Source organism: Odocoileus virginianus, chromosome 10 (genome assembly GCF_023699985.2).
Source record: "Odocoileus virginianus isolate 20LAN1187 ecotype Illinois chromosome 10, Ovbor_1.2, whole genome shotgun sequence".
Lineage (NCBI taxonomy): Eukaryota > Metazoa > Chordata > Mammalia > Artiodactyla > Cervidae > Odocoileus > Odocoileus virginianus.
The window spans coordinates 1,213,436-1,285,058 of NC_069683.1; positions in this window are offsets into that span (position 1 = coordinate 1,213,436).

The following is a 71,623-nucleotide window of genomic DNA, read 5'->3' on the forward strand; positions in this document are numbered from 1 at the left end:
GTTAAGGCTGTGTATTGTCACTCTGATTATTTAACTTACATGCAGGGTATATCATGCAAAATGCTGGGCTGGATGAAGCACAAGCTGGAATCAAGATTGCTGGGAGAAATATCAATAACCTCATATATGCAGATGACACCACCCTTATGGCAGAAAGCGAAGAAGAACTAAAGAGCCTCTTGATGAAAGTGAAAGAGGAGAGTGCAAAAGTTGGCTTAAAATTCAACATTCAGAAAATGAATATCATGGCATCTAGTCCCATCACCTCATGGGAAATAGATGGGGAAACAGTAGAAACTGTGACAGACTTTATTTTCGTGGGCTCCAAATCACTACAGATAGTGACTACAGCCATGAAATTAAAAGACACTTGCTCCTTGAAAGGAAAGTTATGACCAACCTAGATAGCATATTAAAAAGCAGAGACATTACTTCGCTGACTAAGGTCCATCTAGTCAAAGCTATGGTTTTTCCAGTGGTCATGTAGGGATGTGAGAGTTGGACTATAAAGAAAGCTAAGGACCAAAGAATTGATGCTTTTGAACTGTGCTGTTGGAGAAGACTCTTGAGAGTCCCTTGGACTGCAAGGAGATCCAACCAGTCCATCCTAAAGGAGATCAGTCCTGGGTGTTCATTGGAAGGACTGATGCTGAAGCTGAAACTCCAATACTTTGGCCACCTGATGTGAAGAACTGACTCATTGGAAAAAATCCTGATGCTGGGAAAGATTGAGGGCAGGAGGAGAAGGGGACGACAGAGGATGAGATGGCTGGATGGCATCACCAACTCAGTGGACATGAGTTTGGGTAAACTCCGGGAGTTGGTGATGGACAGGGAGGCCTGGCATGCTGCAGTTCATGGGGTCGCAAAGAGTCAGATACGACTGAGCGACTGAACTGAACTGTAAAACTTTTTGCTGCTAAGTCCCATATCTGAGTCATTGGGCTGCTTTTCGTCCTATTAGCAGGCTTTTTATTTTTTTACTTCATTGCCTGCCTAGTGGGGTCTGCTTTCTTCTGCGTCACATGTTGTATGTAAGAAGCTCTAACGACTCCAGCTGATGTTTTACCCCTCACGTTGGAGTCTCCACCCCTGGTGGGGCAGAAGGGGAGGGCTTCTGCTCTAGCAGTGAAACGGGCTGGCTTGGGGCTGGGTCCAAGCTCTGGTAAGACTCTGCTCACAGGGCTGGAGCATGGAGGCTCCCGCGGGAGGTGCCCCACATCTGTGCGGGGCTTTCTCGGGGCTCCTGCAAAGCCTGGGGTGCATGGGTGGTGAGACCAGTGAGCGGAGCAGGTCGTGGTTTCATGGGTGGAGGGCGTGCGGCGGTCGAGGGCCCTGGGTGGGGCGTTTCAGCTGAGCCAGAGCAGGAATGACTCCTGCCCTGGGCACTTGGGGGGCGTGGGGAGGTGGCCGCTTGGGGGGACACACCCCCTGGGAAAGGTGACCCCTCCTCAAGGTAACAAAGCCCAAAGTTAATGAGACACTTTGATTCTAACTCTGGATTTGAAGTCGGGTTCTGCCCATCAGAAGGGCTGGGGTTTCCATGGGGTTTCATCACAGCACATGGAACCTGGACTGTGGTCAAGGCGGCTCAGCTGCGATCAAGCTAATTGTTAGAAGAAATACCCACAGTCCTCTGAGGAACCCTACAGTGAGTGAGCGCCTTGTGTACCAGAAAATACTATTAGAGAAACAGAAGAACAGGAAAACCTGATCCACTGGCAAGAAGTAAAGCCAGAGAATCAAACCTTTGGGGATGGCCTGGATGCTGGGCTCAGCAGCCAAGACATTCAAAGCAGTTACTGCCAATATGTTACAGGACTTGACAAAATTAATGTTAATGGTGGGCAGATAGGGATTGTCGGCAAAGCTGTGGACATTTTAAGCAGGAATCAAAAAGAAGTTCAGCACTAAAAACAGAATTGCTTAAATGAAAAAAATCACTGAATGGGCTAAACAGCAGACTGGAAGGGAAGAAAGAAAGAAGTAATGAATTAGGAGACAGTTCAGTGAAAATGATGCAATCTGAAGCACAGAGAAGAAAGGGAAATGGGGGGAAAGAAAGAGCCAGCTGTTACTAAGCAGTGAGACAACATCGCACAACGTAAGGAGTAACTGGGCCCCAGAGAGAGCAGACGCAGGAATGTGGTTACAGCAGTTCTTTGAGGAAACAGTGGCCCAGTAAGCCCCACATCTGACAAATAGACTGCAGTCTAGCAGTCCTTTAGAAGGATACATACAAAGAAAGCCACATTTAGGCAAGCCCCTGGAAATAAAAAATGGAGATCAAATTCCCAAAGCAGTTTGAACCAATGGACCACATACAAGGGACCATGATATCATGACAGTAACATCACATCTAGAAAGCGGAGGTCAGAGGTAGTGGAGGTCAGGGGTAACGGAGCAACGTCGTAAAGGATTGAAAGGAAGAACAGAGTGATGTCAGCACAGAATCTACATCCAGTGAAACATCTCTCAGATGTGGCTGCAAAAATAAATGCATTTTCTGATAAACAAAAATTGTGAGCGTGTGTTGCCAGCAGACTGCTCTGGAAGGAAAACTAGAGGATGTTCTCTGGGATTCAGGGAAATCGCTCCAGGTAAACACCAGGATCCACAGGAAGAAGTGACGAGCAGTGAAACTTACACATGCGTTCAAGACAGAAGCCGTCTGCTTTCTTCAGTCCATTTTCTGAGCAGACAGATGACTTACTCAAAGTGATGACTCAAAGTGGTGGTAGTCACTGGGGATTTGAAACGTAGAAGGAAAAGACGTAACGACAATAGCACAAAGGATGGAGCCAGGAAATGAAACTACACCCTTTTTAAAGGCCTCACACGTGGGAAGCATGAGGTTGGACATGAAGGCAAGAGGTATAACATAAATTCTAAACAGGCTGTGATAAGATAAGGATCGATTTTATAATCCCTGGAGCAGCCATTCGCAAAACAGTGATAAAGACACCTAGCTCAGAAGCTAGTGCTGGAATGCTGGGAAATGCTTGAGGAGGAAATAGTGCGGCAAGACAGGAGCAGGCACCGAGGAGCCACTGGAAGGCCAGAGTGCAGAGGGCACGCTTAGCCTCAGACACGCAAGTCCACTCTGTGTCCATGGACACACGGAGAGCGGAGTCTGGCCACCTGGGTAAAACCTCTGGTTACCGCCGTCACGAGCGGAGGACAGAGCTTTAAAGGCACACTCCAAGCCAAAGAACGAGGAGGGCTCGTGACTCAGCGGCGGCTGTGGGCATCCAGTGCAGTCCTTCCGGCTTTCAGAGCCCCGACTCCAGCCCCGGGCCATGAGGAGCCCCGCAGCTGGCTGACGTGCCGAGGAGGAGGCCTCTTCCCTGGGCAGGGCTTGGCCCCTGAGAACAGTAAGGAGATGCCATCCTGACTCCTGGACGCTTTGGGCTCCGAGCGCCTCCATGGCCGGTCTCCGCCCCGACGCCCAGACGTCCTGGTGTCTGAGTGTCTCAAACAGCCAGCCTCTGCCCGGGGCCAGAGCAAAGGCAGACGGCTTTGCTGGCTCTTCTCTCCTGCCATCGACCTGAGCCCAGGATCAGCAAATTTGCCTACTGGGAAAACCAGCGTGCAATCCTCAGCTCGCCTGGCTGTGTTCTTTTCTCCCTGGAATCTCAGCACCTTAAAGATTGCGGTATCTGTAGTTTATGACCTGTTCCTTTTTCTAGTTACCCCACTTATCTCACTTTCTGCAGAAGTCTCTCCTGGGACCCACCGCCTCTGGGCAGGGCATGAGCAAGCTGGGGCGGACGGCCCTTGGGCAGACCTCGGAGCCTGGGTGTGCGTGTGAGAGGTAGACACCCATCAGCTCTGTGCTGTGGTCTCTTCGGAACCTTCCAGGGCAGCTGCGGGTTGGGAGAAGGTGCTGACTCCTGGAGCTCACGTTCCGTCCACAGCCGGTGCCTCCTGACCCCAGTGAGCGCCCAGGAGAGACCCACGCACCTGCAGAGGAGGTGGTTTCTGGCTGCAGGAGCCGGCCTGGGGTTTTGAGTCCAGGGGCAGGTCTGGGGCTCTGCGTTTGCTGAGACGTAGTTTGGGAACAGGAGTGAGAGCTTAGTGACCTCAGTTTCTCCGGAGAAAGCGGAGAAAGCAGAATTAAACACCTCTGGAGGCTGTGTGAGGACCCGACATGACAGTTTAGGACAGTGTCTCTGAAGTGGAGGGCAGATATGAGTCTGAGCAAACCCCAGGAGTTGGTGATGGACAGGGAGGCCTGGTGTGCTGTAACACATGGAGTCTCAAAGAATTGGACACAAACAGCACCTGTGGAGGGCAGTCCCGGGGAGCACCGAGCCCTGGGGCCGTCACAGCACCCACAGCTGTGCTCAGGCCACGGGCACGCGGACTCAGCCCCGGAGAAGGACGGAGCCACGGTCTCCTTGTTCCAAATCGGGCTCCACTCTAGGGCTAATGCGATTCAGCGTTCAGAGGCGGGGGCTTTCCAGGAGGTAGGTGGGGGGCAGAGCCCTCACGAGGAACCGGGGCAGCGTGCGAAGGTACCCCTACCCGCAGAGTCTCCTGCAGGGCAGCGAGGGGGGCTGCCGCCTGAGCCCCGATGCTGAAATGAGGCCTTTCCCCCGTGATTCAGCAGCCTAGTTATTCATCACCGAAACAGAGTGTCCAATTTCTCCTGCAGTTTTAGGAACCGGTTTTCAGCCGAGGCTCCAGCTGGTGGTGTTTTTGGTTTTTTGGTTTTTTTTTTTAATTTTTAAAAACTTTATTTTTATTTTTTTCCCAATTATTTTTATTAGTTGGAGGCTAATCACTTTATAATATTGTAGTGGTTTTTGCGATACATTGACATGAATCAGCCACGGATTTACATGTGTTCCCCATCCCGATCCCCCCTCCCACCTCCCTCCCATCCCATCCCTCTGGGTCATCCCAGTGCAGCAGCCCCGAGCACTTGTCTCATGCATCCAACCTGGACTGTCGATCTGTTTCACACTTGATAATATATATGTTTTGATGCTGTTTTCTCAGGGCATCCCACCCTTGCTTTCTCCCAGAGTCCAGAAGTCTGTTCTATACATCTGTGTCTCTTTTTCTGTCTTGCATATAGGGTTATTGTTACTATCTTTCTAAATTCCATATATATGCATTAGTATGCTGTATTGGTCTTTATCTTTCTGGCTTACTTCACTCTGTATAATGGGCTCCAGTTTTATCCATCTCATTAGAACTGATTCAAATGTATTCTTTTTAATGGCTGAGCAATATTCCATTGTATATATGTACCACAGCTTTTTTGAAAGGATTGTTATGCAGGTCCTGTCTGGCTGGTGAGCAAAGGCCTGGGTCATCCCCTCTGGCCGGTGCTCAGCACCCTCCGCTACCGGGAAGGTGGAGGGAGGCTCTGAGGGGTGAGCCGGCCCCCTGGCCAGCCAGGCCCCTGCCGCCCCGGAGCTGCCCTGCGCTAAGGGCTTGACCACCCGCCGAGGCCCAGGGACTCTGCTCGCAGGGAGGGCGCGCCTGCGGCTCGGCCAAACCCCCCCACCGAGCCCCGAGGACAGGAGGGGTGGGGACACCAGCCCTGCTGGGGCAGAGGGGACTGTCTGAGGACAGCTGGTTACCCCAACTCAGTCTGTGGAAATATTTGAGTATGCTGACGTAATTAACTAGGCAAAGCTGCCCTTTCCGACAAACGGAAGCTATTTGGGTATGCGGGCTTGCAGCAGAGGGCTTCGGGGGGCACACAGCCCACCGGGAGGGGGGTCCTGGGTGCTGAGTGTCAGGTTTGGACCTGGAGAGGGTGCCTCCTTCCCGAGCCATGTCTGCCTCCCCTCTGCCAGTGGGCACGTGGTCGGTGCAGGGAGTGAAACTGTGACACGTTGGGACGGCTCCACTTGAGCAGAGGCTGTCGACATGGGGCCTTCTGTGCAAGGTCAGGCCCTCAGGTCAAGGCCGAGGGCTCATAGCCCCTCAAAGCACCTCGGCGCCCCCTCCTCTGGGATCCTGCTGGGGGCCAGGTCCGCCCAGGACAAGGAGGAGACCCCAGGAAGCTGGGCTGCTGGGCGGAGCAGGGAGGACAGATTGGGGAGAAGGAGTTGGTCACCCCCGGCCCCCGCTGTGAGCAGAGGGGGCGTCCCGAGAAGGTAAGGACCAGCTGCACCCTGGGACCGAGCTCTCTTTTCCCGTCTGCACGCGCCGACTCACCCCGGTGGTGAGTATTTAGTGTCTGTATTTAGTATTTAGTATTTAGTATTAGCCGTCTGGTGGTGTTTAGTCTGGGTCTTGCTGTCGCTTCCCTCCGCCCTTCTCGCCCGTGCTCCTGCTCTGCCCTCGTCTCTGGAGCCTGACCCACACTTCTCGGGTGCAGCTGTCAGCTCTGTGAGCAGCGTCTCCGCAGGGGGCACGACGGCTGCTGTGGCTGGGGGCCCGTCCCCTCGCAGCGGCCCTGGCCTACAGTTTCCCCACTCCTGATGGGCTGGGCCCTAGGGGTCTGCCCCAGAGCCCCTGGCTCCTGGGACAGTGGTTGGGGGGTGGGGATGGGCAGGGGCAGCAGGCAGGTTGATGGTGGGCCCAGGGGTTGTTCCGAGTGACCTTGTGCACACACGCCTTGTCAGGGGGCTGTGCCTTGGACCAAATGGGACTCACAGGAGGCCCGACGAGGTCTCGTGTCCTTGCAGGTGGACGGGAAACGCCTCCAGATCGGGGCTTCCTCGGATGGTGCAGGCCGTCTCCTGGATGCAGAGCCAGAGGGCAGAGCAGCTGCTTGGCCAAGGTCCAGGGCTGGCCAGCCCCATGCAGGGTGGTGGGTGTGGCCTCAGCCGTGCTGGCCTTGCTGGTCAGTGTCACGGGGGCACAGCGCTCAGAGCTTGTCCTGGGTGGAGAGAGAACACGCTGCTTGAACTCAGAGACTGGAAAGTGTAGCCAAAGAGGTCACCCTCCATCTGTTTTGGAATCTGCAGGCTCTAGAGCTTTGCACCCCCAGCTTATGGAGAGCAGGCTCAGGTCTCCCTGTTGCCCGGTCAGCGGCTCTCCCCACGGGAACCTGGGCTGTGAACACATCTGGGCGACAAGGCTGGGCCTCTGCTCTGCGCATGTGGTCAGCTCTGTATCCATGTCTGATGAGCCCGTGGTCCTCACTGCCTGCAGCTGCCCAGCTGGAGGATGACAGGAGGGTTTGGGAAACACGGGCCCTTCACCAGGTCTGAGGGGCGCTCGCCAGGGTCTGGCCCTGTCTCCACTGCGGGCACCCGGCCCGCCATGTGGATCCTGCTTGTTCTCACAGCCGGCTCCACCATCCCCTAGCCCCGGGGAGTCCCGTGAGGCCAGGAGACTCCTGCCTGGTCACAGGTGAGGGACAGAGAGCCCTCCCCTCCCACGCTGGGGACATCGCCTGTGCCAGACCGCAGACTGTTCCCGTGGGTCCATCATCTGATGAGCAGAAAATGGTGAAGATCTCACAGAAGCCCTCCACCCTGAACACACAGGACAGGAAAGGCTGCAGACACCGCCCAGCCGCATCCAGCCTGCCCCAGTGTCCAGCGAGCGGAGGGGTCGCTGTCCGAGGTGGACAGACCGAGGCCTCCTGGTTCACACACTGTCCTCACTAACACAGTGCGTTCAGAGCCTGAATCACGAGAAAGTGATGGTCTAAACATATAGCCCCTCTCCTTTAACCAAAGACGAGCACATTCCCAACTGCAGCCCGTGGTCCCAACACGCTCAGGAGTGTGCCCCACCCCACCGTGTGCGTGACCCACCTGGAACCAGCACACGCCTCCTTACTGGGGGCCAGGGGACACAGCCTGGGGACCAATGTATCACAGACCCGGAGTCTTGTCTCCCCTGGCTGAGGCATGTTGCGTCCCTTGAAAGACACGCCTCATCTGTCATTCCCAGCCCCTGACGTGGTTCTGCCGTCCTTCCAGAGAGACAGTTGGTGACGGGCTTTTCTAGTCCCCACGTGTCTGCAGCTGTAATGCGGGTTTATGACCTCTTCTCGCCTCTGAGCCGGACCAGATGGGGTGTCGTGCCAGAGCCCTGCACGCAAGGGCAACATGACATGGTGCGGGGAAGGAAAATGGTGCCTGAGATGGGCCTGCCTGGGACACAGACGTGCGCGGGGGACCGGCAGCCCAAATGTTTCTCCTACACCGCGTCTCTTCTCCTGGAGCTGTCCTGACTCCCGTTTTCATTTAGCCGAACGAGAGACATTCAGTTAGATACCAGTGCTTCCTGGGTGGCTCAGCCATAAAGAACCCATCTGCCGACAATGCAGGAGAGGCGGGTTCAATCCCTGGGTCAGGAAGAGCCTCCAAAGAAGGAAATGGCAACCCACTGCAGTATCCTTGCCTGGAGAATCCCATGGACAGAGGAGCCTGGTGGGCTGCAGTCCATGGGGTCTCAGAGTTGGACACAGCTGAGCAACTAAACAACAATTAGAGAGCTGGGTCTGAAATTAAAAGTTAAAATGCACAGGCATGATTCTAATCCCCACTTTCCTACTGTCCTCTGAGCTCCTGGGGCTGGAAGTGGTCTCTGGGTTGCTGGTCCAGGGGTCCAGGCCCTGTCTCATCCATGGACCAGTAACAACCTTGGGAAGTGTTGGGCCAAGCACCCATTTCTGCAAACTTCAGGTCCAGGGTGGGGAGTCCAGGCAGAGGGGCTAACACTGACCCCATAAGAGCAGGTGGGAGCTTCTCTGGAAGGGCTACTGAGATGCGGACGTCCTCAGTAACAGCCCCAGGATTGTTCCTTGTTGTCCACTAGCTCACCAGCCAGATTTCTGCTTCACTTAGCGCTTCAGGATCCAGGAATGGGAGCGAGGAAGGACTACGTGGGACCAGATGGGGGTGTCGTCCTGGGGCCCAGGCGGGAAGGGAAGGATCCCGGGACGTCAGAGGAGACCCTGCCCGAGACATGCGTCTGGGCTGGCTTGTGCCGCCCGCCACTCCTGAGTCCATCACCGGAGCCTCAGATGGCCTCGGCCTCGATGGTCAGCCTCAGGTCCACTTTTAAAGCCTTTTGGAAAGAATTCAGATTTCCCAGGATGTGTTCCACAATTTAATAACCTCTCCTGTCTGAAAACTGGCACATCTGTCTATCTGTCTTTTGTTGTTCAGTCGCTGAGTCATGTCCGACTCTGCGACCCCATGAACTGCAGCACACCAGGCCTCCCCGTCCATCACCAACTCCCAGAGTTTACCCAAACTCATGTCCATTGAGTCGGTGATGCCATCCAACCATCTCATCCTCTGTCATCCCTTCTCCTCCTGCCATCAATCTTTCCCAGCATCAGGGGTTTTCCCAATGTGTCAGCTCTTGGCTGACCTTCAGCCTTCGGACCTTCAGCCTCAGCATCAGTCCTTCCAATGAACACCCAGGACTTATTTCCTTTAGGATGGACTGGTTGGATCTCCTTGCAGTCCACAGGACTCTCAGGAGTCTTCTCCAACACCACAGTTCAGAAGCATCAATTCTTCAGCGCTCAGCCTTCTTACGGTTGTCTATCTGTTATGACCCAAATCTCCCTAAAGGTGACTTTGCTGCGCGGCTCTGGAAGCCATGCTTCAGCTCCCGGTGCCCTGGAAAGGGTTCAGGGCTGTGCTCCCCGGACGCTGGGACTGTCTGCTTGCTGTGCTGCAGCCACGCGGAGTCCGCCGGCTCAGCGCAGAGACTCCCTGCAGCCCCGGCAGGGCGCCTGGTGCAACCGGACGTGGTAGGGCGGCCTTCGCTCTCGGGGCCCCCGGGAGCAGGGCTGCAGTTTGCCGTCAGATGTCCAGCAGGGCTCAGGGAGCCGCCAGCCCCGGGTCCTGGACCCGCTGCGTGCCTGCACTTGCCGACCGAGTCCACACACCCTCCAGACCCAGGCCCGGGAGCCGGCGCTTGTGTTCCGGCGGCAGGCGGACTGGCTGGCGGGGAGACGGGAGGAGACAGGCGGCGCCACCCCTGCCTCTCCGCTCCTGGGCTGGCCTCGCCTGTCTCTGTGGAGCCAGGGCTCCTGCTGGGGGGTACTGTCCATGCCAGATGAGAGACACCTGAATGTCCATCAGCAGCGGAACAATCTGTAATACTTCCACACAACAGAATAGTGCACAGCAGAGAAGAGAAGCTGCTGCTCCGCCCTGCAACATGGATGCTTATCCAAAGGAATACTGTGCAGAGAAGCCAGACGCACGCAGGGTGTTTCCCGCTCCACGCCCAGACAACGGTCACCAGGGACTCACGGCCCCCAAGGCCAGTGCAGTGCCTGCAACAACCAGAGCTGAGCACTTTGATGCAGATATGCTTTCAGTTGGTGTGAAAGTTTATGTGAAAATCCATCTATGTCTCTGAAAATTCTTAAATCACATGTCGTATCCTGGTAAGGTTATGGCTGAATGCACGAGCTAGAAGAGGGCTCTTAGGAATGCCTCGCATGGGTCTTCTCTGTGCACTGCTGCAGTTTCTCGTTAAAACCTATTCTCCCTTGTCCTCTGCCTGCTACTCATTATAAACTAGCTCCCCAGCCAGGCAGCTGTTAGTGCTCCACTCCCCGTCTCACCGCCCCATCAGAGCTGAAGGCTGCACCGAGAAAGCTCTGAGATGGAAGCGAGGTGTCAATTGACCCCTCAGGGGTAGCAGGCTCGCTTCCCCTCCTGGCTGCTCTGAAGCCTTGATTGGCTTCAACAAAGAGGCGTCCACAGGTGTCAGCTGGGGCCAGATCTAATTGTTTGAATCATAAAAGATCTTGGTGAATGCGCCCAAATGGGATCGACCTGCATTTTGTGGACCCTACAAGGCTTCCTTCTCTGTAAGATTTGTACACTCTCTTCACTCTGTGGAACATCTGCTCACGTCTGTTTTGGAGATGCCGCTGTGTCAGACAGCAGAAGCTCCCAGCAACTGGGCAGCAGGCCGTCCACCACGGGTGGTGGCCCACGGCTGAGGGCTGGAGGCGGAGTTCACTCCAGGGCTGGCACCCCGCTCAGGCAGCATTAGATGGGTCATGGGTCCAGAGCTGGGTTCCTGCCACAAGTGATCTCCCAAGGCCCCATGACTATGATGCCTAAAGACCAGTGAACTCTATATTCTTCTCTCCGGAGAGATAAGCAGTTACAGAATCAATGGTCACCAACACCTGCGACGCCTTTTGTTGGCCAAGTCTTCCCAGATAGGATTAGCCGTGAGCCTGGGGGCTCCACCGAGGGGTCCCCAGCAGGGCCCCGAATGGGCCTGAAGTGGGCTTGCAGCCAGAGCCCAGTGCACCCATGGCCTGACGCTCAGGGTCACCCTGTCCACACCCAGGCTGCAGGACGTGGAGGGGAGACCGTCGGGTTTGGAAGCGCGTCCAGCCCTCGGGCGCCCCTTCTGCTCCATCAGCAGCAGAGTCGGGGCCACAGGTCAGGAGGGCTGCCATCCCCCCTTCCGTGACTCTGCACAAACTTTGGGGTGCCTGCTCTGGGCCTACTTCCATAGCGCGGACTCAGAAGCCAGATATGAGACTCCACGAGGTGACGAGGCTGAACATGCCCTGCACTTCTGAAGGGCCCTTGAGGACCCTGCTGTTGGGGAAATTAGGAGCCGCGTCGTCTCCTCTGGGCAGGGGCTGAGGCGGCGGGGTGCGCGTGGCGGCTCAGAGCTGACAGCAGTGGGAGGGGGAGGGCAGCTCCCTGGACGGCCCTGAGAGGACACGCTCCGGCTCGGCTGGACCAGAGGAGATCCCGGAGCTTCAGGGCACCCATGGGGCTCCTTCTCGCCAGGGTGTCTTTGACGAGCGGCCTGGGCCCTCCAGAGAAGCTGTGTCTCCCTGAGTCTGTGCCGGGCCCCCGGCCAGAGAAGAGGCTGCATCAGGAGGTGAGAGGGGACTCGGCCTGCGGCCGTGGGCTCCGTGGGGGTAACCCGCCCGGCCCTGCAGGGCACTCCAGGTTCCTGCCTGTGAGGCGGCCCACTTCTTGGTCCCAGCCCTCGAGAGACAGACGGTTTTGTCTTCTAAGGGTCGGTGTTCCTCCACTGAAGTCTCCCCCCGCCCCGCCCTGGGCCCACAGGCTCAGTTGGAAGGCCGCGCCCTACAGCCCTCCCTCTGCAGCTCTGGCTCTGGATGCAGACCTCCAGGCCTGGAGGCCCCTTGTGTGCCTGCATCTGACTGTTCGCCCTCAGCCCCGGGCACTCCACCTGCGTATGGCTGGTCCTCTCGCGGTGTCTAAGCCCAGAGAGGCCGCTCCTGCCCTCAGCTCCTCCCCATCAGCTGTGCTCCCTGTCCAGGGAAGCGGGTCCCCCCTTCCCAAGGCCCCCGTTAGTTAGGCTGTGTGTCCTGGGTGCTGCTGAGCAGTGCTTTATGAACCAGTTTCCTTTTAAGCTTCTCCAGACCCCTCACATGCACTCGGTATTTGTTGTTGCTCAGTTGTGTCCGACTCTCTGTGACTCCATGGACCACAGCACACCAGGCCTCCCTGTCCATCACCAACTCCTGGAGTTTGCCCAAACTCATGTCCATCGCGTCGGTGATGCCATCTGACTATCTCATCGTCTGTCGTCCTTCTCCTGCCTTCAGTCTTTCCCAGCATCAGGGTCAGTACCAACACCAGCAAATGTCTTGCCTTGTGCTCAGGGGAGGGGCCCTTTTCCAGACCCAGGAGTCAGAGGGCGCCCACTCCACAGGTCACTACCCCGACCCACAGGAGTTACAGCGAGTGTTGGACACGTGTGACCTCCAGCCCCGCCCCTCTGAGCCTCAGGACCAGGGTTGGTGGTGTCGGCCTCCCAGTTGGAGCCCTTGTTCTTTCCTTCTCCCTGGCCTGGTTCCTCCTGGTTCAGCAGCGCCTCCAGGGACTGCACAGCCAGGCCCCTAGAGCCTGGTAGGCACAGGCGGCCAGAGCCGGGACACAGCCCAGCCCCCAGCCCCCACCTCCGCCCCCTGCCTCTCTGTGAGTGAGAGCCTCAGGATGTTAGGCTAAAAATTCATCCTTCACCGTCAAGAAGCAGTTTCCCAGAAACCCATGAGTTCTTGGCTGTGCCAGTTTTATATACTGGCCCAGAAATACGAAATCTGAGCCAACTTAATCCCTCTGTTGAAGAATATGCAGGTTTTGATGCCAGAGCATCTCACCAGCTGTCTACAGTCGCTAAGGATGGAGGCGGACTCAGATGGTACCCCAGGTTCAGGAGATGGGCCCACGGCAGTTGGGGGGGGACTGATACCCCAGGTTCAGGAGATGGGCCCACGGCAGTGGGGGGGGGGGGACTGATAGCCCAGGATCAGGAGATGGGCCCATGGCAGGGGGGTGGGCGTTGATATCCCAGGATCAGGAGACGGGCCCATGGTGGGGTGGGGGTGGGTGGGCGTTGATACCCCAGGTTCAGGAGGCGAGCCCATGGCAGCAGGGGCGGGGCGCTGATACCCCAGGCTTGGGAGACGGGCCTACGGCGAGGGGGGCTGGTACCCAGGTTCAGGAGACGGGCCCACAGCAGCAGGGCTGACCTATTCTCAGCCGCCGTCCCCGCAGAGGTGGCCTCAGATGGGGCGTGACCAGTGGATGGCCCAGGCCAGGGGGATCAGACTGGAGCGATGGGAAGGATTGAGTTTATATCTGAAGATGTGAGGAGACTTTGGAGAGTCACAGGATCAGATTTTCATCTATAAAATGATCAGAACGGAACTCCTGTCTTTAATTAGTTACAATGAGGTCATCAGAAAATTAGCAGGATTCATGGTGCTTCTGGATCAAGTGATGCTCTGTGATGCTCACATCTGGGGGCAAAGTCAAGTCCACAGACCCCGCAGAGTCCCCAGGATGGGCTGGCCACGGTGCCTGGCTGCTGCTTGAGGGAGAGGTCCCCGCTCAATGCCTGTTTGAAAGATTCAGGCCCCCGTGTCCCCAGCAGGCGACTGCCTGGTAGACCCGGACCCTCTCCCTCTTTTCTGGGCTACAAGGCGGTTAGCCCGTGTTTCCTGGTGTCCGGTGGCTCCGGACAGCTGGGAAGTCCGCTCCTGCCTTGGGTCTGAAGCAGGCTGGCCGGGAGGCCCTCTCCTGCCCTCCAGCCCTTCCCTGCTGCCAGACAGGCCTGCTTGGAGATGCCCGGCCCTGGACCCAGCCTTGCAGGATCTCATCCAGTCTCCAGCTGCATGGGCCCTGTTTGGGGTCAGGACGTTTCCTCGGTGGCCTGTGGCAATAGCCTTCTGCTCCGCCCTCCAGGGTCAGGGAGCCTGCGGTGTGTTCCTGCTCCACCTGGGGCTGTGTCTGTGGCTGAGTGCCCTTCCTGATGGCCCGTCCCCTCCCTCCCACCTCAGGGCGACCTCCTCCCTCTGACTGTCTGGATCGGTGATGGGCAAGTGCAAAAAGCCAGCACCCACTCTTGCTTTAACTTCATCACCAATTAAGTAAAACTCTTTGGCATCCTCAAAGGAAAAATTTTATTATACATTCTTAAAAATGTATTTAGAAACATCAGCATGATCATTATAATGCATTATTCAGTTAGTTAAATGTACTTTTAAAAAACTATGAAATACATCTTCATTGTAAGGGCATCTGTTGTTTCTTGCAAACGATTAGCTGTCACTGAATCATCAATTTTTTATTGTATTGTGTGTCTCAGGCTATTTGTTCTAATTAAGGGCCAGGCATGGAGTAAAGCAAACTAGCCTCGTTCTGTGGAAACTGGGTTTTCAGTGCTGCCACACATGCTGGACGGGCAGCCCCCAGGAGGGACCCGTCTCAGGGGGTGGGCAGAGAGATGGCGGTCCGAGGCCTCGCAGAGCAAGTCCAGCCGAGATGCCCTCCTGCCGGGAGCAGCTCTGACCCTCAGAGGACGGTGTGCAGAGGGGCCGTGGCAGCCCACTGTCCTGTGTAGGCCCCCGGGGGATGCAGGGACAGGGTGCCGGGCCTCTGGACCCTGGGGGGAGGGAGGCTGGGGCTGTGGGAGACCAAGGTGGGGAGAGGCAGGGGCTCCTCCCTGAGGCCTGATCTCAGGGACAGGACCCTGCCCGATCCTGTGCCCCCACCCTTCTTGTTTGTAGACAAGCTTAAGCCTCTGAGGCTTTGTCCAAAGAGCAAATTGAAACAGAGGTGAGAAAATTCCAAAAGAAAGCAAGACAACTGAGCAAGACAAAATAATAATAGTTAAGCCATTAAATAAAGTCAAGGACTTTTACTTCATCCTCAAGGGCTATGGGTAATATTGCGAGCCGCAGACACTCATACCCCCTGCAGCAGGAAGAAGTTAACGTGTGCTGCCCACCACAGACCTCAAGCGGCTGGAACTCACCCACCAACACTGAAGATCAACAAGACATCACCCTGTTACCTCACCATCAGAAGTCCACAACCGTCCCCCTCAACGCGGCTTCAAACACCCTGGTCCAAAAGCCGTGGGCAGTTCGGGTCTTTCGAGCATGAGCTGCCCATTCTCCTTGCTGGGCCCACGCTGGGCGCCAGGCATCAGGACCACACTCCCTCCCCCACCCGGTCAGTAGCCAGGCTTTACCATGTGCATGTGAGCGGACCTGCTGTGGTAATGAGGAGGGGGTGGGGCTGAGAGACAGTGAGGAAGACGGGTGGGCTTCGGGATACGAGTGGTGATGGCCCCTGACACACGTATATGCAGTGATAAATAGGAAAATACTGTCTCGGCGTGGAAGCCACCAAGTGCCGGTCCACAGTTGAACAGATAAAGAAGTGGTACATACATACGATGAAATACTACTCAGCCATGAAAAAGAATGAAATAGTGCCATTTGCAGCACACGATGGATGTAGAGATTATCACACGGAGTGAAGTAAGGCAGAGAAAGAGAGTTATCATATGATGTTGCTTACATGTGGAATCACCATGATACAAACGAACTCATTCACAAAACAGAAACAGACTCACAGACGTAGAAACTGAACTAATGTTGCCAAAAGGGAAAGGAGGGGGATGGATTAGGAGTTTGGAATTGACATGCACACACTCCGCTACATAAAGTAGATGAGTAGCAAGGATACAGCACAGGGAACCACACCCAATACCCTGCAGTAACCTGGAAGAGTCTGAAGAGGAACACACAGTCAACATGTGTGCACATCCAAATCGTCTGCTGTACACCCGAAACTAGCACAACATTGTAAATCAACTTCATTTAAAAAGAAACAAACAAAAAAGATTCCCACGCTCACCAAGCGTGTCTTGGCCGACGCTCACGCGGCATCTGAGGCCCCGCAGGCAGCACACAGCAGGCAGGCGGCCGGCGCACGCCTGGGACCCTGCCGCTTCTCCTCCCCACTGCTGGCCTCCCAAGCCGGGGTGCACACTGTCCCCAAGGGAGGCCAAACAAGTTGCAGGATCTGGCTGGTGTGACCAGCGGGCGCTGGGGCACAATCGTGAAGCCTTTGAGAGGAGCCTGGAGCTCGGGGATGGTGACGGTGAGCGGCAGGTGCGGGAGGCCTTGCGGCAGCAGCTCCTCCAATCCCTCCTGGCCTTCTCTGCTGTGAACAGCATCTCCCGGGCTGGGGGCCCTGAGAACTGGGGCTCACCCGGGATGGGGAGAAGGGACGCTGGGTCCCTGTGCTTCCCAGCGGCGCGGCCGAGTGACATCTGGCTGCGCTGAGGCTCCCAGACTTGGAGGCCTTGCTGTTTGGCACCAGTATGCCCAGGACCCCAGAACTGCATTGCCCCCGCCCAATTGGTACGATCCACCCCCAGGCGTGTCCCAGACGCTGGCAGCAACCAGGAGCAGCCTCTGTTTACAGACCCGGCAGCAGATGAAGCTTAAGGGGCAAAGAGCAAAGCTTTAATTTCAGCAAGATAATATTTGAGTTAGATAATAAAACTGCCCCTTAACTAAGGGCTGAACAGGTCCCAGGGAAATCAACCCTGAATATTCATTGGAAGGACTGATGCTAAAGCTGCAACTCCAATACTTTGGCCACCTAATGCGAAGAGCTGCCTCATTGGAAAAGACTGTGATGCTGGGAAAGATTGAAGGCGGGAGGAGAAGGGGACGACAGAGGATGAGATGGTTGGATGGCATCACCAACTCAACAGACATGAGTTTGAGTAAACTCCGGGAGTTGGTGATGGGACAGGGAGGCCTGGTGCGCTGTAGTCCATGGGGTTGCAAAGAGTCAGACACAACTGAGTGATTGAACGACAACAGATTCGGGGGCAGGGTGCGTTTCCTCCTTCCTAGAACACCCACGGGAGGTGAGGACTTTCCCCTAAGCTGGGGCAGGATGGCTGGCCGCCCACTGCTCGTGGGTGTGAGAGCCACGGGACAGGGGAGCCGGAGGCACGGGTGACAGGGCAGCTCCCGGCTCCTCGGGGTGAGAAAGACCAGCAGTGGTGACCAGCAGCGGTCTCAGCCGGGGAGGAAGTGCGGGCTGACGCAGGGCTGTGCCCGAGAGGACCCTGCCCTGTCGCTGTGTGGGGGCAGAGGGCTCCCCGTGGGCCCCCTTCTGCTGCCCTGTCGGCCCCTAGGGGCTGAGGCTTGGGATGGAGCTCGTGAGTGACGTTCCCGGGTCATGACGGACAGGCCAAGCTTGGGGAGCAGGGGGCTGGTCTTGCTCCTCTCGGTGCTGGGGGAGGAGCTGTAGGTCACCCCTCAGGTGAAGGGGGAGACTGGGGTCCAGGGGATGTCTGTTCCCCATGCCCTGCATCCAAGGAGCAGCCCTGACCTGCAGGAGGGCGGCTGGAGGAGGTGCTGGGGGGCGGGGGGGAGGCTGGTTGGTGGGCAGAAACAGGCCGTGGACACTTGTGTGGAGTCCACGCTTCTTTCCAGAGAGGCTCAGTCAACTGACGGTCACATAGTTCACTGAAGCAATTCCAGGAGAGCGTGGAAGATGAATTGAAGGAGATATTGGAGGTGACACTCATGAATTAAAGGGATAGGAGTTACCCCAAGGGTCTGTGAGATATCTTATCATCCCAAGACTGCCTGTTTGACTTGTATCTGAAATGACACAGGAGATGCACACTTGGGAGTCCCAGGTTCAGGCCTGCTCAAACAAGGCTGGGTGTGAACGAGGAGAGGTCTGTGCTGTCAAAGCAGGCTTGGGGCCCCCGGCACGGGGTGTGCAGAGCTCGGCTCAGTGCCGCACGGCCCTGCCCACCCTCTGCGGCTGGTGACCTGGTTCCCTCCAGAGCCGTGCCCGGAGGGGGGCCCGGCTGCTGGGCACGGGGGGCTGCACAGGCCACTGAACTCTGCCCCAGGACCCCCAGTGCCGTTTACCTGCATCAGCAAGAAGCGCACGCCCCATTCAGAGCAGGCTGGGCCTGAACCTGAATTTGCAGAGTCAGCCTCTGTTGTTCACAACGGGCCACCTCTCTTCTCAGTAACAAACCCTCTCTTGGGTTCATGTCACAGTTTTTCCAAGGATGAGACGCAGAGTGGAGGATGGGCAGAGGAAAATATCTCAATTTTGGTTTAAAACTGTGGGGCAGAAAGCCATTCTCACCTAGGCTGATGACGGCGGAGAGGGTGTCAAGAGTTAACAGGGCAGATGAGAAGGCGGAGGACTAGGTTCCGGGAGGCTGTGAGCCCACAGCTTCAGGCTTCACTGGAAACACCCAGAAGCAGGTGGGGATGGAGGCTCCTGGGTGTCAGCGTTCCCATGTGGGCTCAGCACAAACTTCCAGGAGCGCCTTCCTCTGAGAATGGGGTCACCCCCTCCCTCCACTGCTCTGCCCCCTGGGGCCTCACAGGGTCCCCTCCCCCCAGGTGCTCTGCCCTTCACCAGGCCTCACGGGGTCCCCTCCCCCTGTGCTCTGTCCCCTGGGGCCTCACGAGGTCCCCTCCCCCCCCCCGTGCTCTGCCCCCCACCAGGCCTCACGGGGTCCCCTCTCCCTGTGCTCTGCCCCCTGGGGCCTCACGAGGTCCCCTCCCCCCCCCCCCCGTGCTCTGCCCCCCACCAGGCCTCACGGGGTCCCCTCTCCCTGTGCTCTGCCCCCCGGGGCCTCACAGGGTCCCTTCCCCCCACATGCTCTGCCCCCCGGGGCCTCACGAGGTCCCCTCCCCGCGACATGCTCTGCCCCCCAGGGCCTCACAGGGTCCCCTCCCCCCGACATGCTCTGCCCCCCGGGGCCTCACAGCATCCCTTCCCCCCACATGCTCTGCCCCCTGGGGCCTCACGAGGTCCCCTCCCACCCCCCGTGCTCTGCCCCCCACCAGGCCTCACGGGGTCCCCTCCCCCTGTGCTCTATTCCCCAGGGCCTCACGGGGTCTTCTCCCCCCCACGTGCTCTGCCCCCCGGGGCCTCATGGCGTCCCTTCCCCCCACTTGCTCTGCCCCCCCGGGCCTCCCCGGGTCCCTTCCCCCCACATGCTCTGCCCCCGGGGACCACACAGGGTCCCCTCCTCCCCACATGCTCTGCCCCCCAGGGCCTCACAGGGTCCCTTCCCCCCACATGCTCTGCCCCCGGGGACCACACAGGGTCCCCTCCTCCCCACATGCTCTGCCCCCCAGGGCCTCACAGGGTCCCCTCCCCGCCCCTGCTCTGCCCCCCGGGGCCTCACCGGTCGGCTCTTTGATGTCAGTAATCCAGCCTGTCTGTTCCTTCTCTCATGGATCATGTTCTGGGTGCTGTATCTGATTCTTCTTTACCAAATCCGAAGTCAGATAGGTTTCCATTCTACTTTCTTCTGGAAGTTTTACAGTTTTGCATTTTAGGTTGAGTTCTATGACATGTTCTGAGTTACCTTTGTGTAGAACCTAAGATCTGTGTCTAGGCTTAACTTTTCATTTAAAATATGTACTGTGGTATAAAACATTTAGCAGAAACAGACCATTTACCCTTCTAAGTGCACGATTCAGTAGGTACGTTCTTTTGCCTATGTGTGTCCAGCTCTTCCAGGACCATGTGTTGAGAACAGTCTTTTCTCCCAGAACACTGTCTTTTCTCTCCTGTGTGCCTTTCTCACATTTCAGGATAATACTCATCCTTTATCAGTATCCTGCGGGGCAAACGCAATCTCAGTGGGAGTGTCCAGAGGACCCCCACCTGTAACATCCGACTTCACAGAATTGCCGCCAGGGTTATGGTAAATGAATGCAGTGTTCAGCACGGTCGCTGGGCAGTGTCCGTCTTCACTTCCTTTCTTACAACGTCACGGTCTACATCTTTTGGGGGCCCACCTGTGCACCATGCCCTCTACCTGAAACATGGCTCCCCTAATGAACCTGAATCAAGAAAAATGCTCTCCTCTGCTGACAAAGGTCCGTCTAGTCAAAGCTACGGTTTTTCTAATAGTTGTGTGTGGATGAGCGAGTGGGGCCATAGAGAAAGCTGAGCACCAAAGAATTGTTGCTTCTGAACTGTGGTGCTGGAGAAGACTCTTGATAGCCCCTTGGTCTGCGAGGAGATGTGCAGAAGGAATTCATAGGGTCAGGACTCCATCTCAGGCCTGTCCGTGCTGATCGTGCTTGGCTGCCTCTCCAGTGGGCTTTGAACTCTCTGCTTAGTGCCTGTGGGAACGACAATGGAAGGATAAGGCCCCCTCCGGACAGGGGAACCTTGAAGATCGTATCCAAGTTACTCATCGCCTAAGAGAAAACATACTCTAATCACCCCTGCCTCCGGACAGTATCGGAATGTAACCACAGGCTTATCGGTTATTAACTGGTTGGAATGTAACTGTGGGCTTATTGATTATTAGCTGTTTGATCACAGATCACATGAATGATGGGGTTATTGTGATTGTATTTACCCTTCCTTTGTAAGTCCCAAGGAATTTGGGGTGGTGGGTTCAGACACATACACATGAGGTATAAAATTTCACAAATGCTGGTCGGGGTCCCTGACTAAGAGGAGACTCTACGTTGGGCCCGCCGGTGTAATAAAGTGCACTCCACTATCTGCATTGTCCTTCTAAGTGACTTTGTTTCCTGGAAAGCTTGGCTATAACAGATACAACCAGTCCATCCTAAAGGAAATTGTGAGGCAAGCAGAAGTAACGCCATGGCAGGCAGCTTAGATTAGGAGTAGGCCTTCCTACTTCTGGGTGGTAAAGATTATCAGGCCACCTGGATACAACCAATCAGCTTAACACTGACCGCTGTTTGCCAATTAGGAAATTAGGAACGGGGCAGAAATCCCCAGGAAAGTCCTGCGTGCGCGAAAGTTTTGACCAATGAAATTGCTTTGCAAACATGTAATCAATCCGCTTAAACCAACTACCAATGGTGTGTGCTCACCCTATAAATTTGTGTAACAGCTTGGGCTCGGGGCTCTCTGACCCCGCACCACTGCGTTGGTTGTGGCAGAAGCCCTGGCTCGAGTCAGTAATAAACTTCCCTTTTTGAGAGTCGCATTGTCTTGGAGGCCTTCTCTCTTCCCGCTCGGGGATTCGGACATCGGGCATAACAGAAATCAGTCCTGAATGTTCATTGGAAAGACTGATGCTGAAGTTGAAGCTCCAATACTTTGGCCACCTGATGCAAAGAGCTGACTCGTTTGAAAAGACCCTGATGCTGGGAAAGATTGAAGGCAGGAGAAGGGGACGGCAGAGGATGAGACTCAATAGACATGAGTTTGAGCAAGCTCTGGGAGTTGGTGATGGACAGGGAAGCCTGGTGTGCTGCAATCCATGGGGTGGCAAAGAGTTGGACCTGACTGAGCAACTGAACTGAACTGAGGCCAAGCCAGATAGGGGAACACGTCCAGTGGTTTGGGTGAAATCTGCTTCCTCATCTCCCCACACAAGGTTTCAGGTGGAGGTGAACCTCGTGTCTCCAGGAAGGTCTGCTCTCTCATTGCAGAGTCTCTGCTTCCTTTTGGTCCTGTCTCCTCATCCCTCCTTGACTTTATCCACGACTCCAGCCATTGTTCTTCTGGAAACCATGCTTACAGACATTACACAAGGCACTGATGTGCACAGAGACCGCCCAGGCGCCTGCAAAGCCAAGAAATGCATATTGCTAAACATTTACAGTAACATCGACTGTGACCATGAAAAGACTTTTACAGCAGATGAAACACACTGGGTGCAGCAGAAGCCGTCGCAAGCCTGGAGTTTGGTCAGCCGATGCAGCCCGCCCGTCTTCTGCAGGGTTGGGGGCTTTTCTTGAGTTTGGGAGGATTTCCTGCCTGAGACAGAGATCAGATTTAGGGAGGGATCTAAGGGAGGGAACAGCCAAGTCAGAGGAGGAAGTGGTGGGAAAACAGGACAGGAAATCCGCTCTCAGATCTCTGAGAAACTTGCTGTCAGACAAAGAGGAGAAGGTGGCTGTGAAGAGGACGGTGGAAGGGGTCTTATCACGTGGCAATGACAGGTCTGAATATAACGGCCTAAGACTTGGACACGGGAGAAGAGGGCGACCGACCCTGTCAATAGAGCCCTGATTGCCTTCCTTCTCCAGTCAGTTCATCGGTCCGCCTCCTGCCACACGAGTCCCGGCCTCTGCTCCGTGTCTGTCTCACTGGCCCCAGCTCCCAGCCCCCCTTGACCAGTGTGGAGAACCCATCCACCTGATCCCATCTCCAGGCTCCTTGTGAGCATGTTGCTTAGGAAAACCTCCGCCAGCAAACCGCACTCTTAACTTCCCTTTTGATGCTCTTCGTGGCAAAGAGCCAGGACCATCTGGGCACTTACGAGGAAGAAAAATAAACGACCTCTGAAAGGGGCAAGGCCATCAGCATCATTTACAGTCTCCGCATTGTGGGTTGACAAGGGATCACAGGGCCTGGTCCCGAGAAGCGACTCTAGAAAAGGAGACAAAGGAATGAGTTCTCTCGGAAACACGTCCCCGGAGCATCAGATGGATAAGCAGGCGTATGCCGAGTGGAGATTCTTCTGATCAGGCCTCCTGGCCGTGGTGTCGTGGAGCTCACGCCCCCAGCGTGCTTCCTGTCTTAGTCACCATTTGTCAGAGGGCCTGGCGCTTTCGGGGTTAAATGCTGTCGTGCTGGGGGTGGCTTTGGGGTCAGCTGAAAACCCGTGTGTGCGGCAGAGACCGAGTGAGAACACCAGCCCGGGGACGCTGCGCGCTCCCACAGACCCCGGCGCAAGGCTGCCGGCCCGGCTCCCACGGGCAGCCCTTCTGCCCCAGGGGGCCACGCCCTTGTCTGCACACGGAGTCAGGGCTCTGTGGTTTCCTGGTCAAATTTCTCTGAATAGAAGTAATGCAGCACAATAGGAACCACACCATCTCAGGAGACAACTGACCTGGATTCCAGCCCCATTTTTGTTATAAATTTCCAAGTATTTTCCCTCTGTGCCTTGGAATAAAATGGAAACAATTAAATCTAATTTATCCCACGTAGTTTCGTGATGCACTAGAAAATAGTTTAGGAGGTTCCCAAAAAAAAGTTTTTGATTGGATTAATACTAATAATGAACACAGACCATTACCAGTATTTGCAAAGTGTTTTCAGGTTAACATTACTCTCAAAATGTTTGTGACCTCATTTGAGCCTCATAAAAGCCATTGTCAAGAGGACAGAATGAAAGTTATCTTAGAATAAAAGTTGCACTTGTCACCAGGTTTCTCCAGCTTTCAAATTATGACAACGATCGTGGGAGACATTCGCGTCGTGGAAAGCTGTTTTTCACGTGCATGCTTTTTTCAGAGCAGCCTACACCTCCCATTCACCAGAGAGTCACTTAGGTTCTTCGGAAAGACGGCCCCTGTATGGGTCACTGCCAACTCAGCCCTGACACTGGCCCGTCCTCTTTCTGGCGTGAGTTTTCTCAGCCCCAGGAACCAATCCTAAATACTGTCACCCAGACCCAAGAATCCGGGTTCCGCTCCAGCAGGCAGGGGACCAGGGACGGCGACTAAGCCCTGTGCCCCATCCACGCCCCCAGCCATGTCGCTGGCTGCGACAGGGAGGGTGTTTCCTTAGGACAGACGCCGCAGAGCCGGAGACCGCAGTCAGTGGGTGAGGAGGGACGCCCCTGGAACCGGAGCTCTCCCCAGCCTTCCTCCACCCCCTTCCACGGCTTGTCCTTTCCTTCCTCTTCTGAGGTTTTCTGGAGCGGGGCTCACAGAGCCTGACCCATGAAAACTGCTGCAGGCCAAGAGGGCTGTTTCAGACGCAGAACCGGGTTCCTGGGCCCTCCCGGAGCACTGGCCCAGGGCAGAGTGAGGATGTGGCTGGAGGGCCGCAGTCGTCCCATGGATGTGCGGCCGCCCCTGTTCACTTCTGTCTCCTGGCCCCAGACGGGGTCGGAGGCCCACGGACACGCGGCCGCCCCTGTTCACTTCCGTCTCCTGGCCCCAGACGGGGTCGGAGGCCCACGGACACGCGGCCGCCCCTGTTCACTTCCGTCTCCTGGCCCCAGACGGGGTCGGAGGCCCACGGACACGCGGCCGCCCCTGTTCACTTCCGTCTCCTGGCCCCAGACGGGGTCGGAGGCCCACGGACACGCGGCCGCCCCTGTTCACTTCCGTCTCCTGGCCCCAGACGGGGTCGGAGGCCCACGGACACGCGGCCGCCCCTGTTCACTTCCGTCTCCTGGCCCCAGACGGGGTCGGAGGCCCACGGACACGCGGCCGCCCCTGTTCACTTCCGTCTCCTGGCCCCAAACAGCGTCAGAGGCTCACACAGCAGCCCTGCCACCCTGTCCCACACCGTCAAGGGTTTGAAAAGAGTCAGTAACGAGAATGTTTTGGATAAATGAGTCCCCTGTGAAACATATTATCCACAAACCAAATGAAAACTAAAACGGGCAAAAGGAGTTTCCCTGTTCCTCATAAATATATCTACAAGGAATAAAAATCTACAGAAGCAGCAGGAGACAGAGGATCCCTGATGTCACCGCAAAGTTCTGAGGAGGAAGAATTTGTCACAGATTCCGGGATCATTAAATACAAAGAGGGCACCTCTAAGAAAAGCTTTGATTACAGGTCTCAGAGAAAGGTGTTCATCCTGGAAGGAGCTGCTTATTGTAAAACAAGGCTCTGAGGCAGCTCTATCCCAATAAACAAAATAAAATCAACTGAGGGACTTTCCTGGTGGTCCAGAGGTTAAGACTTCCCTTCCAATGCAGGGGTGCGAGTTCGATCCCTGGTCTGGGAGCTAAGACCCCATATGCTTTTTGGCCAAAAACAAAACATAAAGAAGTCTGGGGCTTTCTCTGTCCAACGTGCTTCTACTGGGGGTACCTGGGCATCTCTTTTATTACAAAGTCATGATGCTGCCTGGGACAGAAACCTAATTCGAAACTACCGATTTCCACCCTGATCTGAGGCTCTCCTCGGTTCCTCTGTGTTTCCTCCACCCTCTCTCCAGCTGCCCTCCGTGCCCGCCCGCCCTGGGCACCCCTTGCTCCCCCCGCCCTCCGCCCTCACCCTCGAGCGTCCCTCCTCGGCCACTGACAGCTGGTCACAGTGCTTCTGCTGATGTTTTTCTCCTGCTGTAACTCCTTGTTGCCGTCTTGTGAGCAGGGCTACTGGGGTTTGAAATACTTCAAGGGGAAGGAAAGGTTAGAAATGAAATTCAAGAGGTGGATTCCTTCGAGACCTTCTGGGATTCTCTGTGCTGGCAGACTCATTATTTTGTGAGATGACTGCGGATTGTGACTGGCCGGGGAGAAGGGGTGATTTAGACCATGCCCACGGCTGTCGGCACACAGTATCTCAGGCTGAACCATAAAATGAACCCGTGCAGCTGGTGATCATCCAGCTTGCCAGTTCATCTTGCTCAGAAAAGACTTAGGGCCAGTGTTAGATAATGTTGCCCATGAACACATGCTGTTTATTTATTAAGCTCATAACTTATCTTAACTGCTAGTTAGATAAATTTGGGAGATTACACATGCCCATAAAACTACTGCAAAAACATGACACGGAATATTTCCATCACCCCAGAAAGCTTGCTTGGGCTGTTTAAGATAACACTTCCTGCTTACACCAAGAAATCAATATGCTGAGTTTTATAGGCAAAGCTTATATTCGATGGAGCTTCCCTGATAGCTCAGTTGGTAAAGAATCCACCTGCAATGCAGGAGACCCCGGTTTGATTCTGGGTCAGGAAGATCTGCTGGAGAGGGGATAGGCTACACACTCCGGTATTCTTGGGCTTCCCTTGTGGCTCAGCTGGTAAAGAATCTGCAATGTGGGAGACCTGGGTTTGATTTCTGGGTCGGGAAGGTCCCCTGGAGAAGGGAATGGCTACCTACTCCAGTATTCTGGCCCAGAGAATCCCATGGACTTAGCGACTTTCACTCACTCACTTATATTTGATTGTCCCTCAGCTTCACGTCAGTGAGATTATACATAATGTGTGCTTTGCATCTGGCTTATTCCACTCAGAATAATGTTTGTTCCATTTATGGATGTGTTATATTCGATTTCCAAGCAGCATTGCAGTCTGGAATATTCCATAATTTGGTATTCATTCTTCTGTCGATGAATATTTGAGTTGTTTTCAGTTTCTAGCTGTTGTAAAAAAGCTAGTTAAATATTCTTGTACAATTGATTTTGTGAACATATATTCCAAGCTTCCTTTGCTAAATAACTAGCAGTGGAATTGTTTGGTCAGATGTGTATTTGACATTATTTTAAAAAAGCTATCAAAGAGTTTGTCAAAGTGAGTTTCATTTTATATTCCCTCAGCTATGTCTGAGTTAATTTGTGCCTTTGACAGTGTTTGGTATGAGAATCATCACAAGTTTTTTGTTTTGGTGATTCTAGTGGGTTGGAGATGGTATCTCACTGTGGTTTTAAATTGCATCACCCTGATAAATAATGATGTTGAGCATGATTTCATATGCTTATTGGTATCCAAATGTCTTTCTTCATGAAATGCTTATTTGCATTTTTCAATGGGTTTTTAATGTATTAATTGTTGAATTGTACACAACAACTCTCTCTTTTTGTATCTGCATATCTACATCTGCATCTATCTCTAACTCTATGTAATATCTTCCAAATTGTCACATGTCTATTCATTTTTAATAATATTTTTTGATAAGTAGATAAACTTAATAAAAATGAAAAATGATAAAAGACTCTGTCAGGGCAACAAAGGTGCAGCATTTGAGGATTTTTCTCAAAATTTTAAAAACAAATGCAATTCAGTCTGCTGTTTATATGAGTTGAGATTGTAATAGCCTAGCTGATGGACAGAAATATGCATGGAAAAGAAGTTAGAGGTATTAGGGCAAGACGCAGCTTTGAAATTTGAGTTGATGATTGTGAAAAGAGCATGGAGGCAGTGGGGCAGAAAGGCACTGAAGGCCGCTCATCCCCTGGGGATGACAGTGATGATGGTGATGGTGGTGACAGTGATGGTGATATGATGATGATGATAATGGTGATGGTGATGATGGTGATGGTGATGTTGATGATGGTGGTGATGATGATGGTGATATGATGATGATGTGATGATGATGGTGATGGTAATGATGGTGATGGTGATGGTGATGGTGATAGTGATGGTGGTGATGATGATGGATGTAGTGATGGTGGTGATGATGATGGTGCTGATGATGGTGATTATGGTGATGATGATGACTCCCCTTAGAGTCCGACTGGTTGTCTGGGTTCAGGAGGGTTTAAGTGTGTTGGTTGTTCACCCTCATGACCTTGGGGTCAACTGGGAGCTGCAGCCACTGCCCAACACTACAGGGGAGGATTGGATCTCATATCACCAACCCAGGAAAAGGTCAAAATTCAAAATTCCAAGTACAGATTCTACAAAAGTTGTATTGGTTTTGCACCATTGTAAAGTAGAAAAATTGTAAGTCAGGGACCATCTGTACTAAGGGCCAAAATCCCGCATCGGTTCACATAAATAAGAAATAGGAGTCTTGCACATTTTTCTTGGAGAGTCCCCAGCAACCATTTTCCCTTCTCTGTTTTGCAAAATACAGTAATAAAGCACTCAGGGTTTTGTGGCAAAGGAAACTTTTGGATGTGTTAATTATGCAATAATAAATGAGACCCATTTTTGCATCCCATTAAGTATTCTGCAGCAGGGCAGTTTTAGTAGAACCAGAAATGCAACCTGGATATTTGGGAAGTGAGAGAAAAGTCAATAAAAGAGGGCTGGAGGAGGAGCCAAAGGCTGAATTAATTAGGCTGTGATTTTGAACCACGTTCTGGAAACCGAAGGCTTTACAGAATAATTATCTCATGAATCTGGTTTAATGTGAAAAACACAATCACTAGTAGAAGTTGACTGACACTGTTTTAACTTCATAGCTCAATTTGGTGTTTAATTATTCAACAGTGTTTTGTAGTTTTTAGAACATGACTTTACACACATTTCATTGAATTTTCCCTATGATCTTAATGGTGCTGCTATAAAAGTATAAACTTCTATAATTTAAATATAAATTTTAATTTAACATAAAAATAAATTTTTCACAATTTCAAAATATGTTATTTGCTAGCTTTTGCTTAAGATTGGTGGCTTTTAATTAAGATTATGACTAATACATAATTGTGGCTTCCCTGATAGCTCAGTTGGTAAAGAATCCACCTGCAACACAGGAGACCCCAGTTCAATTCCTGGTTGGGAAGAGGCCCTGGAAAAGGGTAAGGCTACCCACTCCAGTATTCTGGCCTGGAGATTTCCATGGGTTGTATAGTCCATGGGGTCACAAAGAGTCAGATACATACAACTGAGTGACTTTCACTTTCAATACATAATTAAGTTTATTTCATGCCTTTTTGTAGAATCCCTGCTCTTAAGTGCACCGGACGGTCAACAACAAGAACACATCACTGGTTATAGGCAGACCACCATAGACCCCTGGCATTAGGTGATGGTCCAGATGTTAAAATCTCGCAGGTGGTGAAACTGGGGGTGTAAAACCCTGGGGGCAGGGTGCTTTATTTCCAAGCAGGATGAATGAAGGAAATGGCAGCTCTTTGCCTATGGAGATCACATGGCTACTTCTGGGCACCGCTGTTGACCTGGAGAGCAGCCAGGTAACACCATGGAAAACCAGCAGCAGATTCAGGGCTTCCCAGAACCCTCCACCCGGAAAATGCTTCCTTTGGTTGATCCCACGCTGGGGTTCAAGTCACTGGTCATAAGGAAGCAGGACCTTCAAAATGACACACCAGCTTTCTGCTACTCTCAGAGGACTTTTGAGTTGAGAATATCCAATCCTTTGATAATTAGAAGTTTGCTTTCAAACAATCAATAAAAAGTGTCGTAAAGCTCAAATCAATTCAGCAAGTTAATTGGCATTACATAATTTAATAACTAATGTTCAAGAGATGGTTCCCTTTTAACCTTGAAAGAATTTTAAGGCAATTAAACATCAATGGAAAAATTATATTTGTAAAATGCAACAGTAAGCTGAATACATCTGCATTTAATTGAGCTTATTTCCTGAAGTTATCGTGAAACTTGCATATTAAGTGCAATTTAAAAAAAGTGCAATTAACACAAAACACAAGTGAGACTCTGTAGGAAAGGCAGGGGTTGGGGACAGGGGGGAAGGGAGGGGCTGTTGTGCCCCTCTTGAGTGAGACGTCTGCCTCCCCCTAACCCACATACATGTACACATACACACGCACGCACACATGAAAACATGCACATCCACACACACAGATGCAGACATGCACACACATGCACACACATGAAACATGCATATCCACACACACATTCAGACATGTAGACACGCACATATACACGGCTGTGCATGAATATGTGGGCATGGACACACATGCAGACATGCATGTGCACACATACACACATGTGTGTACATGTGCAGATATGCGCACACACACATGCATTCATACAGAGGCACTGCTGACCCTCTAAGGCTCCCCCACTGGACATGCAGATGCCCTGTGCCTGGCTGTCATCCACTGGCATCTGGTCTTTCCCTTCCTTCATGGAAGATGCCCCTCCTCCTCACATTCTGCTCCCCCCTTGGAGGCCCTGGAGGCCTTGTCACCCACCCAGGACCCTCAGACAGTAACCTCTGAGAGGAGGCAGGTACCACTGTGCAGTTTTCCCCCGGAACTTGTCATCCCTGAGAACCACAAGGAAATGAGTCCGGATGGCTCTCTGGTCTCAGCTGTCATCCTGCCAGCATCCTTGCTCGAGCACCCTGGGTTCACCCTTCACCCTCGTTCAGTCTCTCACCTTTGTCTAGGACATTGGGTGCTAAACCAAAAGCTTCTGCACAGCAAAGGAAACCATCAATAAATTGAAAAGGGAGCCTATTGAAATGTAGAAGATATTTGCAAATGATATATACAATAAGGGATTGATATCCAAAATATTTTAAAGAACTCATACAGGTCAACATCAAAACAACAGTGAAAAATTTTGAATAATAGCAGAAGACCTAAACTGACATTTTTCTGAAGAAAACTTACAGACAGCCAACAGGCGCATGAAAAGATGATCAGCATCACTAATAACCAGGGAAATGCACATCAAAACCACAGCAAGATGTTACCCTATACCTGTCAGAGTAGCTGCCATCCAAGAGAATATAAACAATCAAAGTTGGCCAGCACTTGGAGAAAAGGGAACCCTCGGATGCTGTTGATGGGAATGTAACTTGATGCAGTCACTATGGAAAACAGGATAGAGGTTCCTTTAAAAATTAGAAGTAGAACTACCATGTGATCCAGCTATTCCACTCCTAGGTATATATATCTGAAGAAAACAAAAACAGTAATTTGAAAAGACATGCACTTTCATGTTTACTGAAGCATTATTTACAATAATCAGGTTATGGAAATAACCTAAGTTTCCATCAATGGTTGAATGGACTCAGAGGTGTGGTAAATACATATACAACAGAATATTATTCACTCATAAAAAATGAATGTGATCTGACCATTTGTGACAATGTGGATAAGTTAGATGAGGGATAAATGAAGTAGGTCAGACGAGAAAGGTAAATACCATCTCAACTCACTTGCACCTAGAACCGAAAGACGCAGCACAGTAACCAGGCTCATGGACACAGACAACAGAGAGGCAGCTCCCAGCGGTGAGGGCTGGGTGTGGCCCAACTGGCGAAGGGGCCAGAACGTCCAGGTTGCCAGTCCTGAAGATGCAATGATACAGCATGGTGACCATAGTTAATACACTGTGTTGCTCATTTGAAGGCTGCTAAGAGAGTAAATCTTAGCAGTCTTCATCAAAAGGAAAAACATTTGTAGCTATGTGTGGGGACAGATGTTAACCTGGCTTATTGTGATCACTCCACAATATACACAAGTATGCAGTCATCTAATCATCTGCATCTGACACTAATGCAGTAAGTCAGTACGCCTGCATGCTAAGTTGTTCCAGTCATGTCTGACTCTTCACAACCACATGGACTGTAGCCTGTGAGGCTCCTCTGTCCATGGGATTCTCCAGGCAAGAACACTGGCGTGGGTTGCCATTTCCTCCTCCAGGGGATCTTCCCGACCCAATCTTTACCACTAGTGCCACTGGGAAGCCCATAAGTTAATGTGCCTCAAGTTAAAAAACAAAAAATAAACATGCTTTTAGGCATTTCGTAGTTGTGCCCACTTCTGGGTTCTCATGGGGGTGGTTTCTGTCTGTTTATTCTGTCCCCTTGAATGGACTGACTTTCGTGTTTCTTCGCTTCCCTGATAATCTGCTGCTGCTGTTGTTGGAAAGTGGACACTTGACTCTTACACTGTGGTCAGTCTGGAGGTCAGTTCCCCCCTTGGTCTTCCTTCCTTTCCTTCTTTGAAGGTTGGAGGCTGCGTCTTCACCCAGAATCATCCAGAACTGAAAGTGCAAGGTCCCCTCAGGTCTTTCCTGAGCCTGAGCATCTCCTTGTGGTGAGTTTCTAAATTATCCTTTATCTGGAGTTATTTTTCAATGTTCTAATCTTTAGATGCCTGGCTCCCAAAGTGGGGAAAAGAACAATAACAACTACAAAAAAAAGTGTCTATAGCTTTGAAGAATCGGGGACCCTTGTCGTAGAGGAGATCACAGCCTTATGGCGCCTGAAGATGTCGGGGCCCCCGTAACCCCCAGCCCTGCAGAAGGGATGCACTGGCCAGCAGTCCTCACCTGGGAGCGACCGAGCCAGGCTGTATGGGAGCAGCCAGGCCCCAGGTGGGGGACGGTCCATCCGGGACAGGAGAGTCAGGCCTTCAGGTGCAGTCAGGTGGGTGCCCACGGCCTCCTTCGTCCCCAGAAGGGCCACCCCTGACGGCACTCGTGACCTCGTGGACACACAGGCGCATCTCTGACTGACCGCTGTGGAGGGACGGGGCCTCCAGGGGGCACGGGGCCCCAGCAGGTCCCACCCTGTCCCGTCCAGCTGCGCCCCAAAGCCAGAGGCCGCAGCTGAGGCCCCATCAGTGCCTGTTCCTGGGCCCTGGGACTACGGGGCCGCAGCTGGCCCTGTGATAGCCTCAGAGGACCAGCCCAGCCGGGCAGCAGGACCACCGGCCTCGTGGGGGGGCTCGGGCAGGGCATTGTGCCCAGGGGACAGGTCTCCCTGTCTCTGTAGGCTGGTGGTGAGAGGTTGCTCTTGGAGGATGGGGGGGACTCCAGGAGTGCCCACGGACGGACAGGCTGTCAGGGTGCCAATAGACCAGGAGGGGGAGGGCTGCTCCCCCAAACCCCAACGGGCCAGCGGGGGCCGTGCATGGGGCCCCCCGGGACCAGCAGGAACTGATCTCCTGGTCTTTCATCATTAACGATCACGAATGAGAGGCCTGAGGCCTGAACATGAGGACCCTCTAAAGGGACCAATGGGCAGTGACAGGCGGGGGGCGGCCAGCCGTCTGCAGGGGCAGGGCCTGGCACTCACGGGGCTGGGGTGTCTCTGGAAGCAGGGGCGTGGGCAAGGCCTGGTGCAGAGCAGCAGCTCGCGAGGGTGGTCATGCTCCCCCCAGCATCACACAGGTGGGCAGGGGGAGCAGCCCCCTGAGGCCACATTCACTGGGCACGGGCTACCACGGCCTGCGGCGCGGGTCGTTCAGTCATCATCAGGATCGCTGTTCCCCTCTGCTAACACCGTGGCCTTGTCTGAGCAAAGCACCTCCCTCTGTCACAAAACATCCTGGCCCCGAGTGATGCAGAGACCCGGAGTGCGGCAGCCCCACAAGCAGAGGTGAAGTGGTTCTGTCTGCATCACGGGTCGACAGGCACGAGGAGGTGTCTAATCAAGGATTCAGGCGATGTCTTCCCAACGCCTCTTGGGTGGTTTCACGTCCTGCAGACACAGTGTCCCGGCCCCGACCTGGGGGCAGGTATGTCTTCCGTCTGTGGTGTGGGGCCAAACACCCTCTCAGGACGCAGGGCAGGAACTGAATCCCTGCGGAGGCGGGGTGCTTACTGAAAGACACCTGCATTCTTAGTGCTTTGCGTCTGTATTTTACAACAAGGCCCTCGCAGCTGAAACACTGCCCCTCGGCTTCCTCCGCTCTCTGGCTGGCGAACTGGGGCCTCCCCTGGGAGACACAGGTCATCCCAGGATGGCTGCTCTCCACCCCAGACCTCTTCATCTTATTCTGCTAAGCACAGTGAGCTTCTGTCATTGCTGAGAATAATTGACTTGTTTTTAATCTATATCAAGGCCCAGGTTAAGAACTGGACAATGCGATGCATTTATTACTTCACTCTGCTGTTTATTCTAGTGTGAAATTGTTTTCTAGGGGGTGATCAATCCCTCCAAGACAGTCTGCCCTTGCTGGCTGCATGGACCTGCCGTCATGCTGCCGGCGAGGCTTTGTTGCACATCAGCACCGCGCCGTCCTCTGTCACTCAGCCCGGCCCAGTGTCCTTCACTCATTTTCTGAGGGAGGCTCTGGGGAGTGATCAATGTCATGTCTTCTCAGCAAGGAAGAGTGCAGAGGCTGCTGGCCAGGCAACGAGGGTCCCTGGGCAGTCTAGGGGCTGTACCCCAGATGGGAAGTGCCCCACTGTCCCGTCTGCTCTGGAAAGCATAGAGTGCCCACCAGGGGACCCCCAAGGCCGCTGGTTGGTAGTGGACAGTCGTGGGCACTGCCCGTGGGCCGGGGGTGGGTGAGTGAGAGCAGGAGCTCATCTGTGGGTGAGCCCCAGCCCCACTGTGCCTGCCTCCCCCTGGGAAGGTTCCTGGAGGGATGGACCAGCCCCTGGGGAGCAAGAAGGCTGAAGGGGCCACCCTGGTGGAGACGCAGCAGCCGGGAGGACGTGCTTCACTGTGCTGGGGGCTTCTCACCCTGGGGACCCTGGTGCAGAGCATGGGCCACTCTGAGCACCCAGCAGCACTCACGCTTCTGCCTTCAGGTGTCCTGGAGACCAGAGGTCCAGGAGTCCAGGAGTCCCAGACCCCCAGGCTCTGATGATCGAAACTGCCTCCAGAGATCACCAGCGCCCCCAATGAGATGCCTGCTCCTGGAGAACCAACCTGGGGTGAGAGGAGAGGACCCTGTGTGTCCCCCACCCTGGAGGCGCTTCTGCAGCTGCCCCATGCCTGGAAGGGAGGGGTGGCTCCCCATCCCCCCGCCACCTTGGAAAGATTGCTTCACCAAGTCAGTCTTCCTGAGAGCATGACGGTTCTGATGGAGCTGTGAGCTGTGGAGGGAGGGGGGACTCTGCTGTGGCATCCAGGGAGGAGGGGCCAGGCCTGCCCCAGGGAAGCAGGAGAGCTGGACCCATGAGGGCGTGTGGGGCCCACTCCCTGGTCCTGCCGACCCTCACCAGTATCATTGCCCTGGGCTCTGCCTCAAGGTACTTCCTGGGCAGGCTGTCCAGTCACTGGGCCCGTCCTCCCCCGTCACTGAGGCCCGTCCTCCCCCATCACTGGGCCCATCCTCCCCATCACTGAGGCCCGTCCTCCCCATCACTGGCCCCGTCCTCCCCATCAGTGGGTCCGTCCTCCCCCGTCACTGGGGCCCGTCCTCCCCCGTCACTGGGGCCCGTCCTCCCCATCACTGAGGCCCGTCCTCCCCATAACTTGCCCCGTCCTCCCCATCACTGGGCCCGTCCTCCCCCACCACTGGCCCCGTCCTCCCCCATCACTGAGGCCCGTCCTCCCCATCACTGGCCCCATCCTCCCCGTCACTGAGGCCCGTCCTCCCCATCACTGGGCCCATCCTCCCCCATCACTGGGGCCCATCCTCCCCGTCACTGAGGCCCGTCCTCCCCATCACTGGGCCCATCCTCCCCCATCACTGGGGCCCATCCTCCCTGTCACTGGGGCCAGTCCTCCCCCATCACTGGCCCCATCTTCCCCATCACTGGCCCCATCCTGCCCCGTCACTGGGGCCTGTCCTCCCCCATCACTGGGGCCTGTCCTCCCCCACCACTGGCCCCGTCCTCCCCCATCACTGAGGCCCGTCCTCCCCATCACTGGCCCCATCCTCCCCGTCACTGAGGCCCGTCCTCCCCATCACTGGGCCCGTCCTCCCCCATCACTGGGGCCCATCCTCCCTGTCACTGGGGCCCGTCCTCCCCCATCACTGGCTCCATCTTCCCCATCACTGGCCCCAACCTGCCCCGTCACTGGGGCCTGTCCTCCCCGTCACTGGGGCCTGTCCTCCCCCATCACTGGGGCCCGGTCCTCCCCATCACTGGCCCCGTCATCCCCCATCACTGGGCCAGTCCTCCCCATCACTGGCCCTGTCCTCCCCATCACTGGGCTGGTCCTCCCTGTCATGGGGGCCCGTCCTCTCTCCCTGATGACCCTCGTCCTGCAGAGCCTAACCGGGAGCACAGGGCTCCTCTGGCCGGGGCATCACATGGACCAGGCTCTGCATCCATCCAGGGGCGAGGTGTCCACGGATGGGGTATGGGGCCCCAGACCCCCTAAGCTCACCCCCGGCAGGGCCTGTTCCCCCACCCTCCTCACCGTCCTCAGGACAGGACACATCTTCACAGCTGAGAGTCTGGGCCCTTCTCCCACTGCTGTCCCTTGGGGTCTACCTGAGGCAGGAGCAGGCGCCCCCCCAGGCTCCCCATGCCCATCCTGCCCCCATGGCCTCTCCATTCCTCCTCTTCCACGCCCAGCCTGGAGAGAGACCCGCTGGGCTCCTGGCCTCCATGCGCATGGCCTGGCCTTTCCTATCACGTGGCTGAGGGTTTGGAGAGGAGGGTGTGGGGACGCTGTATCACGAGGCTGCTAGCTCCCTGCCCGGGGGGCTCCAGGCGCGAGTCTGGGTCTGGGGCCTGGGGTGCAGGGCAGAGCTGAGGGTACCGTTCTCAGGACCTAGGGGAACCCGGAGGCAGGTGGAACAGGGTGACAGGCATCTGATGAGCCTGAGAAGGCTGACAGCTCTTCCTAAATGGAAGGGCTTCCATCACCCTTAGCTTATCTCCCGTTTCTTTCTCTCTCACCCAAGGATCCATGGGCTGGAGGACCTCCTTGCCCAGGCCCAGGGGTTCCTGCCCCCACATTCAGGGGAGTCCCCCCGGCTGGCGTGTGATATTCAGGGTCTAGGAGATGCTCACACTGTAAGTCAACCCCTCCCAACAGGACGGGGTCACAGGGAACCAGTGGGGCTGGGGGTGAGGGCCCAGGGGGAAGGGACCAATAGGGGCCAGGGGCTTGGGGGGAGCGCCAGGGCCTCAGGGGGGCAGGCCGAGGGGCACATACTCGCAGCACCCATGGGTGGGTGCATGTCTGCACGCAGGTGCACCCCACCCACTGTGCACACCCACCCACTGTGCACATCTGCGTGTTAGTGCACACACGTTAGTGCACACACGCGTTAGTGCACACACGCATTAGTGCACACACATATTAGTGCACACGTGTCAGTGCACACACGCATTAGTGCGCACACGCATTAGTGCGCACACACTAGCACACATCTGAACTGGCATCGACGAAGGAGACCTGCTTGTCTCCCTGGAGACAGTTCCCATCCTTCCACCATCTCAGCCCTCACATTCCATTTTTCACTCTCTAGTTTTTCCTCTCATATTTTTGACATTTCCTGGCTGACACCAATGCTTACCTGGCTGGACCCTGGTCCCCTGTGCCCTTAAATGGTCTGACTGGGAATGCACAAGGGGCCCACTGCCCCCCGGGGTTAAAAGAAAGCAGGGTTGAGAGACGCCTGCCAGTGCTCAGGAGACGGTTGTTTGCTTGCTGGTTGTGGTTCTTCGGAAACTCATTTAAGAAATAAATTCTTCTTGAAATTACTTGAGAACTAGCGAGGCCGCTTTGGCAGGTGCCCCGTGTGGCCGGTGAGGACCATGTTTCCCTCATCACCACCCCCAGGGCGCTTCCTGCGAAGCTGGTTCGCAGGGACGGTCAGGGTGTCCTGTCCTGTCTGAAACTGTGGGCTCTGTGTGTGCGCTGTGCGTGGAGACGTGGGGGGCGTGCTATGTGGTGTGCACGTTGGATATGATGTGTTCATATATGATGTGGATCGGGTACATGTGATGTGTGTGCATGTGTGTGTCCATGTGTGTGCTGTGTGCACTGTGTGTGTGGCGTGTGGGGGGCATGGATGGGGAGCAGGGCCAGGAGATGGGGGGACCATGCCAAACGCAGGTCTGCGTGGGGCTCTGGGGGCCTGGGCCTCCTCCATGCCCTGGGCGGTGGGTTGTGGGCAGTGGTTATGGGCCCCTCCCTGGAGGCTCTCTCCCCACCCCCAGCCTTTGATTCCATGATGACCACTGGCCCCTTCCTGCCTCCTTGCTGGCCTGTTTGCACCAGGCACGTGACAGCTCACAGCATCTTTCCTCCTCTTTGTAAAGTGCCCGACACCAGGCCTGGTGACACAGTGGTAAGTAGCTCAGAGACAGCCCCTGGGGGGGGGGGGTGGGCCACAGGCAGACATGAGCTGGAAGCCCACAGTCTCCCCCGCCCGTAATGCGGCCCGTCACCCAGAAGACAACACGCTTCCATGGCAGCAGCACTGAGATGGCCTAGCTGACCAAGTGGTTTCCATGGAAACCTCCTGTGCCTGGCAGCGCTGCTGGCTTCGCATAGGGAAGGATGAGGAACACGGCCCACACCACGTGTTCTGACCCATCTCCAAGCTCAGCTCTCATCACATGTGCTCCTGTGCTGTGTGCGGGCCAGACCCTGGGGCCTGGGGCCTGTCCCCTGCTTGCCCCGATGTGGGACTCTGGAGCCCTGCCCTGGGCGGCGCCTGTCAGCAACGGTGACATGCCATCCACATCTGCATCTCTCGCGAACATCACAGGTGTGGAGCCTCTCTAAAGGTCCTGGGGCATCTCTGAAAATCCTGGGGCCTCTCTAAACGTGCTGGGCCTCTCTGAAGGCGTTGGGGCCTCTCTAAAGGCTCTGGGGCCTCTCTGAAGGTCCTGGGGCCTCTCTAAAGTTGCTGGGGCCTCTCTGAAGGTGCTGGGGCCTCTCTAAAGGTGCTGGGGCCTCTCTGAAGGTCCCGGAGCCTCTCTGAAGTTGCTGGGGCCTCTCTGAAGGTCCCAGAGCCTCTCTAAAGGTGCTGGGGCCTCTCTGAAGGTCCCAGAGCCTCTCTGAAGGTGCTGGGGCCTCTCTGAAGGTCCCAGAGCCTCTCTAAAGGTGCTGGGGCCTCTCTAAAGGTCCCGGAACCTCTCTAAATGTGCTGGGGCCTCTCTAAAGGTCCCGGGGCCTCTCTAAATGTGCTGGGGCCTCTCTAAAGGCTCTGGGGCCTCTCTGAAGGTGCTGGGCCTCTCTGAAGGCGTTGGGGCCTCTCTAAAGGTCCTGGGGCCTCTCTGAAGGTGCTGGGGCCTCTCTGAAGGTGCTGGGGCCTCTCTGAAGGTCCCGGAGCCTCTCTGAAGGTGCTGGGGCCTCTCTGAAGGTCCCAGAGCCTCTCTGAAGGTGCTGGGGCCTCTCTGAAGGTCCCGGAGCCTCTCTGAAGGTGCTGGGGCCTCTCTGAAGGTGCTGGGGCCTCTCTGAAGGTGCTGGGGCCTCTCTGAAGGTCCCGGAGCCTCTCTGAAGGTGCTGGGGCCTCTCTGAAGGTGCTGGGGCCTCTCTGAAGGTGCTGGGGCCTCTCTGAAGGTCCCAGAGCCTCTCTGAAGGTGCTGGGGCCTCTCTGAAGGTCCCGGAGCCTCTCTGAAGGTGCTGGGGCCTCTCTGAAGGTGCTGGGGCCTCTCTGAAGGTGCTGGGGCCTCTCTGAAGGTGCTGGGGCCTCTCTGAAGGTGCTGGGGCCTCTCTGAAGGTCCCAGAGCCTCTCTGAAGGTGCTGGGGCCTCTCTGAAGGTCCCAGAGCCTCTCTGAAGGTGCTGGGGCCTCTCTGAAGGTCCCGGGGCCTCTCTGAAGGTGCTGGGGCCTCTCTGAAGGTCCCGGGGCCTCTCTGAAGGTGCCGGGGCCTCTCTGAAGGTCCCGGAGCCTCTCTGAAGGTGCCGGGGCCTCTCTGAAGGTCCCGGAGCCTCTCTGAAGGTGCCGGGGCCTCTCTGAAGGTCCCGGAGCCTCTCTGAAGGTGCCGGGGCCTCTCTGAATGTCCCGGAGCCTCTCTAAATGTGCCGGGGCCTCTCTGAAGGTCCCGGAGCCTCTCTGAAGGTGCCGGGGCCTCTCTGAAGGTCCCGGAGCCTCTCTGAAGGTGCTGGGGCCTCTCTGAAGGTCCCGGAGCCTCTCTGAAGGTGCTGGGGCCTCTCTGAAGGTCCCGGAGCCTCTCTGAAGGTGCTGGGGCCTCTCTGAAGGTCCCAGAGCCTCTCTAAATGTGCTGGGGCCTCTCTGAAGGTGCTGGGCCTCTAAAGTCCAGGATGCAGGAAGTGGGCAGTGGCTTGGCCACCATCTCCAGCTAACGAGGGCACGCAGCTTGCTCAGGCCGGGGACACTCAGAGCTGACCCATCGACCTAGGGGCAGGTCCTGACCCTAACCCCTGACGCCCGCCCCGGGCCCTCTCCACAGCTCTTTCCGGGATGGACAATCTACTCCAGTGGCTGAATTCTGGCAGCTCGAGTCTATCTCGAGAGCTTCCAGGGCTGGAACTGTTTTCTAGAAGCTTCTCTGGAGCCCCATGCTCAGTCAGGGCTTGGACTCCTGGCAGCCAGCCTGTTCTTCTGCCCCATCCCAAGGGGGCATCTCTGGACAGCTCAGGGGCTTCGGGACCTACGGGACCAGGAGGGGTGTGAAGGCCCCTGGGTTTCGGTGGTGATGAGAATGGGTCCTGGGTCCTGTCGGGCTCCAGGCCAACCTTACGGAGCCCCGCAGCCTACAGTGTGGACAGCGTCGGGGGACAGCTGTGTGGCCTGTGAGCGTGGACAGTGTCGGCCTGCCAGGAGTGCCGTCCACGGGACCTGCCGGCCATGGGGAAAACAGAGGGTGGTGCCCAGGGCACCAGGACCTGGGAATGGAGGGGAGTAGGGAGGTGTGAGGGGGCCCTCCAGATGAGCAGGTGGAAGGGCCACTGCTCCAGGGAGGGCGCTGGGCATGGCCCCAGCCCCACCACAGCCCAGAGGCCCCCAGCTGCCCGCTGCTATCCTGATGCCCAGGGTGTGGCTGGGGCATGGATGGGGGCAAGACTTCATGGGGCGGCATGGAGAGCACTCCTGAAGCCTTCCCCCTCACAGCACGGCCGCTTCAAACTGCCCCGAGTCTTGAGGAGCTGGCCCACGGCCCCTGTGATATTCAGGGGTGGCAGCCACCTCCTCTGAGAAGCCTTCCCTGCTAGCTGCCCACCCATCCGGCCTGTCCCAGGACTTGGGGCTTTAGGGGCTGGGACGGGAACCTCCTGGGGACCCCGGAAACGCCCTCCTGGACGCCCAGCCCTGCGAGACATCAGTGCCACCCCTGCTGCTACCTCCTCAAGTCGCCCTGTAACCCTGCCGCTTCCTTCCGCGGCCGTCAGTACACGCACCCCCACTCTCTGCAGACGAGAAGCGCCCTCTGTCAGCGGCAGCTTCCCCATGGAGCGCTCGCCTGGCGCCTGGCACGTTCAAGGCACAGTTACGCCACAAACGGGAATGGCCAGCTCCCTGTCCCCATTCCGCATGTCCTGGGCCTCCCGGATGTCACCCTGCTCACTCTCTCCTCCCGAGAGATTTGCCCTGACACCTCTGGCTGAGAAAACATCTGCATCTCTGCAGCCCCAGGAGGGAGCATGGTCCTGAGACGCAGGAACTGACCAAGTGACTCTGTGCTCATGCTTGGGAATGTCAGCTCCGTGGTCCAGCCCGTCGTCTCTGCACTGAGTTCCAATCCTTATTTAGTGATCCGGCCTATCATGACCCACAACAGGCCTGTGATCCACAGGTGAATACTGTGCCCTCTCCGCGCCCATCCTGTTTATTTCTGTCTAAAGTTCACCGCAGAGTACAGAGCTGCTGGCGTCGTCTGTCTGAGAAAACAAAGGGGACGGACCTCAGCAAGCTCGGGGCGGCAGGGGCTGCCCCATGGTGAGCACGGCGCTGCTTCTAGCTGAGCCCCCCGCCCTCCGCGCCGCCCTGCGCCTCGCCGCTGCCGGCCTGCAAAGAGCTCTCGGGGGCAGTGGGCCCCTCCCCAGCGTTCTCTAAGCCCTCCGCTCACCTCACTCACTCATCCACAGACACTGACCGGGAACCCTGTGACGCTGCAGGCGCTGTCCGCCCCCTGGGTCGCAGGAGGGGTGAGTAGGGTCCCGTCTTGTGTCCAGTTGCAGACTCGCCTTGATCTGCACCCAGACTCTGTGAGCCTATCTCCTTGTCCGTAGACGAGGGATAACGTTGCTTCTCCCAGCTCTGTAGGTTCCAGGCCCCGTGGCGCCTCAGCGTGGCGTCTGCGGACGTTTCCTTCTGCTCCTCTGCACGCGGGGCTACCCTGGGTCCCTGGCGCCCCTGACTCATCTGTTCTCTGTGCTGATGGGGTTTGGGGGGTGCAGGGAGGATGCCACCCGGGAGCCGGGTGACCAGCCCCCAGGCCCCTGCAGTCCGGCCTGTCCCCTTGGGGCAGTGGCCCTAGGTGCCCTCAGGGCTTGCGAGTGTGCACCGTGGGGTGACTGCAGGCTCAAGGAGCAGGGCGGGGTCCTGGGCTGTGGCCCCAGCAGTTCGCCCTCCTTTCCCGGTTGCTGCTCCGTCGACGTGCTCCTCCGTCCCAGCCACAGGCCGCGGGCGAGCCCCGGGCACTTCACATGATGCGCCCTGCCTGGAGCCCAGCCTGCCCGCTCTGGGGAGCCCACACTGTCCCCAGAGGTCTGTGGGCCGAGGGGTCAGGGCCGGCCTTCCCGCCACCTCCTGCCCTTTCTCCGTCCCTCGCTGCACTGCCTCTTGAAAGGTCACTCGAACTCCACAGAAGACCGCTTCCTTGTGTACTGCGCGCTCTGCTGCTCTCACTGCACGTGATGTAAATGCCTTTAATGCACGGAGGAAGCTATTTAGTGAAGCGAATTATAAAGCATTTACAGAGAAGTCCTGAATTTCAGGCGACTCACTCGAAATGAAGACCCAACCTCCTGGCAGTGCCTAGCAGACAGCTTGCGCTCTTCGGGAGCTTTGCAGGTCAGGGAGCCTCGGGGCACTTCTCTCTGCCACACACACTTCTGTCCCCTCCTCCGTGTCCAGCCAGGAAGAGAACGCGCTGCGCCTTGTTCGTCTGGATGACCAGCAGGCGTGTGAAGCCAAGGCACCCAGTCTGCCTGTGTGCGGTTCTCTTCGCTGCAGTTCAGGACAGTCCTGAGATGAGAGGCTGATTCTAGAACCTCTGGGCGCTGGGGGAGGGAAGGGCCACTGTGGAGCAGAGAGGAAGGCCGGGCCGGGTGGCCACACCAGCGCAGGGCAGAGAGGGGCACGTGCCCGAAGAGTGGGGCTGGCAGGACGGGCTGCTTGGGAAAGGGGGGCACGGCCTGAGGCCACCACCTCAGAGCCCTCCCACCCGCCGCTGCCTCCCACACACCGGGAGGCCCCTCCTGCAGCCCTCAGCCCCGGCACGGCTCCTCCTCTCCCTCTCGGACCGGCCCTGGCGTCACCGTCGCTCTCGCTGGCCCTGCCCAGGTGGCCTCGCTGGGCCCTGCCCCCGCCCCCGGTCCCACTGGCCATGTGCCCCTTCTGCCCCTGCCATACTAGACAGTAGGCGTGCAGAGACTTACCGAGCCGTCCTGAGTTGCTCTCTGGTACACAGGGCGGTCCTGCCGATCCAGCATCGAGCTGGGTGGACAGCAAACAGGTCCGGTGGCCAGTGCATCTCCACATCTCGGCGATGAACTGGCTGGAAATCCGGAGGGGCAGGCCTTTTCCAGGAGCCTGGTGATGCTTCGGGCACCCGGCCAGATGCGCTGCCTCTGGTTCTGGTTAAAGAAGCTAATTCATCCTTTGCTTTGTACAGGTCCATTCCACTCCCACACTCAGACAAACCAGAGAAATGACAAGGGGCAGAACTGCCTCGCACAAAGACCTCTTCTCATCAGTGTTTCTTATAGTCAGAAGGAAAAAAATTAGTGGATTTTCCAGATCTTTCCTTATACATGTTTCACTTATTCCTCACACCAGAGTTACATTTGTCCCTGTGAGCATAGGGTCACCCGAGGACCACTGTGCCCAGTGTGGAAGGACGTGACCCCCCAGGCTGACCTGTGAACATGATATCCCAGCAGAGAAGCCCGCCCTCAGCTCAGAGGAATCTTAAAAGCAACGTGTGCGGCAGAAAACGGACACAGTGAGCTCCCTGCAGTCGCAGGGCACCGCTGACTGTGGAGCTGGGGGCCTGCCTCAGGTCAGGGGGCTCCCCAGACCCCCAGAGGGGCCCTGGGCAGTTGGCTTTGGGCCCCTCTTTCCTTCCTCTCTCTTTGCCAAGCCAGCCAAGACCCTGGTGGATCCACCGCCAGTTTCCTGAGGGGGCAGAATGTAGGCTGCTGAGAAATCGCTCCCCCACCACAGGAGTCGCAGGGGAGGCCGGGCAGCTGGGGGCGGGTGGCGGTCAGTGCCTCTGGTGTTGGCCACGCTCCCTGTGGACGCTGCTCTGAGCCTGTGCGGGTGTCCGACCTCCGGAGGGGAGCACGCAGCGTAGGACCAGAGGCCCTGCCAGAGGGGCCATGTGCAGTCCTCCCCTCACAGCTAATCAGCCAGAAGGAGTTTTGTCCTGAAAGGCAAACAGTTTGGTTTCAGCTCTGCACAGACAGGCTGCATAGCACAGCCACCGTACTGGAGAGTAAGCCCAGGTCAGTCAGCAAATCATCCTGACACGGCCGCCCCTCCCATCTGATGCAACCAGAAGTTTCCCAAGCCACGCAGATGTGAACACAGCGGCAAGGGATTCACTGCGGTCTTTAGGAGCACGAATGACTGATTCTTTAGCTAATTTTAGTTACAAGGCGCCCTCTCACGCCGTTATACCAAATTCATCACACAGGGTTAGAAGTGGGAGGCAAAAGAAGAATCAAGTTCCTCCTGCTCCCCAAAATAAACGGTGACATGATTCTTGACGTTTTTTGAAAATGGTGAAAAGTTTTTCCTATTTGATGGTGGAGAATGTGACGCAGACAGAATGTCAGTATTTGGCACGAACCTGGTTCAGCTGATGTGGCAAATTATGAGGACTGGGTATACGATGGAGCATTTCAATGCAGCCCAAATACATATCACCAGTTGCATACATTCTACATGTAAGAAGTAGAAGCGTCCCTCATCTTCTCACTTCCAAGGAATTCTGAAGAGACTTCAGTGAATTTTTTTCATATTGTAAAGAACTTACCTCCACCGTTAGATCCTAAATCCTCAATAACTGACTTTGAGAAGGGAAGTATCATCACTGTCTATAATATATACCCAAATAAAACCATAATCATGAATCCACACACGTCTTTTTATTGCCAAACAATATTCCATTTTATGGGTATAGCACATTTTTTTCCTTTTTATTGGAGGATACTTGCTTTACAATATTGCATTGGTTTCTGCCATACAGCAACATGAACCAGCCATAGGTATACACATGTCCCCTCCCTCATGAACCTCCCTCCCACCTCCCACCCCATCCCACCTCTCTAGGCTATCACAGAGCGTGGGGTTGAGCTCCGTGCATCATACAGCAAACGCCCACCTGCATTCTGTTTTACACGTGGTGATGTACACATTTGCACGCTACTCTCTCAGCTCGTCCCACCCTTTCCTCCCCCGCTGTGTCCACAGGGCCGTTCTCTCTTTGCAGGGTGACAGTGGAGATGTAGACATAGAGCACACGTATTTTAAATGTGTTCTGATATGGTTTGGTAGTTTCATTTTTTACAATAAAATCTTTTAAGTATTTAATTGTTAATTTTCATGTTTCATTATGTCCTTTTTTAATACACTTCATTTATTTTCTTTTCATTATTTTTTTAAGGCAAAATTGTCTTACAGCCAATTAGTTGTGCAGTGAGACAGCTTCAGTGAATATTCTTACATGAAAACACCTAGAAACCAAAGACACAGGGATATAACATAAGTGACCCAAGGGTGGCCAGTTAAGGTGTAATAAACCCTCCCCTGGGATCCCCTCTCCCTGGGGGTGGCGGGGTGACTGGCAGTGTGGCTGGTGGGGGCCAAGAGGAAGCAGCGAGAGGTTTGGGGGCTGCAGGGAGGGGACACCCTGGTGCTGGGCTCCACGGCAGCCCAGCCTGCCAAGAGGGCAGGGTTACCCCCGAATCTGAGACGACCCATCCTCCAACATGCCCAGATGGGGTGAGGACAGAGGACCGTCCAGGAAGCAAAGCCCTGGCTCCCTGGTGGTCTACTCTAAGCAGGCTTGACGGACAGGTACTCTTGCCAAGTGTCCCTGCTAAACAGCTGCCTTCCGGCCTTGGCGCTGCCTGCCTTCACGGACAGCCACCTGTGCTCTCAGTCCACCTCCCAGAGGACAAGTGCACAACGACCATACCGCCGACTGCAGGGAGCAGGACCCCGCACAAAGCGTCCTCTGTGACGGGCCAGGCCCCCATTTAGATGAGTCTGGCATCGGGGTTGCCCAGCACCAAGCGACCCGGGCCAGCCACCTCTGGACGCTGGTCCTTGCCAATGACCTGAGGGGCAGATGGGGCGACCAGGGTCTTGACCACAGGCCTTGACTCCACTTTCCAGCTTCTGACCCAAGGCTTCCCCTCCTCAGGCTACGTGCTTCATCAGGACCAAGGTCACAGAGCGTCCTGGGTACAAGACGGGCTCAATCCTCCATGTGGGGCCTGTGAGCAGCTCTGGCCTGAGCTCAGTGGGTCAACAGCTGGACCCTCAGCTTTCAGCCAGGCCAGTGCCTCCATGAGAAAACTGATCACCCCCACCCCTTCCCTGGAGACCTCTCCCCACCTGGATCTCTCTGAATTCTCTACGGCTTCGAGACTGCCAAGATCCTTAGAATTAGAATTGGGGCTTCCCTGATGCCTCAGTTGGTAAAGAATCCGCCTGGAATGCAGGAGACTCCAGTTCGATTCCTGGGTCGGGAAAATCCACTGGAGAAGGGATAGGCTACCCACTCCAGTATTCTTGGGCTTCCCTGTGGCTCTGCTGGTAAAGATTCCACCTGCAATGCGGGAGACTGGGTTTGATCCCTGTGTTGGGAAGATCCCCTGGAGAAGGGCCCAGCTACCCACTCCATATTCTAGCCTAGAGAACTCCACGGATTGTATAGTCAGTGGGGTCGCAAAGAGTTGGACACGACTGAGCGAGTTTCACTTAGAATTAAAAACACATTAAAAATTTTTTTGGATAAATATGATACAACCAGATATTTGCTTCTTGGTTTCTTCAAACCCATTCCCCAGGGTTCAGGGAGAGAAACCTCGGCCTGAGGGGACACGCCTTTGGGAAGGCGAGGCCGCTGTGGGGACCGAGCATCGGCTGCCCCACCGTAGCTTCTCCCCAGCCCTTGTTCTGTTTGTGACAAAGTGAGCAGTTTCCTGGAGGGAAACTTACTGCCTGGAAGTGAACCAGAAGATATGTATATGGTCCGCCTGAAACTCTTTGGTGCCAAAGTCAGCCTTCATTCTTCCAGTGAGAGCGCGGCTGACGTTGGATTTGATAACGACTGAAGTTGTGTGGCTTTATCTTAGGGTCCAAGTGGTCCTGGCAACAGAATGCTGAGGCCGTGGCCGTGGCGGTCGGAGCTGTGGTGGCGTTAAAGACAAAGGTCCCTCGAGATGGGGTAAGGCTCCCGGGTCCTGCGGCAGGTGGAGCCCTGAGTGAAGGGGCGGGGGGAAGCAGGTGCCCACGCCTTTGTGCATCAGCAGGAAGGGCTGGATGACGGGGGATGGTGAGTCCGGGGAGGGGGAAGGCAGGCGCACAGGAGGGAGGCGGAGTAGTGACCCACAGCTTATTTTCAGTTCCTGCCCTGGCCCTGCTCAGCAAAGCAGCTCACACCGCCTGGTGCCCAGCACTGACCGATGTTGACGGGCAGAGAGCCATGGGGCTCCTTCCCCCAGCCCTGCCCGCCTTTCCACACAGTCCCTGTTGACGACATACTTATTTTGCTGATTTCAAGTCTTACGGTGATTCCAGAGGATATTTTCCATTCCAAAAAATGCAAATGCACTCAGCAAGCTCTCACTAATTCTCCCATTGATGTTTATACTGCCTCAATATTCTTGAAAGTCTAAAAACATCTCTTGAACATTCAATTTAATTTCTCCTAAGCAACTCTAATCAATCCTTTGAATAGAATAAAACTTTGGGCGCTTTTTCATTGACAGCTTGGAAGTAAATTTCCCATTTTCAAGGGATTAGAATTTTCCCAGCTCAGAACTCATCTTAGAGGGGAAGGGGGTAAGACTTTTAAAAGATCTGACCCTTTAAAACTACGCTGGGATTTCAATTCCACTGTGAGGCTCATGGAGTCAAGTGAGGGGAGCATCCCCCAGCGGGAACCATTTCTGGAAATTCAGAGTCTGCTTCTTACTGCTGACGTCTGTCTCCACTGTGGGGACCCACACCCTGGTCACGTCTATTGCATCCAGGCTGTAACCAGGGCCGCCTGAGTGCCCTCTTGTGCCCCGTCTGGGGCAGCGCTGAGGGCTCCAGGGAGGCGGTGCCGGTTCCCAGCCTGGCAGGTTCATGTGCAGGACCCAGCCACAGTGAGGAGCAGTGTGGTCCTCAGGCCTTTTGAGCAGGATGCCCAGGTAGCATCTCCTGGTTCTTCACCACTGAAAGCACGCCTGCATCCTGTGGGCTTACGAGTTGCTGGCAGGAGGCTGGAGGGATGAGTCTCTGCTGGAGACACAGGTGTGGAAGCGGCAGGGCCAGGGTAGAAGAGGCCAGACAGCAGATTCCACACTGGGGTCCCTGCTTTTGCTGCTCTTGTCCTTTCGTTATATTTATGGGGGGGGGATCAACCCTGAAACTGAGTGGCTGGGACAGGATTTGCAAAAGGGGGAGCATCCCAGTCCTGCCCTTTTCCTCCTCGTCTAGTAGGTTGGTCCAGCCCGGAGGGAAGGCAGCCTCTTCAGATTCGAGGGGAGTGGTCCCTGTCTCTGGACAGTGATTTTTGCAGGTGGTCATCCACCTCCAGTATCCTTGCAGTCTGTTTGTATTGCTCCAGGACTGAAGGAGGCTCTGGAGACAGGGCTTGATCAAAGTTTCCCTTCTTATTTTTTTGAGAATATATGCACCTCTATGTTCATTGCAGTATTATTTACCATAGCCAAGACATGGAAGCAACCCAAATGCTCAACAGATGAAAGGATAAAGAAGATGTGGTACAAATATACAATGGAATATTACCCAGTCATTAAAAAGAATGAACTCTTCTTATCTGTGACAACTTGGATGGACCTAGATGATACCAGGCTAAAAAATTTACAGAAAGACAAATAATGTATGATTTCATTTACATATGAAATCTAAAAAGCAAAAAAAAAAAAAAGAGAGAGAGAGAGAACAAACACAACAAAATGGAAACAGAGTCATTAGATACAGAGACTAAACAGGCAGTTGTCAAGAGAGGAACAGAATAGCTGGAGGAGAGAAATAGGTGAGAGAGGTTAAGAGGTATATACTCCCAGTGGTAAAATAAATGAGTCACACGTGTACAGTGTAGGGAATACAGTCAATACTTAGGTGATATCTTTGTATGGTGACAGATGGTAATTAGACTCACTGTGGTAATCACCTTGAAATTTTAGAAATATCAAATCACTCTGCTGTGTAACAGGAACCAGCCTAGTGTTGTGGGTCAATTATATAACAAAAACAAACTCATAGAACAAGAGGTCACTAGCAGTGTGGTTACTAGTGTGGGTGATGGAGGAGGGGGATGGGATCAAGGTAATCAAAAGGTACAAAGTTTCAGATATATGTTAAATAATAAGTACTATGGATGTAACTACAACCTGATAAATACAACTGACAGTGCTGTATGCTGTATATGAAAGTTGTTAAGAGAGCAAATCCTAAGAGTTCTCATCACAAGGAAAAATATTTTTTCTACTTCATTAATTTTTATCTATGTGAGTTGATGGATGTTCACTAAACTTACTGTGGTCATGATTTCATGAGGTATGTAAGTCAAATCATTATGCTGCCTGCCTTAAACTTATAGAGGGCTGTGTGTCAATTATATCTCAATAATACTGGGGAAGAAGAATAGAACTCATTTCAAGAAAAACTTTCTTGAAAATAAAGTATAAGGAAAATTGGAAACAGGTTTACAAAACTGCTCTCTTATAAAATCATTGTTGATTTTAAACGTATTTTGTTTGGTCCTAACACAGCCATCCCAGCTCTTGTGGCTGTAATGTCTTCTGCCATCCACTACTTTCAGCGTCTTTGTGGTTTTGCATCAGTAGAGGGGTTAAATGGAGACGGCAATGGCTCCCCACTCCAGTGCTCTCGCCTGGAGAATCCCAGGGACGGGGGAGCCTGGTGGGCTGCAGTCCACGGGGTCGCTACCCACACGACTGAGCGACTTCACTTTCACTTCACTTTCATGCACTGGAGAAGGAAATGGCAGCCCACTCCAGTGCTCTCGCCTGGAGAATCCCATGGACAGAGGAGCCTGGTGGGCTGCAGTCCACGGGGTCGCTAGGAGTCCCACACGACTGAGTGACTTCACTTTCACTTCACTTTCATGCACTGGAGAAGGAAATGGCAGCCCACTCCAGTGCTCTTGCCTGGAGAACCCCAGGGACGGGGGAGCCTGGTGGGCTGCAGTCCACGGGGTCGCTAGGAATCCCACACGACTGAGCGACTTCACTTTCACTTCACTTTCATGCACTGGAGAAGGAAATGGCAGCCCACTCCAGTGCTCTTGCCTGGAGAAGCCCAGGGACGGGGGAGCCTGGTGGGCTGCCGTCTCGGGGTCGCACAGAGCCGGACACGACTGAGCGACTCAGCAGCGGCGGCAGCAGCGGGGTTAAATGCCAATCTGAGCGGCCAGGAGGCAAACAACAGCTCTGTGAACAGGAAGGCAAGGCTGTTAGAAGCACCCAGTCTCAGAAGTAGAAACAAACAAAAAGGAAAGTGTTTGTCGCTCAGTCGTGTCCGACTCTTTGGGACCCCATGTCCTATCCAGTCCGTGGAATTCTTCAGGCCAGAATACTGGAGTGGGTAGCCTTTCCATTCTCCGGGGTGTCTTCCCAACCCAGGGATCGAACCCAGGTCTCCCACATTGCAGGCGGATTCTTTACCATATGAGCCACCAGGAAAGCCAAGAAAGAAGATGAAAAAAGAAACAAAATGAGAGAGTCTGAGTGACCCGTGGGCCATCATGAAATGCACCAACATGCACATCTCCCTGGCGGCTCAGCTGGTAAACAAGCTGCCTGCAACGCGGGAGCCCTGGTTCAGTCCCTCCGTTGGGAAGATCCCCCGGAGAAGGGAAAGGCTCTCCACTCCAGTATTCTGGCCTGGAGAGTCCCGTGGACGGTATAGTCCATGGGGTCACAAAGAGTCGGACACGACTGAGCGACGTTCACTTCACTTCACACATCACCGCAGCCCTCAGGAGAAAAGAAACAGCAGCAGGAAAGCACACTGACGAAACGGTGGGCACATTTTTCTTAAACTTCATTTGTCTACAGCAGCTCCGCGGTTGCCGGGCCGCGCGGGAGCCACGGGTTCGATCCCTGGGTGCGAAGGCAGGCGGAGAGATCCCCGCGCGGGCAGCCTCGCGGAGCCGCCTCTCGTCTCGTGAGAGCTCATCCCCGAGGTTTGCGTGAGGGAGCGCGTCCCTCAGCTTGGCAGGCGTCGTTTCCCGCCCGCGGGCCCACGCGCCACAGGTGCGTCGGGTGAGCCAAACTTCTCGGAGAAGGTGAGTGGGGCGTCTTCGCCGCGTGCGGGGTCCTTGCCGGGGCCGCGGGCACCCTTCCCGGGCCGCGCGGGGCGGTGGCTGAGGGAGACCCGTGTGCGGACGACGCCGTCGGGGGCGGGCGGAGAGCGGCTGCCGCCGCCCCAGAACACGCAGTCGTCACGGGGCAACCCGCCCCGCGTCTGGAGGCCCGCCTGGCCGCGCAGTCCAGTCCCGCCCGTTCTGGCGCAGCGTTCGTTCCTGAGGTGGGAGCTGGTGCTGGGGTCGCGGGAGCCACCATGTGGCGGCCGCTGCGTCCTGAGGGTGCAGACGGGAAGGTGGTCTGCAGACTGGGTCCGCGCGGTCAGGTGCCTTGCCAACGTCCCTGGAGGCCGGCTTCCTTCTCGGGCAGGAGAGCTTCCCGCACCTTTCTCGGCGCTCCTCCCCTGCGCCCCACCTCACACCGGGCGCTGGTCCCCCCACTCCAGCTCCCCTTCCTGCCCTTCAGGATGGCCTGTAGGCACAGCCTACCAGGCCCCTCCGGAGACCCCCAGCTCAGGCCCCATACAGCAAACGCCTGACCAGGGCCCAGTGAGCTCACTGTGTGAGGAACAGGGTCGGAACCCACCGGTCTAGTCACCGAAGACAGAAACCTGAGTGATTTCCCGTGTCTCATACACCTTTCTGAACAGAAACCTTCAGTCATTTTAACTGAAAAACATGGCGCGCCTCTTAGATTCACTGTGGGGCCACTGAAGACCAGGTGTTCTGACCACCGGGTTGGCCACCTACCTGTCCGAAACCAGACATCTGAAGGTTTGCAGCTTGCTAGCAAGTCCGTGTCCTAATAGCTCAGCCTCACTATTGCTGAAGAAAGAGGTGGCCACTGTTCATTGTAACTGGAAAATGGGGGACGGGGAGGGAACAGACCCCCTCCTCCAGGCAGCACCCTGAGTCAGCCTCTGGTGCACCCCTGAGAGGGGAAGGGGGCGTGTGCACAGCAGAACGGCACTTAGGTGATGCCCAGCCCCACGTGGCCTTGAGAACCGGTGTTTTTACTGCATCTCCTTAACAGGCTGCTGCTAAGTCACGTCAGTCGTGTCCAACTGTGTGTTACCCCGTAGACGGCAGCCCACCAGGCTCCCCCGTCCCTGGGATTCTCCAGGCAAGAATACTGGAGTGGGTTGCCATTTCCTTCTCCAATGCATGAAAGTGAAAAGTGAAAGTGAAGTCATTCAGTCGTGTCCGACTCTTAGAGACCCCATGGACAATAGCCTACCAGGCTCCTCCGTCCATGGGATTCTCCAGGCAAGAGTACTGCAGTGGGTTGCCATTGCCTTTTCCACCTTAACAGGCTATAACCTAGGAAGAAAAGGGCTGAAACTAATTCTCACCCATAAACAGTAATTCTGTTTCTTTCTAATGCTGGTCATTCTAATTTAGACTGCTGGATGACTGTTTTGTGGCTGACTGTGATAAAGAGAAAATGATTAATTAAAGCGATGTCATTGAGAACCAGGATTTTTAGCATAAGGAAGAAACAGATGTAAGATGGATGAGATTAGGTTAAAAAAAAAACCCTGTAATGTATAAATACCTATTGTCTATAGCTACTGAAAGTCTTAGAGACAATGGACAATTCAGTAGCAATGAAAATCTGTAGCACTCAAATTATTGTCATTAAATATTATTTATCACTAGAAACAGCCAAGACTCCTTGGGAAAACGGCTGATTATAGGGCTGTGGCTGAAAATGTACCATTTGAGCTTGAAACACTTTGTTCTCCTAGAAAGCAAGAAAGCTGTCACAGAATAATACAATCATATCAGAAATGCTTAGGAGAAGAAGAGACTCCCACAGACTGAAAAATGGGACAATTTAAGCTTCAATAGGGTTAATAACTGTAGTAAATAAAACATACCAAGTATATTAAAATCTATGATTTCATAATGAAATGTTAAAAAGCATTACAGAAACTAATTGGTCGGTCATGGAGGATGCTTGTGAACAAAACCATTCTTTTGAACACTGATGAAAGTCAAGCATTTGTTCCACCTTTCCTACATAAATTGAAGTATATGAGAGTTATACACAGTATATGAGGGTTATACATAGTATATGATAGTTATGCATAGTATATGATGATTAGGAAGAAATGATATTGCAGAATATTACTGTTTTGCAATTCAATAAATTAATGGCTCTAGCTAACACCTGGTACAATCTCAAATGACAGTTGAACATTACAAGCCACCTGACGTAAGTATTGGGTTGGCCAAAAAAGTTCGTTTGGGTTTTCTATAAGATGTTACAAAAAAATATGAATGAACTTTTAACCATCCCAATACGTAGTACCACCTGTGAAGTGGGATTTCTGAAAAGTCACATCTGATTTCTGTGAAGAGTCTCTTATGTCCGGCTATATATCTGTATTTAGCTGTATATCTAGTCTCTTGTGTCTAGCTGTTTTGAAATGTGTTTTCAAAACAGACTACAAGGATGCACTCAACAAAATCTATATTTGGGGAAATTCTATAGAGCAGGTTTCCAGGTTTCTTCTACAAAAAGAGAGGAAAGAGTTTGGAAAGAGAAAGGTGATGGAAATGTAAGAGTGACTAAATATTTGATTTTAAGCAATTGCTGCTAGTGATTTTAGATGTGGTAGTAGTATTGTGATTCTGTTCATAAAGTAAGCCCTGACATTTTTTGAACAATTGGGAAAACCTGAATATAAATAATATGCAAATATCAGTGCCAGAAGTGCTAATGGGACCAGTGAAGTTTGGTCATGCAGGAGGATGCCTTTGCTTTAGGAGACAGTGCTCCAGCATTTAGGGATGGATCATGCTTTGTATGTAACTACCTTCAGATGGCTCCAAAAGATAATTATGTTCGTGGAGATGTTTTAGTTTTTTTGCGGTATAGCTGATTTACAACGTTATGCCAATCTCTGCTCTCCAGCAAAGTGACTCAGGTATATATGCATATGTTCATTCTTTTTTTATATTTTTTTCCATTATGTTTTATCCCAGGAAACTGGATATAATTCCCTGTGCTATACAATAGGACCTTATTGTTTATCCATTCTATATATAATAGTTTGCATTTACCAACCTCAAACTCCCAGTCCATCCCTCTTCCTCCCCTACCCCGTCATTGGCAACCAGTCTGATGTCTACATCTGTGAGTCTGTTTCTGTTTCATAGATAGGTTCGTTTGTGCCATATTTTAGGTCCCACATGTAAGTGATATTGTTTGGTAGTTAGAATAGGAAGAAGGAGTCCAGAATTGTGGTGGCTAAAAGACAATGAAGGGAAAAGCCCACGAAAATAGAACAAAGGAAGGTTCGAGAACTGGAGTGAGGACCTCAGGTAGAACAGACAGCACTCCTGGCTAGCCCAATTTACATAGGGCAGGCCCAACAGGAGGAGAAAAAACATATAAAAAGAAGAGCCAAAATTGGGTTGGGGGGCCTCTCTTCTCTTCACGTTGTTTGGGTCAGCATGCCCTCATTCCTTGAGGATGTATTTTCCTTTACTTTCTAAATAAATCTGAGTTGTAACACGGAGCTGTAACACTGGTCCATCCGTCACTTCAAATTTTTGTTGCAACAAGATAGAACCAAGGAAATTACAAACGCCCCTGACAATATCATATGGTATATGTCTTTCTCTTTCTGACTGACTTCACTGGATAGTCCCTGGATCCATCCAGTTGCTGCAGATGGCAGTGTTTCATTCTTTTTTATGACTAAGTAGTATCCCGTTGTCTGTATGTACCACATCTTTTTTATTCATCTGTTGGTGGCCATTTAAGTTGTTTCCATGTTCTGGCTATTGTAAATAGTGCTGCTGTGAACATTGGTGTGCACATATCTTTTGAATTATAGTTTTGCTTGGGTATATGTGCAAGAGAGGGTTTGCTGGATCATATGGTAACTCTATTTTTCTGAGGAACCTTCATACTGTTTTCCAAAGCAGCTATACCAACTTACAGAGAATGTTTTAATTTTAAATAATAGTTGAGAGGAAATATTCATGTCTTTTAGAGCTGCATAATGAAATACTTCAAAATAAGATGATGTGATTTGCTTTAGGATAATTTAGGAATGTGTGAGTACATATTTGAAACAAGATAAGCTGTGAGCTGATAGTTATTGGAGCTGGGTTGGTGGAACATTGGACTTTATTGCAGTATTCTCTCAACTTGTGTATATGTATAGAATTTTCCTTAATTAAGACTATGAGTGTCTGCTAACGTCCTCCACCACAAACACACTCACACACACACACTCACAGGGACTTGAGGGTCTGATGAGGGGAGAGTGGCACAGAAGCCAGTAGCAGAGGGTACAGAACTCCCAGTTCAGTTCCAGTCCCAGGTGCCTGCACATCACTAGGGTGGGCCTGGGAGAGGCGGCTTCTGTCCCAGGGCAGACGGGCCTCCCTCCAGGTGGAGCAGTGCAGCCTGCTCCAGAGCGTTACGCCCCAGGGAGACCCCAACAGGGTGTGTCCTGCTCACAGACCCTGCTGTCTGGGCAGAGACACAGGGGCAGGGTTGTCCCCACCGAGCCATTCCTCTCAGCCCAGAGTGGACATTGTGTGATGCTGTGGTAGGGTTCTGGGGAGCACTGATGAGATCTTTCTGGAGCAAGGCCCACAGTCTGGTTCTGTGAAACAGCAGATTGCAAGAGCAGAAGCCCCCAGTTCTCAGCTGTCTGATAACAAAATTAGGGCACTTGTTAGGTGCATTCATTATAGGAAATTACCCTGTTTTAAAGATTGCATCATGCAGCTCTTCAAAAGTACACAAAAACTGAGAGAGCAGGATAATGCTTCCCTGTGTCTCTGTCACCTAGCTTCAACAATTATGAGTGTGTCTTTCCATCCCGTGCAACTGGTATCACCACAGTTCTTTTTCCAGGGTATTTGAAAGCAAATCCTCAATATCATAGCATTTATTCTGTAAATAGATTATTGTTTATCACTATGTCAGGATGTTTCCCCATAAATTCCATTCCATTTCATTGTAGCACCTAAAATTTAGTAATAATTTTATTTGCAACATCTAATACCTAGTCCATTTCCGATTTCTCTCACTGTCTCAGAAATGTCTTTCTGTGGCTGGTTGAGCAGTTAGCAGCCCAAGCCTCAGGTTTCACTGGTCGTTATTCCTTAAGTCTCTCTCCGAGAGCCCCCGGCCCCTCTATTTTTCCTTAGTGCCACTGTTTTCTTGAAAAAGCTTAGTCGTTTTCTATGTAGAAGGTCACAGATTCTGGCCTTGCTTTCTTGCTTAGGCTTCTGGCTCATCTCTCGTCCCCTCTTATTCTAAACAGATCCTTAGGGTGGAATCCTGACTCGGCTCCGATTGTAAGGGCTGGAATGCCTTCACAGTGCTGTGAATCAGCCTGCCTCATGCTTGCTCTGCTGTCAGTGGCGCAGAGTTTGGTCCATTGATGCAAAGATGCTTCATTCTTCTGATCTGATCCCACCATTATAAAATTCCCATTGTTGCAGAAACCAGTTCTCCAGAAACCAAGCACCACAACTCAGAGTTGGGAAACTCATGTTTATTATGCCGGTGGGCCCAGAGGAGTTAACACTCTAAGCTCTGAGCCCGGAACAAAGCGGTTACAAGGTTTTTATAGACAGACTATAGTGGGCAACACCAGCTGTTAGCAAGCTGGTTTAAACTAAGGGGTTTAGCGCGGGAACAGCAGGCCACATGGGGAGGGGTTGCCTGACCTTTACATGGACAGGCGCGATTAAGCAGGTTTGCAGGGACTGGGCAGTTGGAAAGAGCAGGACAAGGGTGAGTGAGATAAGCTCCAGTTCCTAGTATTTTAAGTCCCCACTTTCTGAGACTACGTGACCTACGTGATCTAGACTTTGCAAGGAGCAAGCTGAGTTACAGAGGCAGAACAAGCAGGAGGTTATGTAAAATTTTAACTTTTCCTCTTCACCCTCAGTTGTTTCTACTAATGGTTTTCACGTCCATCAGTGACCACTGACTAGATCCATCCTTTTATTTCAAGCTTCAGAGTGTTAATTTTCAGATTTTACCTTTTTTTGGTGTTTCCAAACTGGAATTCTTCCAAAAAGTTTCCTTGCCACCTCTGTCTTGAAATATAAGCTTGTATAGATAAGGCATAATAAAGTTTGGTTCTTTTTATTTCATTTTTAAATCATGTGTTTTTCAATTCAAAATTTTATTTCAAATTTCAAGTGTGTATTTCATTTCAAATTTAAGTGTGTATTTCATTTCAGATTTTAAATGTGCTGATTTCATAACAACCTTTTCTACTGATTTTTAAAAATTGATTTCTATTCGTTTTTAAAACTTCATTAAGAATTCATGGATTTGTATATAGTTGACAACTGGAGGTATTTCAATCTGTTCCAAACATTATTTGCTTAATGCCCCAAATCATTCCATCTTAGACCAGTGGCAGTTTCTTCAGAAACTGACGTGTCTTTGTTTTCAAACATTTTATTTTGAAAACTCCATTGTTGTTTATCTTTCTTCTTTCTGGTGCAACAATCGATTCCAGACTTATCCTGTACAGTTCCTGCCACAGACCTGGACTCAGACATTTCTTCCAGGATTCCTGGCTTCTTCCAGTGGGAAAATGCATTCATAGTCCTGAATCTGTGTGGAACATATGACCTCATTTCATCTTTGCAGTGACCCTGAAATATAGTTACTATAATTATCTAGTATCAGGTAGTTGATGAAAATTCTGAAGTTCAGAGAGGTCAGCACACTTAGTCATGGCCACAGCATGTTAATTAAGGCCTCGGGAATACTCCACTTGTTTGTGAAAGGGATGTAACACAAGCAGGTCCAGCTTGGACCTTGGTGATTTTATTTTCCAAGCTTGAGAAACTTCTAGAATAACAGCATTTGTCAACCCGAGAGGGCGTCAGAGCCTTATCTCTGCCCACGCAGCCTTACCTCCCCCACTGCCCAGGGCCCCCTGAAGGCCTTCAGAGCCCTACTCTGGCCACGCAGCCAGGCTTTTGTGTTTTATTGAAAATTTCATAGTTGAATCAGGTGCAACTCCCAGGTTGATTTAGGCCAGAGTTCTTATTTAAGTAAAAACTAAGGATCAGAGAGGTAAAATGCATTACCCACTAACCAAATAGGCTGGCTGTTGTGTGAGAGAGGCAGAGATTTTAAATTTTTTAATATCATTTTCAGCCACATGCCTCTTCTGCCTGAGAGCTGGGTTAGCTTGGAGGGACAGGCTGTAGGACTGGGCAGGCAGGGATGTGAAAGGGATGGGACACTGTGCCCAGGATCCCTGCGGTTACATGGGGGCCAGTTCCCCTCTAGTTGTTCTGTTGCAGGTTAATAAATTCAAATACATTCTGTACATTAGTGGAGGCCCACTGTTTACTATGTGTGTGTGCTTAGCCGCTCAGTTGTGTCCGACTCTGTGACTCGTTGGACTATCGCCTGCCAGGCTCCTCTGTCCATGGGATTCTCCAGGCAAGAATACTGGAGTGGGTTGCCATTCCCTTCTCCAGGGGAATCTTCCCGACCCGGGGGTCAAACCTGCATCTTCTCTGTCTGTCCTGCATTGCAGGCAGATTCTTTACCCGCTGTTTATTATGCAGGATCTAAAAGATAGGGCTGGGAAAGCAATGAGGTATGTTAAGAAAAACGTCCCAGTCCCAGCCATGTTTGTCTGTAATAAAAATATCAAACACAAAAGGATTCTAACGTTAAGTAACATATTATGAGAAGAAAGAATTTCATGTAGCGAAGTGTCAGAATGTTCAGGATTTCAGAATCAAGGGTTTTGTTTCCCTTTATGGCAGAGACTGTGCAGGATCGCTGTGAGGACAGGGCTGGGCAGGGGCCGGTGGGGAGTAGACTCCAGGGAGTGTCTGAGGAAGCAGGCTGGGAGGAGGAGGAGGAAGAGGCCAGAGGAGGAGCTGGGGAAAGCTGAGGGGGACTTGCTGCCCGTATCCCTGGGCTGACAACATCAGGGGCCACCAGGAGGGATGCGGTAGTGGCAGGGGCGGATGTGAGGTTGGCAGGCCCCGTATAAATGCTGAGCCCAAACTGTATCCATAAATAATGACGACTTTATTTTCCCCATTGCTAATTAGAAACAATAATATACAGGGAAACAGAAGTTACTTAATGTGTAATTATTCTGTCAGCAATTTTCAAATCATAAATATGGATCACTGTGAGTTATCCTGGTAGCATCCTTGGAATCAGAGCAGCGGATGCAAATGTGATTAACGCAGGCGAGGCCTTTGAAGTGCGAGCTCATTGTTTGTTTGTTAATGAGCAATCCTGCAGCCAGGTGTCACACAGTAGCCTCCTGAGCAATGGTTTCCTCCACTGTTTGCTGACTCTTGACTCTCCTGAAAAGTTGGGACAGGCTATAGCAGGCTCCTACGAGACCCGGGACCAAGGCCCATCTGATAAATCCTGGGTGTTCTGCTGGAGGGCCCCAGGGGCATCTGCTGGACATGGGCATGTTGTGGGGAGTGGGTACCCCCCCCCCCAACTGTGGCTTCCAGACCAGCCCTCTGCCAGGCTTGCCCAGATGCTTCTGATGTGCAGATCTGCAATTATATAAATGTAAACCTTCTTCCCTCATCACCTTGTTCTTACTTTTGCTTTTATTGTCTCAGAAAATAATACCAGGCAGTCATGTAAGGTCTCCAGCCAGAAATTGCTGAGCCATAAATGAATCATTTTGACAACTCCTGTCCTCACCCCTCGTTTCCCATCATAGGTAATTCCTGTCACCAGACCCACCTCTCACCTCCCCATGCCTCTGCCTGCACAGCCGCGGTCAGAACCCTGTCACCCTCACCGGAGTCACCGTGGCCCCTCCCCGATCCCCCGCCCCCAGCATTCTCCACAGAAAATCCAGGCTCGCCTTTAAGAACATCTTTCTCTGCCCTGTGCCTTTTCCTCTCAAGACCCGCTGGAGCCTCCAGCCCCTTTCACATCGAGCCCCAGACCCGCCCTGGGAGACTGTCCTGCCTCAGCCGCCCCTCCCGTGTGCCTCTCCTTTGCTGACCTTCCCTGGGTGTCCTGCGGAGACCTGGGCCAGACTAACCCCCCAACCCACCTCTGACAGCACACGTGGCAGATCAGCTCCTGAAGAGGCCCCGCCCAGCAGCCCAAGTCTCCTCACTCTGCTTCCTCCTCTCCCACTGCTGGGGCTTTCGTATCACCTCCTGCAAACTGCGATCTCACTCCTTTCACTGCTGTCAGGTTTCTGGAGAGAAAACCAACTGCCGTGGTGTGTGTGGCGGGGAGCTGGGGCCAGCATTTGGGAGGTGCGGGTGCTCTAGTGGAGCCGGGGCCTCCCTTTACGCTCCGGGCAGATCTGTCGACCCCTGTGCCCTCGCCAGCTCATAGGAACTTGAAACACACTCCACCCCTGCTCTCCCCGTGTGGATCTGAATGTCATAACGGTCAGCAACACCTCATTTTTTGGCACATTCTTATGTGTACAAGACTTCGGCTATGCACACAGGGCCCTGTGAGGCCTCTGGTCACCCTTGTCCATCCAGGACATTCATGCATTAAAATTTTAATTATAAGACCCATCCGAGTCTGATTTCAGGTCTGAAAGGACGGTCAGAAATCACCTGTGTGCTTGTGGATATTTGGGCTGCAGCGCAGTGAGTGGGGGAGGGCGTCGTCGTGCTGCGTGTGACTCTGGGTTCAGCAAGTAGGCAGCCGGCACTGCTGGCCCAAGGAAAACCACGGTCGCACTTCTGAGGACAGGTCGTTCTGATTTCCACGTGATCAGAAGCTCGGTGTCCAGAGCCTGGGCTGTGGGCTCCGCCTGAGCAGCAGCAGCGGTGAAGGCCTGCCCTCTATCCACGGTAGATCCCTGTGTCTGAGCAGGGTCTGTGGGCACAGACAGTCAAAACGGCAGCAGCTACTGAAAGGAAAGTGGAAAAAAACTGATGTTCGCCCTGAGCCACACTTTGGTTTCCCGGAAGAGGGTGCGTGTTCCAGTGCAGACGGGTCACAGGGGCCCAGCCCCAGGGCCTCCTCTCTTGGTTCCCAGCAGGTCAGGGACTCGATTAGGTCACTCTCTGCCACTTCAGGCGCCCATCCGTCACCATTTCTTAAAGTAGTGAACCTGCCAGGCGGGAGAATCTCAGAAGGTCTTGGCAGAGGCAACCTCCTATCGTGTTTTCTTTTTCCTAACCTTCTCATATCCCTGAAGAACGTCAAGGTCTCCTGGTTCCCGAGGCCTCAGACGCACGGTTGCCACATGAGATGTATGGACAGCATGGCGCCTACACTCCCTGACAAGGCTGAGGGCCGTTCCTCGAGAGAACAGGAGCTCAGGAGTGGGGGCAAGTGGGGGTGGGGAGTGGGGAAAGGAGGGGTGAGGCAGAAGGGAAGAAGGGAACAGAGAAGGGGGACGAGGGAGAGAGAAAGGAAGCAGGAAGTGGACATGCAGGTGAAGCCAGAACAGAACACATGGCTTGCATGCCCCCAGATGTCCACTGAGGCAGGTAAATCCAGTTACAGCATCTGTGAGACTCAGAAATTCACAATCTCTGAGTGCATGTGATAGCTTAGTGAGTGTATCAACAGTGTGTTGATAAACGGTGACACCCAGATCTGGGAACCACGTCTCCCCACGCTCTTGGCTTCTGTACAAGGAGAGGCATTTCCTTCTGGTGCAAAGACTCTCAGACCCTGTATCTGTAGTTTGAACGGCCTCTGTCTCTGTGCGGTGCTGGGTTGGAAAGCGTCCTGCCACCGCCCTGCCTGGCATGAGCACCTTGGACAGCTCTCAGGACAGGCGCTCCAGCCTGCTCGTGTGCAGTCCCGCTTCTCCTGGGATGGGCAGCTGTACTAGATTCCTTCTCCCTGAAGATCCGCGGCCGGAGGGCATTGTACCTGCACCCCGCATCTGGTTCCTCGCTGGAAGGGCTTTTTGGGCCTTGGTGCCTAGGCCCTGTTACCTATTCCTTGCTGGACGTGCCCTCCTCTGAGGCCTTACTCAGGGACTGAGGTTATGAAACCCCAGAGGCTCACACTTTGGATCAATGGTAGTCTCCAGTTGACACGTGGAATAGTGTAATTCTTAGATGGTTTTCTTAATTTTTTAAAAAACTGAAATAATTATAAGTTCACAGGAAATGGTGAAGATATTACAGAGAGATTCCTTGTATCCTGCAGCCAGTCTCCCCAAAGGTCATGCTTTATGCAGCGATGCACAGTATGTGCTGGAAGGCGTGTGTGGGCCGTCAGTTTATCACGTGTGGATTTGTGTGACTTCGGCTGCTGTCACAGTACAGACTGTTGCACCATCACAAAGATCCCTCTTGTGTCACCCTAAGTGAAAAAGTAAGTGAAAGTGTTAGTCATTCAGTCGTATCTGACTCTTTGCAACCCCATGAACTGTAAGCTGGTTAGGCTTCTCTGTGGGATTCTCCAGGCAAGAATCCTAAAGTGGGTTGCCATGCCCTCCTCCAGGGGATCTTCCTGACCTAGGGATTCAACCTGGGTCTCTCACATTGCAGATGGATTCTTTACCATCTGAGCCACCTTGTCAGCCACTGGTTTGTTCCTGCATCTGTGTTTTGTCACTTCAAGAATGTTTTTATCCAGATGGAATTATACAGTCCATAACATTTAGAGACGGGCTTTTATTCCCTCAGAGGAGTGAACTGACAACCACGCACAATGTTGTGTATAGCAATAATCTCAAAGGATTCCCAGGGTGTGGATGTATCACAGTTGGTTAAGCCACTCACTCACTGCAGGGTAGTCGGCTTGTCTTCAGTTTTTTGGCTCTTATAGATAAATCCGATATAAACAACTATGCAGTTTTTTGTGTGGATGTTTGTTTTCAGTTCTCTGGAGCAAACACCCAGAGGGAGCAAATGCTATTTTTTAAGTATATTTGAGTTTTTTTTTTTAACTTGGTAAAGTTGATTATTTATTTATTTTTAATTTTTAAAAATCTTTGTGGCCACACCCCATGGCATGAGGGACCTTATCTCCCTGACCAGGTGTGGAATGCGTGCCCCCTACACTGGAAGGTGGACTGTTAACCACTGGACTATCAGGGAGGCCCCAGCCTGTTTGTCTTTAAATGAAATTTTCAGACCGTATTCCAGAGTAACTGTACCGTGTTACATTCCCATCAGAAGTGTATGTGAGGTTGGTTTCTCCACACCCTCACCTGCATTTGGTGCTGTCACTCTCTGATTATAAATAGCTGTTGTGATAGGTGTTTGGTGATGCTTCATTGTGGTCTCCGTTTGTATTTCTCTGATGGCTTCTTGCAGTGAATTTCTATATGTGTGTGTTCCATCTTATAGCTTCTTCAGTGAAATGTCTCCTTACATCTTTTGTCCACTGTCTAGTTGAATTATTTCTATTTTTGCTGTTGAGTTTTGAGAGTTCTCTATATATTCTAGATCTTAGTCCTTTATTACACTTGTGGTTTGCAAATGCTTTCTCCCATTGTGTAGCTTAAACTTTAGTTTTCTTGATAATGGTCTTTGCAGAGCAAAAGTTTTAAATCTGAAAAGCCCGATCTATTGATTTTATTTCTTTCACAGATGGTGATTTTGGTGACATATCCAATAATGTTTTACCAAACTGTGGGTCCTGAAAATTTTCTGTGATTTCTTCTAACATGTTTATAGTTTTCCATTTTACAAGTAAACCTATGATCTATTTTCATTACTTTGTGTATAAAAAGCATATGGTTTATACATGTTTTTGTATATAAAGTGTGCAGTGTAGTTTGAGGGTCATATTTTGCCCATTGATATTCAATTTCTTGAGCATCATTTGTTGAAACGACTACTTTTCCTCATTGAATTGATTTTGCAACTTTATTCGAAATAAATTTTGCACATTTTTGTGGTTCTTTTCCTGGGGTCTCTTTCTCATTGATCTGTATGTCTGTCTCTCTGCCAAGGTGACAGTGCCTTGATTACTTTAGGACTCCTCCCATTTTGTTTTTTCCCCACAGAAATTGGAGGTGCTTATTATTTTGTCTTCCAGTTTTTATTGAGTTTGATTGACGTCCAGCACTGTGTATGTTTAAGGTGCACAGCATAGTGCTTTGACTTAACATCAGGCATGAAATGATTATCACAAAAAATTAGAGAAAACCCATCACTTCATGTAGATACAAAGTTAAAGAAATAGAAAAAAATTGTGATGAGAACTCTTAGGATTTGCTCTCTTGATCATGTTCTTATCTAACGCACAGAAGTGTTAATTATATTATCATGTTGTACATCACATCCCTAGTACTTACTTATCTTATAACTGGATGTTTGTACCTTCTGACTGCGACCAATCCCCCTATCCCACCCCACCTCTGTTAACCACAAATTTGATCTCTTTTTCTATGCATTTGTTTGTTTTTGAAGCATACTTGACCTACAACATTGTGTTAGTTCCTGTTACAAACATAGTGATTCAATATTTCTGTACATGTTAAAATCATCACCATGATAAGTCTGGTTAGGACATGTCAACATACGAATTTTATTGATATTCCCCATATTGTACATCTCTTAGCTGTGACTCATTTATTTGGCAACTAGAAGTTTGTACCTCTTAATCTCCTGCACCTATATCTTTCTTCCCACTTTGTTTTTATATTTCCAAAATGTTTTAGCTCTTCTATCTAGTATCTTTTCATTTCCATACAAATTTTAGGACAATCTTGTCAGTATCCACGAAATAATTGCTGAGATTTTAGTACAGATGGCGTTAAACCTATACGTCAGTTTGGGGGAGAATTGACATCTTTGCTATGTCGCGTCGTCCAACTCAGGAATATACTGTGTCTTTATTTGTTTAAATCTTTTAAAATTTCTTTTGTCAGCATTTTGTTGTTTCCAGCATACAATTCATGTGCACATTTTGTTAGATTTGCACATAAGTATTGCAGGTTCTTTAAAATTGTAAATGGTATATTATGGTTTACATAGGGTCCTATTTCTTCCTTTCTGATCTGTGTGACATTTGTGTCCTTTCCTTGGCTGTCATGTGGTAACAGAGGTGGAAGCGGGCACCCTCACTGTGTTGCAGAAAACAGGGAAGCACCCAGTCTCTTTCATTAGGTGTAATGTGAGTTATTGGTGTCTTATAGACAATTGTATTGAGTTCAAGAAGTTCTTTTCTACTCTTGACTTTCTTAGAAGTTTTTCGTGAATTGGATCTGTGTTAAATTTTGACACGTGTTTGGTATAATTAAGTGGTTTTTATTCTTTCATCTTGTTCAACTATCTTTGAACTGTCTTTTGTCTGATTTTGGTATCTGGGTAACATGGGCTTTGCAAAATGAATTACAAGGTTCTCTCTCTTCTATTTTCTGGAAAAGAGTGTGTAGAAGTGGTATTCTTTTTTAGACGTTTGGTAGAATTCATCGGTGAAATCGTTGGAGCCTGAAGATTTCTGTTTGAGGGGAGTTTTAAATTGTGAATTTAATTTCTTAAGCAATTATATGTCTTTTTCAAATGATCTATTTTATATCAGGTAAGTTTGTCCTTTGTGAGGAGTGGATATATTCCATCTAAGTTTTCAGTCTATGTGACTAGGGTTGTTCATTGCATTCCCTTATCATTCTTTCTATAGTTACATATTCTATTAGTGGTATTCCCACAGAAGTTTTACCTAAAACATCTTTACTGCTGAGCTTCCCAGAATCTTCAGTAATACAGGACGTCACCTGTGCCCTGTCCCTCTCACAGTGTCACAGCCTTTCATACTGCCCTGCTCGCACCCCCACGTGCCTGGGGAAGGGTGCCTCACTGATGGGGGCCTCGGAAGCTGGAGACCCCCTCAGTGACTCATTGTGCCTTCCCGATCCCAGTCCTGCTTGTGCTCCTGTGGGGAGAAGAAGCCCTTGGTCAGAACCAGACAGTGGACTGACCCCTGACATACACAAGGAACCAGAACCAGAGCCAGCAGCCCCCACAGAGCAGGGTCATTGTTGGCTCTGTGAGTTCCCCCCACTTAGGGCCTTCCTCCTCTGTTCAGTCCATGGGTGAAAGGCATAAAAGGAGTGGGGGGGATTTGAACAAGCCAATTACTTTTATTTTTTAATCAATGTAATTGAGGTATAATTTACTTACAACACTATTTATACTTTTTAATGTACAGTTCAATTATACTGACAAATATATGCAACCCTATCTGGCTAAAAATTAAATTTCATTTCCCCAGAAATGTCTCTGTGTACCTTTGTGGAAAACACCTGACACCCTCCACGGTAAATAATTATCTGATTTCTCTCACTACAGATTAGTTCTGCCTATTCTAATTTCATATAAATAAAATCATACTTATGAATTCTTTGCTGTTTGGTTCCTGTCACTCAGTGTAATGTTAGTGAGATGCATCCATGTTTGGTCTGCATCAGATAGTAATTCGTTTTATTGTTGAACAGTGTTAGATTGTATGAATATGCATTTTGTTTATCCGTTTCTTGCTGATGGGCACTTGAGCCGTGGTGAGTACAGTGGTCCTTGTAAGGAAGGCGGGCAGGGTCCGAGACGCGGAGGAGAAGGACCTGTGAGGGCAGAGCAGAGGCTGGATTGGGGTGTGATGACGGGGGAGGGCCAGGAGGGCCCCGGGGGCTGGAGAGGTCAGAAAGCGGATCCCCCCCACTCCGCCCACAGAGGAGCGGCCCGTGGACCCCTCTGGTAGCACTGTAGCTGTCATTCTCATGGCCTCAGCTTCAGTCCAGAGGAACTGAGCATGCGTGTCTTACTCAGAATGATCAGTGGATAAACTTGTACTGTTTTAAGCCACCAAGTTTGTGCCCTGTTACAGCAGCTACAGGAAACTAGTACAGCTTCCAGAAGCATCTGTGTGCCAGTCTTCGGGTTAACAAACGCTTCACTTCCTTTGAATACCCAGGGTGAAATGACTGGGTTACATGGCAAGTGTGTGTTACTTACAAGACTCTGCCAGACTGTCTTCCCAGATGTTTGCACTGCTTTACCTTCCACCAGCAACATACAAGAAATTCAGCGATTTCTCCAAATGCAAGCCAAGCCTTGGTGTAGTCCGTCTCAGGGTTCACTGTCCTAGTGAGTCCTTGAAATGCCATCTCAGTGTAGTTGTTCACACTTTCCTGATGACGAATGATGTTGCGTTGCCCTTCAGTTCATCTTCTCTGTCCCTGTGTCATTTGTGTGAAGTGTCTGTTTGAATCTTTTGCTCCTTTCTCATTGGATCTAAGAGAGGCCAGCGCACGGCTGTCATTCTCCATGCTGGTAACTCCTCTGTCACACTCCTCCCCTCCATCCGAACCACCTACCACATTCCTCCTTTTCTGAGACCTAAGTCCAGTGTCACTTTCTTTCCTGAGAATGTTTCCCCCAGAAGGCATAGTGACCTGATCACAGGGGTGGATGGCGAATGAAGCAGGAATGACTCTGTGAGTCTGTAACAAAGGGTGGAAGGTGGCAGTTGTCCTTTGGGGCAAGGCCACCCTGCTCTCGACTCTTTTCTTCTTTATTACTTACTTCAGAACCCCTGCTGTTCTAGTCTACTGAAATCTATTCCCGAAATCTATTCTCAGTTACCTGTCACCACTGTGCCGTGGAGTCCATCATTCCCTATATGTCCAGGTTTTAGCTGGATAGTCCTTTTTAATCATTTTTATTTACTTACTTGTGTTATTTATTTTTGGTTGTGCTGGGTCTTCACTGCTGCACAGGCTTCTCTTGTATCTGGGCTCTGGAGCCCAGGCTCAGTAGTTGTGACCCACGGGCTTAGTTGCTCCTCAGCATGTGGGATCTTCCCATTTCAGGGATGGAACCTGTGTCTCCTGTATTGGCTGGCAGATTCTTTACCACTGAGCCACAGGGAAGCCCTGGACAGCCCTTAAAATGACAGCTTTCTCAAGGGTGTGTGTGCGTGCTCAGCTGTTTGAGCCGTGTCCAGCTCTTTTCAGACCCTGTGGATTGTAGCCCACCTGGCTCTTCTGTCCATGGAATTCTCCAGGAAAGACGACCAGAGTGCGTTGTGTGCTCTTCTCCAGGGGATCTTCTTGACTCACTTCTCCTGAATTGCACGTTGATTCTTTACCTGCTGAGCCACTCAGGAAGCCCTTTCTCAAGGATATTTGCCTTTAAATAAGAATAACTTGAAGCCATACAATGAAGGCTTGTTTAATAAGTGAATTCCCAGCTCTGTGACACATGGTGAATGAGATGTTGTGGATAAAATTGGGCGAATGAGCTACCCTATTTGCCCAAAGGACTTGAAACAAATAGAGTTATCACTCAGGCAGAAGACACCCAGCCCCGACCTTTTCTGATGGCAATGTCTCTTCATCACTGTCCAAACCTTGGTTCTGTCCCCAAACAATTTTTTTCCTGATCCAACTCTACTGAGTTGGAAATTGGAAATGATACTGATGACTATAAATTTTAAGTTTTTCTTGATAATGGATATATGTTCAGTTTACTGTTTGGAACAGATACACTCATCTCACACGCTAGCAAAGTAAAGCTCAAAATTCTCCATGCCAGGCTTCAACAGTATGTTAACCGAGAATTTCCAGATATTCAAGCTGAATTTAGAAAAGGCAGAGGAACCAGAGATCAAATTTTCAACATCCATTGGATCATAGAAAAAGCAAGAGAATTCCAGAAAAACATCTACTTCTGCTTCATTGACTATCCTAAAGCCTTTGACTGTGCAGATCACAACAAACTGGAAAATTCTTAAATAGATGGGGATATCAGACCACCTTACATGCATCCTGAGAAATCTGTATGCAGGTCAAGAACCAACAGTTAGAACTGGACATGGAACAACAGATGGGTTCCATATTGGGAAAGGAGTGGTCAAGGCTGTATATTGTTACCCTGCTTATTTAACTTATATGCAAAGGACATCATGTGAAATGCAGGGCTGGATGAAGCACGAGCTGGAATCAAGATTGCTGGGAGAAACATCAATAACCTCAGATATGCAGATGACACCACCCTCAAGACAGAAAGTGAGAGGAGCTAAAGAGCCCCTTGATGAAAGTGAAAGAGGTGAGTGAAAAAACTGGCTTAAAAGTCAACATTCAGAAAACTAAGGTCATGGCATCTGGTCCCATCACTCCTGGCAAATAGATGGGGAAACAGTGGAAACAGTGACAGACTTTATTTTCTTGGGCTCCAAAATCACTGCAGATGGTGACTGCAGCCATGAAATTAAGACGCTTGTTCCTTGGAAGAAAAGCTATGACCAACGTAGACAGCATGTTAAAAAGCAGAGACGTTACTTTGCTGACAAAGGTCCATCTAGTCAAGGCTCTGATTTTTCCAGTGATCATGTATGGAGGTGAGAGCTGGACTGAGTGACTGAACTGAACTGATGAAGGTAAGTGCCGAGTCGCGTTGCCTGTGGTTTTCAGTAAAATCGTACTCGGGGGCTTGCTCTGGGCTGGAAGAGCTTTCAGCACTGGACAGCAGCCAGTGGGATGAAATTTCCAGGGCTTGGAGGTGGAAAGGAGCAGCAGAGGATGCGTAAAGAGGAGGACAGAGCTAACCTGAACAGGAAGAGGTGACCCTGTCAACCTATTGGAGAAAGAGCTGAAACAAGGCCAGCTCATGAATGGTTGTTTCCAGTCCTTGGAAACTGTTATTTCTTTTTTTTTTCCATTTATTTTTATTAGTTGGAGGCTAATTACTTTACAATATTGTAGTGGTTTTTGTCATACACTGACATGAATCAGCCATGGAGTTACATGTATTCCCCATCCCGATCCTCCCTCCCACCTCCCTCTCCACCCGATTCCTCTGGGTCTTCCTGGTGCACCAGGCCCGAGCACTTGTCTCATGCATCCAACCTGGGCTGGTGATCCGTTTCACTATAGATAATATACATGTTTCGATGCTGTTCTCTCAAAACATCCCACCCTCGCCTTCTCCCACAGAGCCCAAAAGTCTGTTCTGTGAAACTGTTATTTCTTAACTTCCATTATTTTCATCCTTGTCACCACCCCGCTAATTAAGGAGAGCACCCCCTGGTCCCCGATTTGGCTGACATGAGGTTCTCCATGGTCTCCACTGATTCCTCGCCTTTTGTTTTCCTTCAGTTCCGAACTGCGACCACACTCAGAGGTCTGCTCTCAGCAGAGAACCTCCTCAAGCTGGAGACGGAGGGGCCCCCTGACTGTGTTCCTCCTGTGCTGGCCGCTGACTCACCTCTGACTCACTTTTCAGATTCCTTGTATTCTGGGATCCTTTCTCAAAGTGTATTTAATGTGATGTAAAATTCTTTTCATGACTTCAGTTAAAGTTACTGTAACTGTTTATAAAACGCATTACCCTTGCGCTCCTGGCAGTCACTACAAACCAGCATCTTGTCTAATGCTGTTAAAACAGTTCTAGAAAAAGTGGTAGAGAGGCTTGGATGTGCTGCTGTAGGTTTTGTACATGTTCATGTGATGTCAAACCCTTGGAGGAATTGAACCTGGTATTGTGTGTGAATTACTCGTGATACTTAATTAGTATATTCAGTGTTCAGGACCCATCTATCTTGCAAATGATTACCAGCATCTTAGGGAAATAAAATCAAAACAAAACACAAACAATTACAATATGGTTAATGCAGCAGAATTAGAAATAAAAGACAGATGCTTATTACTAATGACATCACCTTATGAGCACATCACTGCTGTGGCAGAGTGTCACCTCAGGCCCTAAATTTCCCAATTAGAGCTGAGTGAAGCCAAGCTCCATACGAGTGCCCATCTGTGGGACTCCCAAGACCAAGTGGAACAGAGCAGCCTTGAGCATTTCCACATGGAACACCTGCTCTCTCCTTACCCACCGACTAATCAAGTAGTGAATAAAGTGAGTTTTATTTTAAAGTGAAGTGTAGGTATTTTAAAGGGAAGTGAAATATTTTAAAGTAAAGCTGTAAAATGAAAAATTGAAAGTGTTAATCCCTCAATTGTGTCCAGTTCATTGCAACTCTATGGACTGTAGCCCGCCAGCTCTTCTGTCCATGAAATTCTCCAGGCAGGAATACTGGAGCGGGTAGCCATTCCCTTACTCCAGGTAATCTTCCTGACCCATGGATCAAACCCAGGTCTCCTGCATTGTAGACGGATTCTTTACCATCTGAGGTCCAGGAGCAAATCAACACTGTAAGGAGGCCAACATATGTATCAGGCTACAAACGACCTGAGGGTCACTGGCCCTCCAACAGCCTCTGATTAGCAGTGGGTCATTCCCTGGGCTGCTTGGTAAGAAGGGGGTGGTTCTGTATTGAACACATGCCCTGATATCAGGGCACATGCCAGCTATTTTTAATTAATAGATTGTACTTTTTAGAGCAGTTTTAGGTTTGCAGAAAAATCAGGTGGAAAGTGTAAAGAATTCCCGTTCACCCCCCTTGTCACTCCCCACCCCAAGTAGTTTGCCTGTTATTAACACTGTGCATTAGTGTGATACATGTGCTCCAAGTGATGAACCCATGCCGATCCGTCTTTACTTACCAGACCCCGCTGTTTGCGTGAGGATGGCGCCTTGTGTTGTACATTCTGTGGGTGTTGACAGGTGTGTGATGAGGCGTGTCCTCCATCGCAGGGCCACACTGAGCAGGCTCGCTGCCCCGCAGGCCCCTGTGCCCCACTGTTCACGTGAGCATGGCGTGTCGTGGTGTACGTTCTGTGGGTGTCGACAGGTATGACGAGGTGCGTCCTCTGTCTCACGGTCATGCTGAGCGGTTTCACCCTGCACGGCCCCTCTGCGCCACCCGCTCCCCTCT